This window comes from Erpetoichthys calabaricus, assembly GCF_900747795.2.
Source record: "Erpetoichthys calabaricus chromosome 1 unlocalized genomic scaffold, fErpCal1.3 SUPER_1_unloc_17, whole genome shotgun sequence".
NCBI classification, from domain to species: Eukaryota; Metazoa; Chordata; class Cladistia; order Polypteriformes; family Polypteridae; genus Erpetoichthys; species Erpetoichthys calabaricus.
This window is the reverse complement of record NW_026261582.1, coordinates 3,754-75,842: the sequence shown is the minus strand read 5'-3', so window position 1 is coordinate 75,842 and position 72,089 is coordinate 3,754. Positions and strand designations below refer to the sequence as shown.

At 41.6% G+C, this 72,089-nt stretch overlaps 2 protein-coding genes across 3 annotated transcripts; one reads left to right on the top strand and one right to left on the bottom strand.

Annotated features, from left to right (window-relative positions):
• Positions 1 to 30,752: 30,752 nt before the first annotated feature.
• On the top strand, positions 30,753 to 44,058 carry LOC127526351 (zinc finger protein 239-like). 2 transcript variants are annotated; one of them, XM_051921655.1, is made up of 2 exons: positions 30,753 to 31,279; positions 42,741 to 44,058. In XM_051921655.1, the coding sequence occupies exons 1-2, from the start codon at positions 31,189 to 31,191 to the stop codon at positions 43,829 to 43,831; spliced, it is 1,182 nt and encodes a 393-aa protein (XP_051777615.1). In that variant the 5' UTR covers positions 30,753 to 31,188; the 3' UTR covers positions 43,832 to 44,058. The 2 variants fall into 2 exon arrangements, with proteins under 2 accessions (XP_051777615.1, XP_051777614.1); XM_051921654.1 differs by having other exon boundaries at positions 30,753 to 31,501.
• Positions 44,059 to 65,512: 21,454 nt separating this feature from the next.
• On the bottom strand, positions 65,513 to 66,883 carry LOC114642298 (zinc finger protein OZF-like; the record flags this gene model as incomplete). The annotated part of the gene is made up of 1 exon (XM_051921656.1): positions 65,513 to 66,883. A coding segment is annotated over one exon (1,287 nt), but the record flags the coding sequence as incomplete, so codon positions are not given.
• Between the last annotated feature and the right edge of the window lie 5,206 nt (positions 66,884 to 72,089).

The following is a 72,089-nucleotide window of genomic DNA, read 5'->3' as shown; positions in this document are numbered from 1 at the left end:
AAGCGTATCTGTTTAACGCCGTAAACGCTTAAAGACAATCCGGCGGCATTTCATTTTTCACATCCATTTGACAATAAATAAGAACTCCGGCCAAGTATTAGATAGATAGATAGATAGATACTTTATTAATCCCAATGGGAAATTCACATAATTAATATTAATAATGTTGTGCTTACAAGAACTTTGATTTGGGGACTCGAAATTCATTTACAATGAAGCCAAAGCTTCGACTCCCCAGTTAAATAAACTGACAGACTCCTGATGTCCTTCACGCTGTTAACTTTACTTAAAATTAATTCCTAACGGCGGGGGAAACTGACTTCGGAAAACAGCCATCATTTACTCTCTTATAAAATGGCAACTTTGAACGATCTCAAACCCATATTCTTTTAGGCTTACAAATAAATCTTACCTTAAATTCAAACTGTTTAATGTCAATTCGGGTAAAAAGTCCGCTGTATTCTAGAAGTTTCATTAACACGTCCTCCTGCATCCTCAAGTTCCAGAAAGTGAGTGAGGCGCATGCGCAGGCGAGTGCTATGTTTTCGAGTAACTTTAACTTGACTTCTGTGTGATAAAGTTTTTTGTTAAATTATTCTACTATATTGTATGAACTATTTTAAATAACATGTAATATAATCTTATAAACTGCATTTTTTAATGTTAAAAAATGGGTAACAGTATGAATTTTACCCAAAATTGCATATTTCGCATTAAAAGTAAATTACTGAAAGTACCTTTTATTCATTTTATATCTACTATATTTAGCACCCAAAAGTCATTTTATTCAGTGTGTATTTTCGACTGGCTTGGAAACCGTTTGGGAATTTTCCAACAAGAGCTGACATCTGTGGTGTCTGAGAAGTCAGGGCTGAGCTACTTGTTCGTCCGCCGCCCTCACCCGGTTTGAGATGATGAGATGCCGTCGTTTCTGTCAGTTTTGGTTTACAACACTTAATGTCTGTGCCGATGAGGACATCCGCACAATACACAGAACAAACATGAGAGCAGACAAGAGCAACGTCAAGTCTGTGCTGCTGTACGGGACAAAATGCTGGCGTATCGTCAAGAGTGACACGAAGAAGACTGAGGTATTCAACAATAACTGACTCCACAGAATTTGCCATATTATCAGGGCAGAGAAGATCTCAGATGTTGAGTTATATAAGAAGACCAACTCGCATAGTGTGGTGACGGAGATCAGGAGCCATAGAATGAAATGGCTTTGTCATGTCCTCTGGATGGACCAGAAACGAATCCCGAAAGTAACGCTGAATCGGACACCTCCTGGGAAAAGGACCAAAAACAACCTGGAGAAGAACTGTGGAAACTGACCTGAAAGAATTACACCTTCAGTGGGGCGAAGCGCAACACGCTGCCAACGATAGAATAAGATGGAAGCGGACTGGCACGGCCTCGTGTTCAGAAGGGAACTTGGAGACATAAGCATAAGGAAGGAGGTCCCTCTGTGGAGATGATGGAGCGAACTGAACAAGGACCGTCATGAGCAGAACTTCTGAACGCTAGATGGCGGTGTTTAGCTTTACACTTCTGAGCTGCAACATTCCTTGGATATTTTCCATTTTTTTTAGGGAGTAAACTTTCTGTGAAACCGAAACTTATCTTCAGCAAAAGAAAACGCATCTGCCATTTGCCGTCGTCTCGTTGAATAAAGGATTGATGAAGTTTCCTTACTTCTGCTTTTATTTTTTCTATTTTGAGATTCACCGGTGTCTCCTGTAGTCTTTTAAATAATCGGCCATTCGAGGTAAAATACTTCATTTTCTTTGTCGACGTGGGTTATTAGTGCGGACCCGTTATGAAAGGCCTTAGAGCGGATTCAAACTGAAGGCCCGGAGAGCCCGTTATGTATGTACAGTATGTATGTATGTATGTATGTGTGTATGTATGTAATTTTCCTCCGATGTCTCGGTCCGTTTACTGTTCTACATTTACATCCCCTTATATGTCTGACATTTTTATCAGATAAGGTTAGATAAGCTTAGGTTACGGTATAATTGGTTACTATATATATATATGTGTGTGTGTGTGTGTGTATTGGGAAATACGAACTGAGAACGAATACTAAGATTTAGTGACAGAAGACTGCGGGGGGGGGGGGGGGGGGGGGGGCACGGTGGCGCAGTGGGTAGCGCTGCTGCCTCGCAGTTGGAAGACCTGGGGACGCGGGTTCGCTTCCCGGGTCCTCCCTGCGTGGAGTTTGCATGTTCTCCCCGTGTCTGCGTGGGTTTCCTCCGGGTGCTCCCGTTTCCTCCCACAGTCCAAAGACATGCTGGTTAGGTGGATTGGCGATTCTAAATTGGCCCTAGTGTGTGCTTGGTGTGTGGGTGTGTTTGTGTGTGTCCTGCGGTGGGTTGGCATCCTGCCCAGGATTGGTTCCTGCCTTGTGCCCTGTGTTGGCTGGGATTGGCTCCAGCAGACCCCCGTTCAGCGGGTTGGAAAATGGATGGATGGAAGACTGCAGGGCTGCCATGGCGTGACTTGCCCTTAGGAGTGTAAACTGAATGTTCTTAACTGGTAAATGCTGGTCCTCAGTATCTGGATTTACACACCCGGCCTCAAACTGTCAAACCCAATGCAGACAGCAGACAGTTACATGCATTGTGTGGAGGGTCACTTAGATGTTTGTCTTTTTTAATTCTTTTAACTTGTATCAAATATGACAAACTCCCATGTTTCAGTGCTAAAGCCAAACCAGTTATGTCTGTTAGTGAGTATTAGAGATTTGTGGTTTGTGTTACTGCCTCACAGTTCTGTCAGAATGAATTTGAATCTCAGCCTGTTTTTTAAGTCTCTATGCAGTTTCCATGTCTGCTCTTTTATTCTTATTTTCTCCACTTCTCTAAAGATGCTCAGGTTTAGTGGCCTGGCAAATCTAACTTGTCTTGGTGTGGTTGTGGACTTGAATGTGAGTGTACCCTATGATGGTCTATAGCTGGCTCCTGCCCTGTACAGATACTCTGGTTTTCTTACCATATCATGATGACTTCTATTTGTTTGTTTTGTACTGTTACATGGTGGTGAGGTGGAAGTTAAGTTCCATTTGGTGACGACTACATGTGACTTTATCATGCAGAGCCCAACCAGGCTGTGTGGGTCACCCCTTTGTGCCACTCTTAGTTGAACTGTCAGGACTGGCATCCGTCTTCTGGGCCAGACCCACTTTCATTAAATTAGAATATTCATGAGGGTCAATAATGGGCTGTTCTTTGTCTGGCCCCTCCCCTTTTGGTTATCCAATAGCAAACTGGTCTGTCAGGAGCACAAACCTCCAGACACTGGAGCTCTGATGAAGACTGAGGCACACAAGGCCTTCACTGTGCCAAGGTCACAATATGGGAGGTGCTGCTGTTTAATACGAGTTTATTTCTGTGTTAATTACTAAACTGTTTATCATGATGTGTGTTTGTTTGAAATGTGTACTTTCATAAGATGAAGCTGATAAACCTGAAACTTGTTGTTTCAAGATGTTGGAAAAAGGTAATAAAGTTCAGTTGTAGAGATTTGAATGTGAAGCTTGTTAATCTTCATTAAGACTTGTACCATTTAGCTGCTGCCCCCCGTCATCAAGCCCCCTTTGTTCAGACCGTTTAGTTTGTGAACCCTCTGCTGACGCCTAACGTCTCTGTCATATGTGACTCTCAGTGAGTCTTCAAACTGTGAGCTCACACTTGATGTTATGGCTGTGAACAGAATCAGTTCATGTTAGAAAAGAATTCAATTAGGAGGGTAGGAGATGAGTACAATCAGTAAAATTACACAACACTGCTGTCTAACTGAATATGTTATTACACGTTTATTAAGTGTGTATATTGTATTTCTCTTTACATTAGGGAGGGAAAATATTCAGAAATATGGAGTTGATTTTATTATTCCAAAGTCTTTCACTGCAGTCAGACTGTCTGGTAAATCAGGACCCCCACACCCTTAACATTTGTGTTGAGCAGCTCAGTTAAACGCAGGCTGCCGTCAGTTCACTAAATCACATATCTGATTACTCAGGGGGGACATCAGGCTCCATTACAGTGGCAGTAAACCCCCATGGAGTACTAGGTGAGCCGTATTGGCTTAAAGATGTGCAAGCCCTAAATTATTCAAAATGTCGTCTGCATACTTGGACTGTGAAACTCCTTGAATGCTAGCAGTTTAAGTTCATGAGGTGGACACCATTGTGTTTCCTTTATTTGCTGTGTTGACTCTGTGCCACTGAGCAGTTCAGTTCTTCTTCCTGGTTTGTAATTTCTGTAAAGCGCCTTTTAATGGTGTCTGCTGTAGGAAATGTGAATTGAGCACTCAGTGAATGATCAGTTTTGTCTTTGGTAATTCTGGTAATTAATTAAAATAATTAACAACACGGCCACAGAGGGACACCAAACTAATGTGAGTTTAGTGAGGCCTCTCTGTTTCACTTTCTAGCTGGGAAACCTGAAATATGAAGAGATCTGTACAAGTTATGAATGACGACCATAAATCGGTGAAATTCAACATTAAACTCCCTCACTGTCTCTGTTGTTGTTTGCTGCAGTAATAGATGATTTACACAAATAACACAAACACACTTGCTGCAATACACAAAATAATACAATTTATTTATAGCATAATGATAATAGGAGATGGATATATGCAAATATAGATAATGATATTAGATAACAGATAATCACAGACACAAAACATTAAACTACATTAGCTTAGCTGAACTTTTCCTCTCCTGTAGATGAAGGCACATAACTTATGAATTCCTGCAGTTTGTGTCTGCTACAGTGAGATGCGGCTCTGCACTTTCCGTCTGAGTTTAGGGAGACGCTTTTAACAGAAAGAAATGATCCTTCACAAGGTGATTACCTTCAGTTTTAGTGACACCAGTACCATAATACATTAGCTGCTGTGTCCTATCTACTAAATCACACTTTATAGTTCTCAAAATCAAAGCAAGTGTACTTATAGTTTGACGTGAGTGGGGCTTTTTGCTTTATTGGTTGGCTTCCTCCAAACATGTGGCCTCTGCTGTCCAACTGTTTCACTCTCACTGTATTTTATTTCGCTTTTCATCATCTTCATTCATATGCTACACGTTCATTCAATGTACTTGTTATCTGATGTCCTATCATATCATTGAGTTTACTTGTGTGCTGCACACAAACACACACACCAGTGATGTCCTTTATGTGTTCTTTAATGCTGTGATGACCAGTATGATTGTCTATGCTGTGGTGTGCTGGGCTGGTAACGTCACTACAAGAGCGGCCCATCTGACCTACCAGCTGATTAAGATGTCAGGCTCAGCTATCTGTCTCCCCCCGGACCTGCTGGAGTTTGTAGCAAAGGAGAGAATTAAAACCAAACTGAGTGTCATTATGAACAATGCTACACATCCTCTCCTGATGCACTAAAACTGAAGACTATGAGCCAATGAATTATTCAGCAGACGTGTGTTAAAGAAACACCACTGGGGCTCCTTACACCAAAGACAATACGCCTTTATAAAGCCACGCTGTGACTGCTCTTTAATCTTTAATTCAGAAGGCTTTTCTCCATTTTGTAAGTTTTGCCTTTGCTTTAGGGAGGTAGTTGTAAGTTGTAATATTCTTGAGCCTCCTTTATAAAGCTGAATTTCCCCTTTGCACTAATAAAGATCCATCCATCTGTTCATCCATCCATAGGAGTCTCAATGTTAATGACTTGTGTTTTAAATGCTGTGCTTTATGCAGAAATCCTTGGTGGACGTGACTTATGGAATTGGATATGCGGTGAACACATTCTTTTTCTTGTTCTTGAAAACAGCAGGATGTCGACTTCCTCTATCAGAAAATTCTTTGTCAGATGTTTTCAGGCCCCTGAGTGGAGTTTGCGTGTGCTCCCTGTGTCTGTGTGTTTCTTCCTCTTCAGAGACATGCAGATTAGCTGGACTGGCAATGCTAAATTGGTCCTGCGGTATACGTGTTCATGTGTGTCCACCCTGGGACTGACCAGCGCCCTCTCCAGGTGTTGTTCCTGCCTTGCACCCAATGATTGCTGGGATAGGTGCCAGCTGCTCTACAACCCTGCCCTGGATACGCAGTTGGAGGAAATGGATGGATGGATGTTTCATGGAGCAGCTAAGATTGAGATAGCCAAGGAAAGCTGTTCTTTGTTCCCACAAAGTTGCCATTTAAATTCATTTCATGTGTTATTGGTTAAACTAATACAGTAACCAAAATTCATGGCCTTCTTTACCCCTCTTAAACTTTTACACACTATTAATGTCCATCCCTGTAATGGTGGTGCAATAAAGGATGTCATTATGGCTCAAGTTGGGTCAATTAGATGTTCACTTTGGCAGAAGGAAAATTCACATTTCAACAGAATCAAACGCTTTAAAATGAGAACAAGAGGTTCTGTAAAATGTGTTACTGCAATGAAACACTCTGATTGGCTCAACAGGTAAAAGGGTGACTGCAGCAATGTTCTGATTGGTTTTAGTCAGTTAGAAGGCAGTGGTCTTTGTCTGTCCTACCATCAAACATCAAAGGTAACCATCGTCAGTGACACTTCAGTCTAAAGCCAGTGTCACATTACGTGACTTTATGTCCTTTGGCACATCAGATTTGCCACCTGCAGTCACTGATCTCATCACCTGACCATATTAGTTTAAACAAATGAAGATCACTGCCTTTGTCACATTTAGTGATCACATGACGACCACTCAGCAGAGTTGTGCTCACCCCTGTTTCTAATAGCATGCTGCCTGATGAAGATCACGGTGTACAAAGGGTTAACAGCTGTGGCTGTCCAGCAGTCTCGGCCATTTATTTTATTTTATTATTTCCCTTTTGTTATTGCACCTGAAACACAAGACATCAGAAAAAGGAGCATCTGTTGTGTACACAAGTATTCACAGCCTTTGCTCAATACTTTGTTGATGCACCTTTGGCAGCAATTCCAGCCTCAAGTCTTGTTGAATATGATGGTACAAGCTTGGCACACCTATCTTTGGCCAGTTTCGCCCATTCCTCTTTGCAGCACCTCTCAAGCTCCATCAGGATCGTTCAATTTAGATGGCCGGCCAGCTCTAGGAAGAGTCCTGGTGGTTTCAAATTTCTTCCACTTACGGATGATGGAGGCCACTGTGCTCATTGGGACCTTCAAAGCAGCAGAAATTTTTCTGTAACCTTCCCCAGAGACAATCCTGTCTTGGATTTCTACAGACAATTCCTTTGACTTCATGCTTGGTTTGTGCTCTGACATGAACTGTCAACTGTGGGACCTTCTATAGACAGGTGTGTGCCTTTCCAAATCATATCCAGTCAACTGAATTTACCACAGGTGGACTCCAATGAAGCTGCAGAAACATCTCAAGGATGATCAGGGGAAGCAGGATGCACCTGAGCTCAATTTTGAGCTTCATGGCAAAGGCTGTGAATACTTATGTACATGTGCTTTCTCAGTTTTGTTATTTTTAATAAATTTGCAAAAACCTCAAGTAAACTTTTTTCACGTTGTCATTATGGGGTGTTGTGTGTAGAATTCTGAGGAAAAAAATGAATTTAATCTATTTTGGAATAAGGCTGTAACATAACAAAATGTGGAAACAGTGATGCGCTGTAAATACTTTCCGGATGCACTGTATCTGGTTTTCCAGAATGTTAAATGAACGACATGTAAACACAATACAGATATTTTTTTCATGCTCTTTGGAATTCTGGTAGAATTGATGGCAAAAAAAAATGCATGAATTGTATTTTTGATACCATCTGAACGCACATCTGACCAAATGCAAGTGGTGAAAGTCCGTGTAGATGGTCTGATTTGCTGCAATGAGCAGAAAAACATTTTGGTTTTCAATCTGCGCTCACCAGACACTACAGACGGTAGAAAAATGCTCAGTTCAGACATCCGCGTGGACAGGGTCTAAGATTATATAAAAGAAGGAAGGGTATGACTTAAAATTGCTGGATAAGTCATCCAATGTGACATCACCCTAAGATTGCAAACCCCAAACCCATTATCTAAGCTGCTCTTCCTTCATTTGCCCCATTTCTTAACATAATCCTGAGGCCTAACTTGTATAAACCTTCCTTAACATTAACTGATAACAGAATTCTAGGACCCCAATAGCACTGAATGTTTAATCAGAGTAGTGAATACTGTTGACACACAACTGTACAAGATGGCCTCCTTCTTCTTCTAGCCTACTAGACCCTCCATTTATTCCCGAACTCATTTTACCCCTCATTTGATATGAAAAGTGATGAGTTACTGTCAATTTGCTATGAACTGTCTGACTTGACATCAGCTTTAACTGACAGGATGTTATAAGCGTCACATGTCTTTAGATCAGTTTTAATTGAATTGATTCCTGTTTTTATCCACAGACAGAAGGTAAACTCTGCCAATTACTGTAACGTTTAAATGGATGTGAAAGAGGAGACATGTGAGGTTGACCTGAATATCATGGAGGAGAGGACCATAAATGTTAAGGAGGAGGCCTGTGAGTGGGAGAGTGTCCATCCCAAACAGGAGAGTCTGGACATCAAGGAAGAGGACTGTGAACTGGGGTCAGTGTGTTTTAAAGAGGAAGATGAAGAGGAGTGTGTCAGCACTGAGATACACAACTGTAGGAGTATGGAGAGTGTCAAGGAAGATGACCTTCATTATGGAGATCAAGATGGAGCAGTGACCGGGTTAGTCTCTTCTCATAGCAGACACTCTTCATCTCCGGAGGCTTCTATCAATGTAAAATATGAATCATTACAGTCTGACACAAAGATGACTGAAGACATTTCATCTCCTAGAACTGAGGAAGGTCATCCACCACCTAAGACGGACATTAAGGAAGAAGACCGTGAACTGGCGTCAGTGTGTTTTAAAGAGGAAGATGAAGAGGAGTGTGTCAGCCCTGAGGTGGCCAGCTATAGGAGTATGGAGAGTGTCAAGGAAGATGACCTTCATTATGAACATCAAGATGGAGCAGTGACCGGGTTAGTCTCTTCTCAGAGCAGACACTCTTCATCTCCAGAGTCTTCTATCAATGTACAATATGAATCATTACAGTCTGACACAAAGATGACTGAAGACATTTCATCTCCTAGAACTGAGGAAGGTCATCCACCACCTAAGACGGACATTAAGGAAGAAGACCGTGAACTGGCGTCAGTGTGTTTTAAAGAGGAAGATGAAGAGGAGTGTGTCAGCCCTGAGGTGGCCAGCTATAGGAGTATGGAGAGTGTCAAGGAAGATGACCTTCATTATGAACATCAAGATGGAGCAGTGACCGGGTTAGTCTCTTCTCAGAGCAGACACTCTTCATTTCCAGAGTCTTCTATCAATGTACAATATGAATCATTACAGTCTGACACAAAGATGACTGAAGACATTTCATCTCCTAGAACTGAGGAAGGTCATCCACCACCTAAGACGGACATTAAGGAAGAAGACCGTGAACTGGCGTCAGTGTGTTTTAAAGAGGAAGATGAAGAGGAGTGTGTCATCCCTGAGGTGGCCAGCTATAGGAGTATGGAGAGTGTCAAGGAAGATGACCTTCATTATGAACATCAAGATGGAGCAGTGACCGCGTTAGTCTCTTCTCAGAGCAGACACTCTTCATCTCTGGAGTCTTCTATCAATGTACAATATGAATCATTACAGTCTGACGCAAAGGGGACTGAAGGAGTTTCCTCTCCTAGAACTGAGGAAGGTCAACCACCACCTAAGACGTCATCTGAAACAAGTAAGTGAAAATAAAAATGAGTGTACGTCTTAGGGTCAGGGTTATGGGCCTGAAAGTGCTGTCTTGTGCTTTTTTAAGTGAAACTTAGATGAGATTTCAAACAAAATTAAACAAACAGTAAAACACAGCTTCACTATATTTTTACAAGTTTAGGTGTTTTCTGTTCTTCCATTATAGTTTGTAACATTAAGCAAACTTTCTAAACCTGTCTTTAGTTAAAGTGTTAAACAGACGTGCAGTTGCAAGAAAAAGTTTGTGAACCCTTTGGATTTTCTGCTGTAATTTCTCCTAACAGTGTGGTGTGATCTTCAATTAAGTCCCTAAAAATCGACAAACACGATGATGTTAAATAATAAGAGTTAGACTTCTCGTCATTCCTGAATACCTTGTTTAAACCTGAACAGTCCAGTTTGTGACCTCCTGTCTTTACTAACTTGCTGATCCTCATTTATCTCCAATGACCTCCACCACACATTTCCTGCAGCTGTTGCTCAGTTTTCAATTTTACTTCCTTCCTCCTTTCCAGAATTTTCAGTTCCTTAATGTCTCTGGTGGTATCGTTGCTGCCTCGCAGTTAGGAGACCCGGGTTTACTTCCCAGGTCCTCCTTGCGTGGACTCTGCATGTTCTCCCCGTGTCTGTGTGGGTTTCCTCCCACAGTCCAAAGACATGCAGGTTAGGTGCATTGGTGATCCTAAATTGTCCCTAGTGTGTGTGCTTGGTGTGTCTGTGCCCAGCGGTAGGCTGGCACCCTGCCCTGGATTTGTTCCTGCTTTGTGCCCAGTGTTGTCTGGGATTGGCTCCAGCAGACCCATGTGACACTGTGTTAGGATATAGCGGGTTGGACAATAACTGACTGACTGATGTCTGTGGGATTCCTTGAATGATCAGCTGACTTGAGGTAAAGCTCTGTGTTCTGATTGGCCAGTGCAGAACACCAGTTTTGCTCAGTTTAAGCCTTTCTCTTGTAGATTTCTTCTTTTCTTCCTGACTCAACGGGTTGTCTTTAGATTCAGTGGTGGGTACAGAGTGTTTGGTAAAGCACATTCGTTTAGTATCCCAAACAGCGGCTTGTCCCTATTTTTTATTACATCGATATCTAGTTCAGTATTGCTTTGGTGGAGATGTCTAATAGTTTTGTGTTCAGGTGCAATTTTTTGTTTTTCTTGCATATACACTTTTTTCATTTTAAGTTATTTTTTTGTGAATTCTTTGGTTTTCATTGTGTGTAGTTTTTTTCTGCTTGATTTTGTTTTTTCTTTCACTTCTCTTAAGGAAGGCCACGGTTTTGAGTATATACATTTTTGTCTTACGTTTAATTTTAGGATTGTAAAATTCACTGTATATTTTGCTCACTATTTTTTGATTGGGACATTTTTGTTTTTGTGCACCTGTAAATAAAACCCACTTTTGTTTTGGAAATGCCACCTTTTTGTGTCTGTGTTTCCATATCTGACTTTTCTCAAATCTGATCCCGGTCAGTCCCGAACTACAAGATGCCCACTATGTAGTTTGGTGCCAACCTTGCCATTACATGGGGTGTCACAATCTGGCTTTGTTCTTCTTCTGAGAGTGAAGGATCATACTTGGCATTGTAGTGCCTCTCCTCTGTGCCCTGTGCTTCAGGAATGGTGTAAAGCAACATTGTCTGATGTTGTAGTCACTGTCACCTGGCACAAGTAATGACTTGATTGATGTTACAATGAATAGTTCAGGTCATATTAGACACTGAGGGGTCAGCAGGTTACTTCACCAATGCAAAGTTCACCACATACAACACCATCACATCTTCCAATGCTACTCTGCCTCAAAAAAAATGAATCACGGGTTGAGCGAGGCCACGGACACGTGACGTTTGTCAGCCACATATTGGATGACTTGTGTATTAATGGAATGTCACTGCTTACGGTTAACAAAAGCAGCTTCAATCTTGCTCAGTGTCCCTATTGCAATATGGGTGCAGTATAGTGCTTCGATTGAGTTAGGAGAGCTGGGCACGGCTACTGATTACTGTTTTATGTTGTCAGAAACATGTCATGTGTTATGTGTGTACACTCACACCGTACAAACACCAGATGTAGTGCATCAGCAGTCAGTTAATGACTTCCAGCACAGCAGACATAATGGAGTGAAGCTTGGCTGAGACTGTTGAGGTGTCAGCCAGATTACTGAGAAGTGACAACACCTAGCCGAGATAAAGTGATGACACAACAGAATTTCTTTAGTGCAAATACGTATCATTGGAGCTCTTAAAGGGAACTAAAATACAGTCTGTACATCATAGTCATCATTTCTGAGGTGTCATGTTTGTCACTTCAACACACTTTATACGAACAGCTCAGTGAAATTAATTTTTATTCTTGCGAGTTGTCATTTAGCTGGTTTGGCTGCATTTTACTACTTGATCAAAGGTGTCGTCATTTCCCAGTTTCTCTGTAATATTATGTATGTATGCAATGGTCAGAGTTGCACTAAATATAAGTTAGTTCCCCTGTCAAGTTTTCTTTTGTAAATCTCAATATTTGAATGGGCATATACTCATGTTCAGTCTCATTTTGTGTCTACTCAAGCTTTATGAATGAGGTCTCAGGACCTTCACTAGTCTACCTATAGAGAGATCTCACCCCAGGTAGCCTGACTCCAAACTCAACTGGAGGCTTCAGCACTCACAGGCCCAAAATATATTGCTGGCTTAGATAATTATAATAAAGCTTTATTCAAATGTAAAGAACCACCAATATAAGAGCTGGGGGTGGTCCTTCAGAAGTGACATTTATGTGGCCCGTCTCTTAGGGTCTCACCCACAAAACACAAAGATATTTTGATAATAGATGGGACAATATAAACAAAACATGAAATTACATAACTAAAATGAAAGGGCAAGAAATATTTGAAAAACAACAAAAGCACCAAATAAGCAAAGATGTTCTTTGGAATGCTTTTATTAGCATTTCCACCTTTATTCTTATCCCCCTTTCTTATCTCCTCTTGACAATCTTTAAGAGTAATCTTGATGTGATGTTGAGACACCTTAGCTGTTAGCTAAACCAACAGACTTGATGGACTGATGAATGGTCTCCTCTTGTCTGTTACATTTCTTATGTTCTTATTCTGTATGTTCATGAGGAGATCTTTATGGAGAAGAGACGGCTTTGCCAGAACCCACATTTCTTCCCTTGTATTTGTCTGAGTGCCTCCAAGCCACACCTCCAGTCTCCTCTCATTGGTTGAACACCTGACTTGACCGGACTGTAAAGGTTTAATTGACGTGTCCAGCATTGACAGTCCAGTTGTTTTTGTGTTGTGAGTTCAGGTTGATTGTGTTTGTCTGTGATTTTAGTGCAGTTGAAGATCAGACCACATTCTCAGGAGAAATTTGGGCCAAAATTCAGGAGATTATGAAGAGTTCACAAACTCTTTCTTGCATCTGTAGAAAGATTTAAATTAAATTGAAGATTTTAAACAACACATTCTCAAAGCTGATTAATCCAAATGAGTGTCCATCTCTGTGCATCTTTAGCTAACAGTCTGGTGTCTGGCCTGTTTGTATTGTAATGTGTACAAGAACATGGTGACACAGTTGGCAACCAGTTATGGGTAAATTTGGGACAAACATTAGGAAGTGGGGGTCGGTGGGGGAGTACTTCGAAGACTTCCTCAATCCCACTAACATGCCTTCCAATGAGGAAGCAGAGCCTGGGGACTTGGAAGTGGGCTCCCCCATCTCTGAGACAGAAGTCACAGAGGTAGTCAAAAAACTCCTTGGTGGCAGGGCCCCAGGGGTAGATGAGATATGCTCGGAGTTCCTCAAGGCTCTGGATGTTGTAGGACTGTCTTGGTTGACACGTCTCTGCAACATTGCATGGACATCAGGGACAGTGCCTTTGGATTGGCAGACCGGGGTGGTGATCCCCCTCTCTAAGAAGGGGGACCGGAGGGTGTGTTCCAACTACAGAGGGATCACACTCCTCAACCTCCTTGAAAAAGTCTATTCGGGGGTTCTGGAGAGGAGGGTCCGTCGGATAGTCGAACCTCGGATTCAGGAGGAACAGTGTGGTTTTCATCCAGGTCGTGGAACAGTGGACCAGCGCTACACCCTTAGCAGAGTACTGGAGAGTGCATGGGAGTTCGCCCAACCAGTCTACATGTGTTTTGTGGACTTGGAAAAGGCATTTGACCCTGTCCCTCGGGGAATCCTGTGGGGGGTGCTCCGGGAGTATGGAGTACCGGACCCCCTGATAAGGGCTGTTCAGTCCCTGTACAACCGGCGTCAGAGTTTGGTCCGCATTGCCGGCAGTAAGTCGAACCCGTTTCCAGTGAGAGTTGGACTCCGCCAGGGCTGCCCTTTGTCACCGATTCTGTTCATAACTTTTATGGACAGAATTTCTAGGCGCAGTCAGGGTGTTGAGGGGGTCCGGTTTGGTGGACTCAGGATTGGGTCACTGCTTTTTGCAGATGATGTTGTCCTGTTTGGTTCATCAGGCCGTGATCTTCAGCTCTCTCTGGATCAGTTCACAGCTGAGTGTGAAGTGGCTGGGATGGGAATCAGCACCTCCAAATCTGAGACCATGGTCCTCAGCCGGAAAAGGGTGGAGTGCCCTCTCAGGGTTGGTAGCGAGATCCTTCCCCAAGTGGAGGAGTTCAAGTATCTCGGGGTCTTGTTCACCAGTGAGGGAAGAATGGAGCGTGAGATCGACAGGCAGATAAGTGCGGCGTCCGCAGTGATGCGGGCTCTGTATCGGTCTGTCGTGGTGAAAAAGGAGCTGAGCCGTAAGGCAAAGCTCTCAATTTACCAGTCGATCTATGGTACTACCCTCACCTATGGTCGTGAGCTATGGGTAGTGACCGAAAGGACGAGATCGCAAATACAAGTGGCTGAAATGAGTTTCCTCCACAGGGTGTCTGGGCTCTCTGTTAAAGATAGGGTGAGAAGCTCAGTCATCCGGGAGGGGCTCAGAGTAGAGCCGCTGCTCTTCCGCATCAAGAGGAGTCAGATGAGGTGGCTCGGGCATCTGATCAGGATGCCTCCTGGATGCCTCCCTGGTGAGGTGTTCCGGGCACGTCCAACTGGGAGGAGGTCCCGGGGAAGACCCAGGACACGCTGGAGGGACTATGTCTGTCGGCTGGCCTGGGAATGCCTTGGGATTCTCACAGAGGAGCTAGAAGAAGTGGCCGGAGAGAGGGAAGTCTGGGCATCTCTGCTCAAGCTGCTGCCCCTGCAACCTGACCTCGGAATAAGCAGAAGAGGATGGATGGATGGATGGATGGACATTAGGAAATTGTTCTTTACACAGAGGGCCACAGACACATGGAGTAAGTCCACGGTTTTCAAACTTTTTTGAACAAGTACCATTCTGCGAGGACCAGTAAACTGAAGTACCACTGTCAATGAATCGTTAATTTACGCCCATGTTGTTTTGAAGAAAACATCACTATAATCACTATAATGACTATAATTATGACATTAAAGTGATATTAAACTAATTAAAGAATCATTTTTAACAAGTGCGAGGTGTATAAACAGGTTAAACAAAAGGTAGCAACATCGATTCGTGGAAAATAAAGGACCACACGAGTACCACTTGGCATGACTTGAAGTACCACCATTGGTACGCATACCACAGTTTGAAAATGGTGGGAGTAAGTGACCAAGTAGTGTGTTAAATCATAGGAGTTGAGGGGCTTTCAAAACTCAACTTGATGTTATTTTAGAAGAATTAAATGGATAGGACTGGTGAGCTTTGTTGGGCCGAATGGCCAGATATCGTCCAGATTGCTCAAATAGATCTGCAGTCGCCTGAGAAAAAATTACAGTCTTGTTGCTATCTCGGCTCTTCACTTTGTTTTTTGATTTCTCTCCCTTTCTCATATAGCAGGCCATTTTGTGCTTTACTTTATTGTTGACTAGCAAAATACCCACGCTTCGCAGCGGCGAAGTACTGCTTTAAAATTTTAAATAATAAACTGAGGGAAAATGTACCAATAATTATTTGTTAAGGATCTCTTTGTATACCACGTTGTCAGTTCGCCCCTCCAGTTGTAATATGACCAAGCTGTGCGCTGAGCTTACTCTTGAGCATGCAACGTATAGTTGGCCATGTGAAGAGCAATCTTGCCTCAAATCAATAACAACCTTTTGTAGGGTCTGTCCCTGAGACTTATTAATTGTCATTGTGAAGCAGAGCCTTACTGGAAATTGGAGGCGTTTGAATTGAAATGGGAGATCAGAGGGTATAATGGGGATGTGAGGAATAAAAACTCTCTCCCCATAGCCACCGCCAGTAAAAATAGTTGCCTCAATTAGGTTCTTTTGCAGGCATGTGACCTGAAGTCTCGTGCCATTACAAAGTTTCGGTGGCTATAAGATGCTCAGTAACATTATTGGTGCCCCAACCTTCAAAATTAGATTATGCTCAGGAGTGCCTGGAGGATTCAGAGTGTGGACCGAGCTGCAGGCTATGGACGTATATATGTACGTAAGTAGGATTCAGTTAGCGTTGGGAACCCACGTACCAAATTTCTTGAAGATGGGCCCATTAAGTAACAAAGACCGTTGGATAGTTCAATATGGCGGCCGACAGTGGTGTCATACCACCGAAATAAGTACATACATCGGTTTCGGTTAGCGCAGGGAAGCCGCTTACCAAATTTCGTGAAGATGGGGCCATAAATAAGAAAGTTTAACATGGCGGACATTGTCGACCATTATGACCGTTACGTGTAGAATTTCGAAATGAAACCTGCTGTAAGGAATGTGTCTGCCAAATTTCATCCTTCTACCTACACGGGAAGTTGGAGAGTTAGTGATGAGTGAGTCAGTGAGGGGTTTGCCTTTTATTAGTATAGATGTATATGTGTATATATGTGTGTGTGTATGTGTGTGTGTATATATATATATATATATATATATATATATATATATATATATATATATATATATATATATATATATATATATATATATATATAGCTGTAGCTGTACCCGGCCACGCGTTGCTGTGGCTCAGTCTAGTTAAATGGAAAAGAAAGAAAAGAGAAAGCGCACGTTTCTAATATGTTTAATTTCACAATGCTTGTGGGTATACAATATTTTTTGTTGTTCCATTGTCTGTGCAGAATGTTAGACTGAATGATATTGTTAAGTTCGTAGACGTCTTTGTTTTTGGCCGCAAGAATAGCTCGCTCACTCAGCCAATCGTGATTTTTATAATTGGTTTGAATATTAGGAAATACTTTTTCAACCAATTCTTCTTTTGATGTCACTAAATTGCAAAAGTTATGAGGCAATGAAATTCGTCCTGAGGTCAGATCAACGGGCACCTTTCCATTCCCAATTTCCAGATTTCTCCAACCCCGTTATTGACAGTTTGCATTATTTGATCGTAAATGTCTTTTTGCTGAAGCGTTAGCTTAGGAATATTTGATTGCACATACGACAAAAGATCACCCGTGTTGTAATTTTGTTCACGACGCAATTCTACATCGAACGAAGCAGCAGCAGATCGATTCGGTGATGGCATTCCCATTTGATTGAGAACTTTGTTTGCGATTTCTAAGCACAAATCTTCATTCATTATCACCGCTTAGTTGTAGATTTCTGCTGTGAAATCCATGTTTATATTTGAATTTTACTTGCGTATTCGATGAAAAATATCTTCAGCCATGTGCGATTTATATTTCTCCCATAACTGTGTTGGAGATGAAGGAGAGCAGGCGGTCAAAATGATTGCAAACAATGCACGAATTTGATTTGGATGTGACGTGTTGCACGCGTCATTAATGTATACATCCCAGTGTCGGTCGTTCTCCAATAAATTCAGAGCTTGACATGTACTTTGGAAAGTGGCATGTGTAACGCTGTTGGCAATCTCAATTGCTGGAAAGACGTTGGACCGGGCACATTTACCAACAGCATGTGAACAAAGAATCATTCATCTTGATTGGGATGCACGGTGTACAGTCTGCCTATCGTAGTTTCTTTGAATATGCCAGGTTGTCCGTTGACTCGCTCTCCTCGTTTGCGTTGTTCAAATGATTTTCTACTCGCATTCCATGTGTAATACGTAGGCACTTCCGAATACAGCAGTGTTTTCGCAAACACGTCATTTTGACATAACATAAAGAAAGCAGTTAACGTTGTAGCCGGTGGATTCAGAGCTATTTGGTGCACATTAGCACTTATGAAATAAACGCGTTGTCCATTTTCTAGATGTACTGCTAAGTGAACAACATCTGGACTTCGTTCATGTATGGGAAATGAAAGAATTCACCATACAGCTTCATTGCTGCTTATGTATCTTCCAGCCTAATACTGTGCGATTTCATTGATATGTATGACCGCATTCCTATCACTTCTTTCTGGTTGCACACCAAAAACTGCCATGTCGCTGCCTTTATTCACGTACTTATAAATGTATTTGATCGAAACATTGGAATAGAATCGTAAAAATATTTAGTATAGCGTGTGTTGCTTTTACGTCCAACAGATGGCGCTGTGTTTTCAAAAAAAGCATGTTTTTACCTGTCACAGGTGTGACATCTATATAATATGTATATAAAAACGCGCGCGTATTCGAATGCAACGTTGTGTCAAAATTTCAAAGCAATCGGTGAAGAACTTTCGGAGAATTAAGGTTTTGAACAAACGAACATTTACATGTTTATTTATATAGATATATATATTGTAAAAGAAAAGACAAACTCTCATAAAGGTTTGGGGTTTCAGGCCCCGTATACTGTAGAAATATAATTTTTTTGTACAACAGTTGAAACACAGGCATTCATAATACAGCCCGCCATCTTGGTAGATGGGGGAACATTTATCTGCGGGGACCGGAAATGGGTGAATGGACTGTTAGGAAGGAACCATGGTGGATGTTGGGATTGCTGACGTCATCGGGGTGAGACAGAGGGAAGAAGGAAGTGGCGTTTTGTTTTGGTGAGTTCAGTTGCTTTCATGGCGGCGGTACGTCTTTCTTTTTGTAGAAACAAAGAGAGAGAGGTTAGTACCCCGCCATTCCCGTCTGACATATGATTTCGCGTCATATTTTGGGTCGTTCCGCGGTTCCCTAATCGCGCGTGCGTGACAATATATATATGGTTTTGGCAGCCAAGCACTTTTTTTCCAACCTAGAAGACGTCTCTTGAGATCCGTTTAATCGCCTCGTTGATTGCATGTCTTCCAAGGTAGTTTCAATCCCCATTTCTTGCACCGAGTCATCTCCCCTTTTATGAGTGACTGTGTTACTGGCCGTACTTCGTACAGGTCTTTGAACGCACTGAATACTTGGAACTGGTGTCACCCATCGGCTACTTTCAACAGGGAATGGAAGCAATTGTCGAGTAACAAAAATTATTTGTAAGTGATTTCGCATTGAAGAAATAGTAAAAATTTGATCACTTGGGTCAATACCTAAAGAAATACACACAGCAAATGCAATTGAGAATACACCAGAATCTGTACGATTTAATTGTTGCTGTGCGTCTTCATAAACTATGGGAGGTTTGTAAGGAAACAAAGCATGAAGGAAACAAAGTTGCTCTTCGGTGAGGTTGAATTTTTTATCAGCGTTTAAACTGTCATAGACATGAATTACAGCACCATCATAATAGGTACACACCCAGTGAGTCACTCGTTCAGTAGCTGCAGAAGGTCATATTTGAATATGTTTTGTATTTTGTGGAATGGGCATTATAGGTATGTCAGGAGTCCACATTAGCAAAACCTCTTGAGGTTGTAAAATTGTATGCGCAGCTAAAATTTCATTGAATTTGCTCATGTGGTCTGTTGATAAATAATCATTATTTACCAACTCATTCATTGCAAAATCTGACAGTGGTAAGATCACTCCTTCCATAACACTAAACACAAACACTAAGTAGACACTAACACTAAAAAACGGCAACACGGCCGGGAAGAACACTAAATGAGATAAAGTAAAAGTCTACTAAACTTCTTTATTATAACTGCTTTATTATAGCAGGTGAGGGGACGCTGGCGCACGCTTGTTGTTGCCGCTCCTCCCTGTTAACAACACTTTTCGCAAAATTCGCCTTAATTCTGCACTTTCTTACACTTGTTTTATTTCGTTTATTGTACGTAAAGTTCGTGGATACAGCTGACGAATTGCATGGATTTGGCTTAATATTTACAGATTTTATGGACTCCACTTTACTGGGAACAGCTGAGTCTGTGGATCACAGGACGAAACCTACGAACATTTCTTTGTACCTGGTGATCTAGCACCTCGAGATGATCTGTCTCCGTGATTATATTCGCTATGCTGATCTGCTCCCGTTTCATCTTACAGTACTCTACGACCAGGAACTGATCTGATGTTCATACTAACCTGGTGTATGGCTTATGGCTCCGGGGCGATCACGCCTGAAATTACCAAGCGTTACTGTTTATGGCTGTGTATTGGAACATCCAAATCCTGCTTCCTCCTCCTGCTGCTTGCTATCGCCGCTCACCTACGCTACCACACCCGCCTGTCCTACCGGCTCCGTTGTGCTGTGCTGCTTCTACACTGCTATCAGCTAAGTATCACTCACTATTTTATTATTTATTATTAAACACTAAAGTACAAAAACGAAGTAGAAAGTAACACTAAACCGCAACACCGCCGGGAACACCGGCACACCGCGTCTACTAAACACTAAGAAATACTAAAGGAAAAAATACTATTCAGTAAGTACCGCGTCTACTAAACAGTAAATCAGTAAAGGAGAAAGGACTAACCACGTCAGCTGCGGAGCTCAGCTCGGAGCGAAATGAAGTGAATGAAATGAGGTGAATGGGAGGGGAGATGATCACGTGACTCCAACACCCGCCTTAACTCTCCATCCCTCCACAAACACACAAACACAGCCACACGGATCCCAACTCTTCTTTATATATATATATATATAGATTAAGTTTGGATTTCTCTGGCTTTGACTTGTCTGTTGTTTAATGGTACACGTTGAGGCCGCTCGGTTAGCTCTGTATTTCAGCTGATGGAAAGAGAAAGACATTGAAAGGTGGAGTTTGGATTGTCATTAGACTTGTTTGCTTATCCCACTTGAGAAGTCTTGGTGTGTTTGAATGTAACTTTGTTATGTATTGATTGTCATGAGTATCAAGTTGTTTTAGTAAACATTTACTCCAAAAACTGCACAGGCATTTCCAGTGTGACCGTTCCATTGAACCACTTTCAGGTGCTCCCTTATCAAAAGATAAAATATATCCATCCACCTATTATCCAACCCACTATATCCTAACACAGGGTCACAAGGGTCTTCTGGAGCCAATCCCAGCCAACACAGGGCGCAAGGCAGGAAGCAAACCCCGGGCAGGGTACCAGCCCACCGCAGGGCACACACACACACACACACACACACACACACACACACACACTCCAAGCACACTAAGGGATAATGTAGAATCGCCAATCCACCTAACCTGAATGTCTTTGGACTGTGGGAGGAAACCCACGCAGACACGGGGAGAACATGCAAACTCCATGCAGGGAGACCCTGGAAGTGAACCCAGGTCTCCTAACTGTGAGGCAAGGTAAAATACATGCAATGACTAAAAAAGAAACAAAAAAAAAGGTATGGAAAATGATATCCAAGATATAAGATCCAGTCTTTGGATGGTAGCAGACAGTGTGGTGGAGTCTTAAGGCTTTGGACTGCAAACCCTGATGTTGTTGGTTCAGATCCCACTACTGACTCTGCATGTCCATTAACAAGTCACTGGACCTACCAGTGCTACAGTTGGAAAACCAAATAAAATACAACCAATTCTATCAAAAATGTTTGTAGCTGCATGTGCACCTCAGTTTCCCAAAGTTCAGCAGCTCTAAGTTAAATAATGGAAATGATTCCACAGACAAAATATCTTCATTTTTAAAAGTTTAGTTAAGTTTCAAAGTCAAACAGTTCACACAAAAAAGACAATTAAAATAGCAAAAAAGGAAAAATTTATAATAAGAAAAGTTCAGTTCTAAGCTTAATCCTGTTACATCTTAAATCATTACTATTCACTTATTATTTCTGAACCATTTCAAAGCGGTCAGAAAACTGTACGCTTATCCCATTTCTAAGTTGAAAATGGGTCTTTCAAGTCCCTGTTTACTGGGACCAGTTCTAAACACCACTAAATCTAATATCACACTGTTTCTCAGTTATAGCAAGAAGGTTCTATCTCTTACTAACTTTTAGGGGAAAAAGACTTTAGAAGAAAAGACTATAGAAGAAATTATATTCTATTCAAATTAAGCAAACATTAATATAAGTTTAACTCAAAACTTTAACTTTCTAAGATTGGCTCTTACATTTCCGGCCCCTAATTGGCTATGCAGGAGCGCAGACAATTACTATACTTCAATATGAGCCAGTTAACTTTATATTAACTATTGTTTTCAATTCACTAGCAATAACACTGCAAACAAAGCATTTTAAAAAATTCATATTTTAAGCATTGGCTGTTTCTTGAAGCAGGCACAGTTTATTCACGGGTCTGTCCAGTGTGCGAGGTGTTTAGCTTCTTCTGCCATTGCAGTTTTGTTGAGTGTTTCACCAACTCTCAGTATTCCATCTTGTATGATCGGGTCAAGTTTATAGATTTGACTATTGTTTTTTACACAAGTCTTTTTCTTTAAAGCCTTTAATTCTTCTGGAAATTCTTGCTGTTGACTGAGGCGGATAAGCTCTGTTTCAGCTTTAACTAAGTCGTCTAGAGAAATTGGACTTGTTTTTAAAGTCAGTTTATACCTTTTCATGTGCTTTGTGATGAGTGATTTTTGTTTTTCTGGATTACTTTCAGTCTGACTGACTTCTAGTTGGAATGTTTTTCTTTCATTTCTTAAGTTCAGCATTAAGTCTTGAAACTTGAGGAGCCAAGCTACTGCTTTCTTCAAGTTATGCCAATCTGAAAAGTAGGCGATTAGTTTGTTGATGGGCTCAGTTGCTCCCTCTATTCTTATTGTGTTTTCTGGACACGTTTTAACTTCTGGATCATCTTCAATGAGTGAATCATTCAGTTGATCTGGTCTTTTTGGCCACTGCCGTTCGGGCTTCAATAAGAAACTTGGACCTTGTGACCATGTGGTGCTTTTGAGAAAGTTTTCTATGCTTAGCCCTCTGGATGCTTGATCAGTCGGGTTAAGGGCAGATGTGACATACCTCCACTATGAAGGCTGTGAATGATCTGTGATCACGGAGATTCTGTTGGCAACAAAGGTCTTGAACCAAGTGCTTTCATTTGAAATGTATTTTAGCACCGTGGTGCTGTCAGTCCAAAATGTAGATTCTTCTAAGGGCATTTGAAGTTCACCTTTAAGCATTTTGTCCATTTTAACTGCCACAAGGCTGCTGTCAGCTCTATTCTTGGAATCGTGACCTGTTTCAATGGTGCAACTCTTGACTTGCCCATCAGGAATGAACAATGCTTTTTGCCCTCTTCATTGGTTAAGACAAGGTAAGTGACAGTGCCATATCCATCAATGGTGCATTTGTGCTGTCTTTATGGTTCCAAACCCGGTAGGTTTGAAGCATCTGTTCACTTTATAGTCTGTAAGTAACTGCAAATCCTCCATCCATTTTTTCCATTTCTGAATGTGTTTGACTTCTACTTCTTCGTCCCACCCAAATTTCTCTTTACATAAGTCTTTTAGAATAAGTTTTGCTGGCAGTATGGCAGGTGCTAAAAAACCAAGTGGATCATAAACTGAGCTAACAACAGACAGAATACCACGCCTTGTAGCGGGCTTGTTTTGTAACTTAATCTGAAATTTGAAACTGTCCGTTTCTGTGCACCACTGGACACCCAGGGCACGCTCTGTGGGAAGGAGACTGTGGCTCAAGTCTAAGTCCTTTTGTTCATGAGTTCTGTCTTCTTCAGGTATAGACAATAAAACTTCTCTGTTGCTACTCACCCACTTAGTCAAATGAAATCCCCCTTTGAGGCATAGAGTTTGGAGGTCTTTTGCCAGCTTTATAGCTTGTTCCTCTGTTGTCACTGACCTTAAACAGTCATCCACGTAGAAGTTATTGAGAACGGTGTTAACCGCTTCCTCAGGAAATGTATCTCTGGAGTCTTCGGCTGTTCTACGCAAAGCATAAGAAGCACAACTGGGTGAAGAAGTAGCACCAAAAAGATGTTCTGTCATTTTGAATTCTTCAAGGTCTTTACTTAGATTACCTTCAGGCCACCATAAAAAATGTCAAAGATCAGAGTCTTTATCTGGTACTTTAACTTGGTAGAACATTGACTTAATGTCTGCCATTAGTGCTACTGGCTCCTTTCTGAATCTTGTAAGAACGCCAGTGAGTGTGTTAGTTAGGTCGGGGCCTTTTAATAATTGCCCATTAAGTGAAATCCCCTGGTAGGTGGCAGTGCAGCGAATTTTATTTTTCTTTGGATGATACACACCGTGATGTGGGATGTACCACACTCTGCCTTCATTGCAATTTAGACTTTCTTTGGGTACCTTGACAGCGTAACCCTTGTCTATAATGTCTTTCATGAAGGCTTTATAGTCTCCGTTGAAACCTGAATTTTTGCTCAGTTTTCTTTTGAGTCCAATAGCACGCTGTTCAGCAATACAGCGGTTGTTTGGCATTTTCAGTGTTTCATCCGTCAAAGGCAAATTTAAACAATAGCGGCCACCTACCAGACTTGCAGATTCTGAGGCTATGCGCATGAACTTGATGTCCTCCTGTGACATCTCCTCCTTTTCTTCACAGCTGCGCTCTGGAAAATCTGTGTTATACTGTTGTATCATCATATCCTCAATCTCTGTTATTGACACACGATTGATTGAATGTTTGGGCATCTTACCACTTTGTTTTGCAAGGTCATCAATCTCTTTGTATGGTCCACCGACCACCCATCCAAGTGCAGTCTTCATAGCATAGGGTCCACCTCCTTGGCTAGGTATGATTTGTGAATGCTCAAAGATTTCTGGGTAGTTGATTCCTATTAAAAGATCAACTTCAGAGTCAATATGAGATAGATGCACTTCTTTAAGATATGCCCACTTATTGATATCTTATTGTAATGGAATATTTTCTCTGTTCACTGAAATGGAGACCTGTGTGAAGACCTTTGGCAAATCAATATATTTATCATCATTGAGACCACAGACTTGTAAATCTGATAAGATAGAACTTTGTGTTAGCACTTTTGAATCATCATCATAGTTATTCATAGTTTTGAGGAATACTTGTGTTCTTCTCCCTTGAAGGTTTAATTGTCTCTGGAGCCTTTCTGTGCAAATTGTTACTGTACTGCCAAGGTCTATAAAGGCATATGTTTCTACATACCTCTCGCTCTTCTTGGATTTTACCTTAACAGGAACTACTAGTAATGCACATTCTTCTCCGGCCCCAGTAAAGTTACAAGTTCCAGTCTCTGTTTCCTTTTCAGTAGATGTCGCCACACTAGCTGTAGATTTAGATGTTGCTCTACTGTCTTTTTTGATGTGCAGTATGTTTGGGTGCTGAAAAGAACATGTCTGACATTTCAGTCTTTCTTTACAGTTCTTACCAAGGTGCCCCTGTTTGAGACAGCGAAAACATAAACCTTTAGATTTTAAAAAGTCAATTCTTTCTTTATGTGGCAGTTCTTTGATTTTACTACATTCAGCAAGAGTATGCTGGCCATTGCAGAATACACAAGGCCTTTTAAATGCACATGTATCATTAACAGTCTTTTTAACCGAGGTTTCTCTTGTCTCCTTTTCATCAGCACTGGAAATATTTGTGGTAAAAATACCTCCTGATCTCTGTCCGTACTTCTGAGGAGACACAAGCTTGTCAGTGTTTTCCTTTTTCTCTTTCCTGCCATAAATAGGATGCATAAATATCTTAGCCTGTTTATGTACAAAGATAGTTAAATCGCTAATGTCATTCTATCTATCTTCTTCTATTTCAGTTTCATAAGCTACGTTACTCCACATATTTTGTAGCATACGTAGGAGCTTTGAGTGTATAGTACGGAAAATTTCATTGCTATTAAATGCAGCTCAATGTCTTGCTTTAGTCATAGAGTCCATACAGTTATCAAGAAAAGTTGCATAGTCTCTCAAGGCATCTCCATCATCTTGTTTTATTTGAGGCCATTTCAATGCCTTACTTATGTAGGCATCTATTACAAACACTTGGTTGCCATAGTAACTTTCAAGCTGTTTTCTACCTTTTTTATAACCTTCATCTGGTGGCAATCGTGCACAACCATTAATCACTTCTCAAGCCGGACCTCCTGTATATTGAATCAAGTAATCTAATTTATCTTGTGGGTCTGCTAATACCACACCTATAGCGTGATCAAAGGCTCTGGTGAAGTTTGCATAAGCCAGTGGGTCACCTGAAAATAAAGGGACCTGTCTGTGTGGTACTTCACCATGAGGCGCAGGAGGTGTTGGAGCAGGTGTTATCTTTTGATCATTTAGCGATTTAGCCAATTCAGTGATTACTTTCTGACATTTTTGATATTCAGCTTGATTCTGAAATAACATATCAATAAGATTGTGTCCGTAGAACAATGGCTGTCTTGAGGCAGTTACTGGCCGTACCTGCTTGTCGGACTCAAGTTCATCTAACCTTTGTAGGATTCTATCAAGTGTTGATTGTTCAACCAACACTGCTGTAGAAGATGTTAATGCTGCAGCGGTTTGCTGTTCTGATAAGTCACATTTCTTTTTGAGAGCATGTTTTAACTGAGGCGAAGTTTGTCGTACCTTTGACTTTGTACGATTCCGTTTTTACAATTGAATCTCTTCGAATTGATTAACTAGCTGTTCATCAGATGAATGGGTTAACAGGTGTAGCAGATAAGGCTTTTGTCCACCTCTTGAACCCTCAGGTACCACTCCAGACACCAGGTATAAGCACAATTCTCCTTTATTGTACTACTATACTGTGCACAAAGCACTCTCCACTCCACACTACTCATATAAACTCTCACCAATACAATTCTCTCTCCTCCTCGCCCAGACACTTAGCCACCCTACCTCCCAGCTCAGCTCAATGTCTGGGCTTTCCCATAGTCCTTTTATACACCCTGACCCGGAGGTGTTCCTGCCCAACAGTCCACAGTTCCTTATTCCTTCCGGGTCAGGGTAGACAGTCCTTTTCTTCAACCCGGGAGCACGTCGTTTCTTTCTGTCACGTGAGCAGGACGTACTCCTGGGTTATAGGGCATATAAGAGCCCACGAGCCCCCCTACAGCGACTCCAGGTGGCCCCCAAGGTATCCAGCAGGGCTGTGTGTAGAAACTTCAAAGTCCATGAGGCCCTGCTGGAACTCGGGGCATGTTCATGCTGTCCGGAGAGCTCCTCCTGGTGGCCTGGGGGTGAGGGCCAGAGTAAGAAGCCGGCAATCCACCACACAGGCTATTTGTATCTTTCAGCCATGCTGCTGTAATGTCAATAAATTCGTTCCATTTCTTAGAGTTTTCTACAAATGATATTTTCTGTTTCTTAGTTGTGCTTTCTTTACTTAGTGCGGATAGTAATCTTTTATTCAAATCCTCAATCTGACTGTGCGTATCACGAAACATTCTAAGCCTTTTTGCTACTTCTACAAGATTTTCTTTAGAATCTTTAAGGCTGTCGATTTCAGTCATAAGCATAGAAAGCTGATCTTTTCTTCTACTTATATGATCTTTAAGATCTCCAATTACATTTGTGACGATGCATGTTCTCTTCAGGCTCCCAACGTCCTTATGGGAGCCCTGAACCCAACACCATCAGTAATGTCACCAAGTTGAGCTGACAAATGGGGACAAATCTCACATGAAGCCAGGGGATATATTCAAAGGTGAAGATGTGCTTTTATTATAACAATCAAAAAGTGCAGTGTCCCATGTTCCATAAATAAATCCATAAAATAAAGGTCCAGTGAGGATAAAAACCAACAATAAATAAATCCATAAAACACAAGGTTAATATATGCAATAATTAAAATGCAGTCTCTCCTTACTCTTCAGCCCTCCTCCCATTGCGCCTTCTACTCCACGTAGAACCAACAACCACGAGCTCCTTCAGTTAACCTTCATCTTAGCCCCCTATCAGGATGTCACTGCCAGACCGCCAAGGTCAACTCTCCTCCCTCGATCCTTAGCGCACCCGCAGTTGCTCCTCAAATCCTTCGGGAAGGCACCTCTCCTGCTCACCTCACTCACTCATACATTCAGTGGGGCGAACCATCCCCCAGAGTGCATCCGCATAACGCTCCTTAGCGGGGCCCCAGCTCATGGCGTTTCCACCTTCCAGGTGGCCGGATCGTCACCACCTGACTGCTGTTTTCCGACCTTTTACTGCATCCGCTTTTCTCTCTCCATCAACCTTTCTCCTTTCTTTTCTTCCACGATTTTTCTGTCCTATTTATCTTCCCCCTCCTCTCGTATACATCCGTCTATATATACACACCCACGGGTGCCTCTGTGGGCGCAGTGCCTTAATTACACACCGCAGGAAGCCAATGAGGCAAACAAGAACGACCGCACCCACACGTGAAGTTGCGACTCGCTCCGATCACCTCATTAACTCCCTGTGGTCGTGCAATCACGCCCACGGAGAACAGCACGGCTATACCGATTTAAAAAAAACAACCTTTTTTTTCGGAAGCCGCGGACCTGCTATACCACAACATTCTCTGGCTTTGAATCCATAATCAAATCACTACTAACTTCACTTGAGCTCTGCTTAGACATTGCCATGACAACAGCTCCAATGACTGACAACTGGTTTTCTTGACAGCAACAAACGTCACAATCGGAACGTTCCAACGAAGCAGATATTTCCTTATAGCGAGGCTTCAATGACTCAGGCAAAAAGCAAAAGCGATCATCCGCAATGTCTTTTATAATATCACAGTCTCTTAAAATCTTCTTAAGTTCAGGTACGGCGACCTTGCTTTCATTTACGATAATGCATAGGTAGAAAATAAGAGCACAGTACCTCGGAATGACTCAGTTCTTTTTCTTTCGTTGATGAGTTTTGGAGCAGAAGCGTCCTCTGTCCTCAGATGGTAGATTCCAGTTCAAGTTCAAGGACTTCAGATGGCAAGTTTTCTGACGAAAATGTAGCTGCATTTTCCCAGGGTTACCAAAGTTCAGCAGCTCTAACTTAAAAAATGGGATTCAACAAAAGCCTGATGCGCAGAAATGATTCCACAGACAAAATATGTTCGTTTTTAAAAGTTTAGTTAAGTTTCAAAGTAAAACAGTTCATACAAAAAAGAAAATTAAAATAGCAAAAAATGGAAAAAATTATAAGAAAAGTTCAGTTCTAAGCTTAATCTTGTTACATCTTAAATCGTTACAATTCACTTATCATTTCTGAACCATTTCATGACGTTTCTGAACCATTTCAAAATGGTCAGAAAACTGTACGCTTATCCCATTTCTAACTTGAAAATGGGTCTTTCAAGTCCCTGTTTACTGGGACCAGTTCTAAACACAACTAGATCTATTATCACACAGTTTCTAAGTTATAGCAAGAAGAGTCTATCTCTTACTAACTTATAGGGGGAAAACACCATACCATTGTCTATGACTATAGAAGAAATTATATTCTATTCAAATTAGCTCTTTTAGGGCGGATGTCGACTTTTGTCGACAGGAGGGGTTGAAGGCGAATGTCGACAAAAGTCGACATCCAGGGATAAAGGGCGACAATCAGCTGTTAATGGCGACAAATCTCACTGTCACGTCACAGGCATTCCCTCTGTGCTTGGAGGAATGCTAGACTCGTTGACTCGGCAAATAAACATTGCGTGTGCGTGAGTTGCGAAATGTAAACAATGGCAAGATGGCACCGACATGTGAAAAGGCAGCGAAGCAAGTGCAGAAAAGAAAACACTTGGCAGACGTTGTTTTGCGCATTACCGCGGAGTCGGACTCTTGATTTTTCAGAATCGGACTTTATTGGCAGTGATCAGGAGATCGAGCAAGAGAGTTAGAAGCAGGCATCAGCTGATCAGACACCAGCTGATGCCGCGCGAGCGGATCTGCTGCCAGTTGAGTGCCTTCGCGCAGCCGATGCATGTACAGCAAGGTTCGCATGGGATAAATACACATACATTGATCCGTTGAGAGCCGATATGGCTACCGGAGTTTACAAGACGGCATGGCTTGTTTTTGGACACGACAGATCACCAGCTACTGTACTTCAGGCTGCTCTCTCCTGATGCTGCTTTTCAGCTACTGTCAGACGAGACAAACAGGTAGGCAGAGATTTTTTTTTGAATCGCGGGCTGCCTTTGCATCGCATTCTCGTTATTCAAAGTGGAAACCCACAACGAAAGACGAGATGAAGCGCGCTGTGGCATTACAAATAGAGATGGGACAGAACTGGTGAGATAACTTCAGGGAGCATTGGTCCAAACGTGTTTTGTCCCCGGGTGGCTTAGGTACGTGCTGCTGCAAAGTTTTATTCACTTCTGTAATAAACAGAAGCAAATCCCATGGGGTGAGCCAGGCTATAATGCCATACATAAAGTTCATAAAGTTTCAGAAGATGAAAAGAGGTGACAATACGGTTTTCATGCAGGCAGAAAACTTGGTGGCAGTGGCATGGCACGATGGCAAATGGGTGACTTGAAACAAAAAAAAAATTAGCCCTAAAAGAGTTAAGCAAACATTAATATGAGTTTAACTCAAAACTGTAACTTTCTAAGATTGGCTCTTACACTTGCAATAGCAAGTGTTGCAAGTCAAACAGAATGGGTTTGTGATTAACTAGACTTTAAAACTATGTTGTTACAAAAACATCTTAAAGAGTTTTTATTTAAATGAAAGTATCCTGAATAATCTCTGAATTCAGTAATTCAACAGTATAATAATGTTTTGAATTTTAATTTTTACTATGGATTTTAAGCAGTGTTTTTCAACTACTGTGTGAGAATGATTAGAAATGTGCACATGCTAAGATAAATCAGACACTTCATGACATATCATTCTTTATAAACTCTGTGCTGAAACTCCCACCAAGATTGTAAACCCTACCTTGTGCTATTGCACTGGGGGTCTCCATCCCTGCCCCACATTACATTTCAAGGCTTGCATTATATTTTGAGATTTATGAATACCAGTACTTCTTTAATGGGAGGGGATGAATTGGATTTCTGTGTTTGCTGTGGTATCAAAGGGTATCCAACATTGTAAAATTGTGTTATATTAATATAACATACAAAAGTTCTAATATCATAACATCCCTAATATCAACAGATGGTGCCGAGTCATAATGGTGTGTCGTAAAGGCATGACACACTCCCTGAGACTGTTTCATATCTGGTCACCTGGTATGAAGATTGATTACTTACTCTGCCCATGTGGTCTCGGTGAATTACTTGACTTAGCTTCTTTCTTAACTGATGAGGACATAGAAAAATGGGACTTAAATGTGTTACATTTGTATTGCACTTCTGAATTAATTAAACCCTGTGTTCTTTACAGAGAAAAAGAAGAAGATGCCAAAAATGTATCCTGCTGGCCAAAAGAGTTTACAGAAAGAATCTCAACGTGAAGAGGATGTCTCTGAAAAGAGGAACAAAAGAAAGGGTAGGACTAACATTCAGAGACCCCGCAAAATTATAAACTGTATCAAAGTGAAAGACTGTAATCCTCAATATATGGGCCCAGATGAAGACTTAAACAGATTGGGCTCCAGTTTGGGCAGACGCTGCTACTTGAAGGACAGTAATGCTCACAAGCCGTCAGAATCCTCAAAGACTAACACAGTGAGGCCTGAGAAGAAATTGTGTCCAAATCAAACTGGAGAAGGTATGTGCTAAAATAAAATAAGGCAGTTATGATTTACCTGAAGGGTGCTTTCTTGCATTTTCACTCTGCTTAGAAACAAAGGCTTTTTTAAAAAATACGGGTTTCATTTTTAAAGTATAAGGAACAGAAACAATTAATCGTTTGGATTGGAATGAGGAGGCCTGGCTGAGTTGTTCTTGCAGTTGTTTCACCTAACACTATCAGTTCACAATTTCCTTGGTTTGGGTTGTATCTCTTTTTAATAATAATCACTAGCTTAATGTCTTTATTATGAAGAAAACCTTTTAATAGATTTTAGACAAATTAAAGAGAAGTCAAAGAGAAGTCAAATCTGTTTGTTTCTAGATTTCTTTAACGAAACCCTTTCAAACTATAATGTATTACCCTTTTTACTTTCTCCACATGTAGTATTGTGGAGTAGACATGTCACCCATTTGACTGTTCAATAAATTTGCACAATTTAGACCCCTCAGAATGAAAGTGTTTCACGTCTGCCTGTGTGCGAGAATCTCTGTGCATCAGTGGAGTGCACACCTGTGAATGGATAAACCAGTCCTGTTCACATTTATCATTATATATTCTGAAATTGCAAAGACTTTGTGAATGTGAAGAAAACTGGTCCACTGAACTTTACTGAGTGACACAAACAAAATTGTTAATTAAAGCAGAATTTCATCTAAAACGTGTGAAACATTCAATGAAATTAGTTTTAAAGGATTTTGATGCTTTTAGCCATTTCATGTTTACTGTCAATTCTGTTGCCCCGTATGAAAAGGGGCTGATCTTTGTGATGTGGTGACTTTTTTATTTTTGAAGTTTTTGAAAATACAAGTTGGTACAGTACTTGAAATCTTTTTGAAATTCTCAGCCATTTTAGAGCATTAGAAAAAAAATGATTCAGTTCAGGTAATTGTATTTTGTAGTCCTGTTCACTGAGTGGTGGCTCTAATAAATTCACAGATATGATCTAATGAAACATTTTACAAATCATTAATCACATAATGAGTTAAAACAGACAGGAAAACAAAGCCATTTCAAACTGACTAACATAAATGAAACAGAACAGAATCTGTCAATGAAAATCAAATATGAAGAACACGGCCAATTATGACAAAGCTAGAAGAGTGAGGATACCATGCCACCATCTTAAATAAGGAGGCGATATAACATCACGTGATGGAGCTAAGCCACGTCAGCAGCCACAAAATGTCCACAAATTATATGATTGACGGAAGGGTAAAACGACTTATCAAAATAACAAAAATACAGTGATTGGGGGGGAGTTGGGGGGTGTTATAGCACAAAACATGCCCTAAACTCGGAATAGGGTGTAGGTGATATCAGAACTCGACAGTTAGTGCAGCCTACATGACTGTATGCCACCCAGTAAAGGCATTTAGTGTTAGGAATTTAACTTTTTTTTTAGAATAGCTAAGGCAAACTGCGCTATTCAAAACAATTGATTTAGACGAACAGTCCATCCACCAAAAACCATGAATGAGTCCATCAAAAAACTACATGGAGTGAAGGAAACGTCAGAATTAAAAGCATGATCTTCTCAAAATAAATACTATTCTGGTGCCGTATCAGTTTAAAAAGGGTCACTATGTAGACTGATGTCTTGGGTCTCTAGCCGTACCTTTTGCCCAACTTTAACGATAGGAGTAGCCTTACATTTGTAATCAGAAAATCATTTGGCTAAGAGCTTTTCAAAAAGTTTTTGAGCCAAATTAAACATTTCACAAAATATGTAATTATTTAAAAATAGATGGAAAAGTAGAGACGAAGGTGACTCAAGGAATGTAGAATGTCAACCATACAGGCACTCAAATGGTGACATTGTAGGAGCAGAGTGAACTGGTACATTCCTAGCAGAGTCAGCAATGGGTAGAAAATCCACCCAGTCATCTTGATTAGGACCAATCAAACAGCACAAGTGTTTCTGTAGGCCTCTGTTAATTCTTTACATTTGCCCATTAGCTTCTGGCTGATAACCAAACATTTAAAGTTTTATAGAACAACCAAATCTCTGACAGAATAGTTTCTAGAAGCGAGAAATAAATGGAAGACCACTGTTTGATACGTCTTGATACAGAAAACCATAGATACTATCAGTCTTTTCTACAGGGTGGTCCAGATCTAATTATGCAGATCCAGATCATCTGGATGGCTTTGATTTATGTGGGGACGATTCCCGTTCAGCGCAAAGACGATTCTTCATGTTGTCAGTTCGCACACTTCTCGATGGTCCGGGATTTTTTGGGTGATTTTCTATGTAATAAACTGAATAAGTTATAGCGTAATGAAAATTGTATAATTAGATCTGGACCACCCTATAGAAAGACACCTGCCAGGTGTTTAGTAGAAGGGAATAAGATGCACACATTTCAAAACTCAATCTGCCTCCACAAAAATTGTCTTAAAACCCTTGGAGGAAGGCATATCAGTAATAAAGTCCATGGTTTACTGCTCCCATGAACGTAATGGTATCGGTGCAGTCCAACATGTAGCTTGTATAATCACAAACATCTTCATGCATACTTTTCCAACAAAAATTTGGCTGAAGTATCTTAAACTCTGTGGTCCTATGACACATTTCCAATATTTGCTTTTAAATGCTAGGAGGAACACACACCAGAGTTATTATAGTTTTGACTTTTTTTGCTAGTTTTTATTTTTATATTACTTCAGGTCTTAATTTTAGTTTTAATTTAGTTTTAGTTAGCCTTCATGCCATATTTTTAGTTTTAGTTTAGTTTTTATTTTACAAAGTCATTTTTATTTTATTTTTATATATATTAGTTTCAGTTTTAGTTTTAGTAATTATAGTATGGTTAAAGCAATTTTGTGGAGGTTAATTTTTGTGCCACAATGAGAGAACTGTAGACTTAATAATTTTGGAAATAACATTTATTTAATGTCAGTAGAAACCTATAGGTATGTCCTGTTAAAAAACAAACAAAAATAAACCCAGATACTGAATTTGAACTGACTGTGGAACACACTGCAGTTTTGCATGCAAAATAGTAATCCTAATTTAAATGGTATAATTGAAACAACAAATGCTTCTTTCTCCTTTGCACAATTTACTAAAGCCCCACCATAACAGTGATACAAAACAGCCTGACTGATTCAATTATACATCTTTCTGTTAATTTTCAAGAAAACTCTGTGCTCTAGAGAAGTGGTCATTCTGTTTCGCAATCCAGATGACAACTGTCCACAAACTGAAAAAATGCGTTCAACAAATGCTTGTGAGGCCGGGGCACACACAAGGTCCAAAGCCACAGGGCTAAGTTTAGGATACACAGCCACCCTGGCTTGCCAGAACTGAAGAGGATTTCCAGTAAAATCCCCCTGCCTAACCTCCTCCTGATATTTCTGCATTTCAAGTGGAGCACTTTCAGATGGCCAAGGCTGGTTTTCAGGGTTTAAGCTATTTATTTTATTAGCCAAGTACTTGTATTTCTGAAGGACTGTAATGTTTGCTGAAACGGCTACTGTTTGTGTAGACTCATCTTGTTGTGCTTCTATGGTGTGATTGTGTTTCGCTGCCTCGGTCAATACAAATAACTCTGCTGTTCTTTTCAAAGATATTCGTTCAGGAGACTGTAGGGTTAGAGAGACAGTTGGATCCATTAGACATGCGGCTGCAGGGACTGGATCAAATTGGTCACTAATGGGATCTAACAGACATGTAAAACGTTGGCGCAAACACTTGAGAAGAGCTTGTGCCAAATTTTTCTCTCCACTAGTTGACTGGAGATGTGCCTCCAGGGTTAGCAGGGAAGGTATCACCTCTGACAGAGACTGGCTATCTGTTTGAAGCTGATCTGTGTGCATGCCAAATGGCTGCAATACTTTAAGTTGGTTTTCCAACTTGGCCCAATCACTGGTCAACAGTGTATCTATCCCGAGTTCATCAAGAACCTCATTAAGTGTAGCTTTAGTTTCCAGAAGTCGCTTCAGCATGTCTAGTGTACTGTTCCACCGTGTGGGGCCGTCACGAATCAGTGTTCAGCCACACCTTTAGAAACAAACAGAGAATAATGTCATTGTAATGAAAAGGTAAGAAGTTTAAACAAAATAATCACTTATTCCTAGTGCATCATAGAATAAGTAAATGATAATTTTGGTCAAAGCCACTATAATAATAATAATAATAAGTCACTATTGGTGTGAATTTCCCCTTGGGATTAATAAAGTATCTATCTATTTATCTATCACCACTGTGGTTGCAGGATTTTGTTTTGTTCAGTTTCACAGTCAAAGAGTCATCTTACCTCTGTAACTGATCTCATTTAATAAGCTGGCCTCATTTTCTCTTCTGATATTCAGAAAAGCTTTAAAGTGTGATTTTTTTTTTTTTTAAATAAAATATTTAGAAATATTGGCTTTTTCTATAGTACAAATGGTCAATTCTTTGTGATTTTCCAATTAATTTGTTCTTTTTCTGTCTAGTTTAATCCCTTAATTGTACCATGATAATAAGCAGACACTGGGGCAAACAATGTTGAATGCTAAAAGCTGTCTGCCTGCCACAGCTTTTCCAACAATAGTAAATAATGGAATACATAACCAGAAAAACTGGAAATGAAAAATTATGACAATGATAAAATTCTTAAAAACCAAGATAAAAAGAAATTAAATTGTTATTGTGTACCATACTATGTACCAATGCCTGATGCAGTCTAATAACATTTTTCCAAATTCAGTTTTATAATTTGTATATGGACACCAAATCTGGACAATAACTGCTCAATTAGGCTAGAAGTTCAATTAAAAACAAAACATGGCTGTAATGAAAACCTGCAGTCACATGGCGTTCCCAGGATTGAGTTTGAGAGCAATTTGTCTATGGGATTACTTACTAAATATAAATATATATATATATATATATATATATATATATATATATATATATATATATATATATATATATATATATATATATATATTGTAACTCAGATTTTTAGATAGACAAGCCTGTTGTCAAGTCAGTTAGTATTATAAAACAGGCTAAAGTCACACCTTTTAATCATTTGCTCATTTGCTACCAAAGATTTCCTGACAGAATGAATAAGGCTCCTGGCTTTGTTAACAGCAGAACTGGCTCCTGATTGTTTCATGGCATCTTTCAATGCAAACTGAAGTGTGTGTGCCATACAAGGCATGCGTCGAAACCTGGATATGTCTCCGTCTTCAAAGAAGTCTGTTGATTCTGTTAAGTAATCAAATAAATTACAGTTCAGCTTAATGTGTTTTAGGAAATGTTTTTTCCTGGTTCAATTTTGTCTTTTCTCCAATGTAGATTTTATGTATATTATTTATTACATGTTATTTAATTTTATATATTTGTTTTTTTTCAGTCTTGTAAAAAACTTAAAGCTGCATTGAATCATTTGAAATAAATAATAGTTTTTATTATTTATTTTACACACAGCCTCCAGAATCATCTATTAAGTTTAATCTATAAATATAACACTACAAAAGAAATAATTTTTAAATATGATAATTTATAACTATTTTACCAAGACTAATTAAAATGTAATGTGATGTATAAATGTGCTAATGTGTTATATTATTACAAAATATAACAGACTAGAGAGACAATAGATACATATTGGATGGTTTGCTGATCATTTATCATACATGCCACAATCTTGCTGCCTGAAACAAAAAGTATCAAGCAGAATATACTGAGCTACTTAGCCAATATTTTTTAACTTACCTTGATCAGAGACGCTCATCTGTTCTTCCTCTATATCCGAGTCCGACTCAGATTCAGTTGAATCCAGCTCGATGAACTGCTGTGCAGAATATTCTCCTTGCCTCTGCGCTTTCCGTAGTATATCTATAGCTTTTACTATGTTTGCTCCATTGTCTGTCACTATAATCATAACCTTGTCTTCTGTTATGTCCCACTCATCCAGAGTACTTTCGATAGCGTTTGCCAAAGCTTGTCCCGTATGCGGATGACATATGCGTCGTAAACTTAACAAAGCATGCTGTGCTTCGTTTGTTGGTGAATGATAATAGCATGCAGAAATTCCCAAAAACGAAGCCGTCAGACCCTTTTTACTCCATCCGTCTATACAAAGGGTTAGTTTCCGAGCTTGTTGGACCATTTCTTTGATACGCTGTGTTGCTGTATTCATTTTATGTACGATGAGCGCATTTATTCGTGCAGCATGTGGCATGCTAAATTTGGGATCAAGAGAGGAAACAAATTTTCTGAATGAAGGCAAGTCACACAGCCTAGTAGACATGCCAGTTTCAATAAACAAGTTTACTTGGGCGTCTTCGCGTTTTTGGTGTTCAGCTGAGTTTGTTCCCCAATTTGCTGTCCTCTGCAAACACGATGTTAATGTCTGCTGTCTTGTATGATGTGTACTAGAGGTTGCATGTATACTCAAATTGCACTCGCTTTTCAGCCTTTCTTTTTCTTTACCCAGAAATATCTCGTAGGCTAATTTGTGATAGCTATTTAGGTGCGCTTTAAGGTTTGTTGGGTTTTTACCTTTAATCTGTATAGCACACAACGCACCCTGCTCCAACACTATGCACTTACTGTTATTGCTTTCAGCATTATATTCGAAAAACTCCCATACGGCGCTGTGTCGTTTTCTTCCGGACATGTTGATCGCTGATACCCTCTGGTCAGATAAAGTTTATATACTGAATTTCACCACCTACAGGGCAGGACCAGAAGTTTATGAAAATGCAAAAATAGATTCTGCCGCGTTCTTTCAGACATGATCACGAAAACTGATTTTTTTTTTTTAGAAAGTATTATTTTATTTCACTTAGTCGTTTAAGCTACTGTAATCGTTCCGTATCGTTTTAGTTTTTCATCTCAGTTTTGTTATTTATTTTATTTCAGTTTACGAAAATGTTTTTTCATTAATAGTTTCAGTCTTCGTTTTCGTTTTAGTTTACGATTATTACCTTGACACACACACACACACACACACACACACACACACACACAGCCTGAAAGAAGGTATTTTGGGCAGACTCAACCTCTGTCATTACATTATCAATTAATGGCAAGAATATACAGGTAAAATTTCGTTACAAAGAACTCCTAGGGACCTAAAACATACTTCGATGTAACAAAAATATTGTTATAATGAGATTCTGTATTTGTTACTATACTGCTTTCTTAACTTGCGTCCAGGCATTTGCAATCATTTCCATAGCTTCTTTTGCGTTAATTTTAATCAAATCCTACCTACAAGTTATGCTGGCGATAATTTTTCTCAGCATTTCCTTGCGATAAAACACTTTCAGGGTGCAAATGATGGCCAAATCCAATGGCTGAAGCACTGCTGTGTAGTTGGGTGGGAGGGATTCAACACAAACATTATCTAAATGTGGAAGCATGTTGTGGGCAACACTGTTATCAATCAGGAGCCAAATCATCCTTTTCTTCATATTGTGAAGTTTCTGAACTCTTGAGACCCTCCCCACCCAACAGGAACAACACATTGAGGTGCTTCCCGAAGTGCGATTGCAGCGTCTGTGGAAGATTGTTTGTCCGTTGCCGGGGCAGGGTAACAACAGGCTCATAGCGCTGCAGTGAAGCGACACAGAAGCAAATCCTAAAAGATCAGGGTCGCACTGTAAGTCCCTGTCTTGCACCCCAAAACACGAGGCTGAGTCTCAGTACTTTAGCAAAACCAGCTTTATTCAGCTTGAAACAGGAACGGCACACTTATTTATTGTAGCGTGATCTGCCACTCTCCTATACTCAGACACAGCAGTCAGAGACAGGGCCAGATCAGTGATTAAGTAATCCTGTTACCTGCATTTACAATGTTCCTCGCATATCACCCATCGATATCTTTTCTGTTTGCTTTCCTGAGAGACGCAGCAAAGCTTTGAGCCGACTGTTGCCCCGGCAACAGATAAACAGTCTTCCATAGACACGGAGTTTGGACTTCGGGACGCTCTTCGGCGTGCTGTCTAGTTGAAGGAGAGCCCAAGAGAGTTTACAAACCTCACATTTTCTTGAATGAGTGTCGCATTAATAGGAATGTTTCTTGAACAAGCATCACTGTACCACATAAAAACGGCTTTTTTGGCGTCTTCAAATGCAGCAGTTCACATACATTGGCAACCCAAGATTTTTCTTTTTTTGCTCTGTCTTTTAGGAAAGTGGACAGAGTTGATGGCGAAATTCCAAATTCACTGGAAACGTAGTTCACTGGCCTAATCTGCAAAAGCCAATAATGAAGTTAGCTAATGTCGATGTGCTGGAAAAACAGCGATACAGTGAAATCTCCTTCTTCACAGTGTAAAACTGCACCCAGTTGGGTGTGTCTTGTTCTGAAGACCTCCAACCTTTCTTGAGCCCATAAAATTGCACTGTATATGCCTGCCTCCAATCATCAATCAGTACAAATGAGTCATTAAATGTGAGAGGTCTTCCAATATCGTAATGCATAAGAAAATATTCTGAATAGTTCTTCAAATGCTTCTTTTTTGCTAAACATCAAAGGGACAACCCTACCTCATTTTTGTTATAGGAAAGGGGCAAGTATATAGCGTTTTAAAGAAGTAAACATACCCCACTTCAAACTCTGTTCTATTGATAACCTGCAGCAAAATGGCCTTTTTTTTGTTTAGCAAGATGAAATACCAAATTTATGACAAAGGACTGTGTTAAGATAGCAGAAATGTGATTTTAAAAAAGGTTAGGTTATGGATGAAAAACAAGAAGGCAGAAATTTACCATCAATAATTTTATGTTAGAGAGGCTTGAATCTCTGACATTAACTGGGGAACCTGTCTAGTTTGTATAGCAACATAAAGAACAACTTGTTGACTCTTGAATTTAAATGTGCAAGAGGTGCCATCCTTCTTTGTAATGACAAGTGGATGGGATAGTTGATTTCAAATGGAAGAAATTCTCTGCCTTCCTACAACTACATACTCCATAGCTTGGTGTGTCTGTGACGTGGGAAATTATTTAGTGTAGCAGAGTTAAAATATGGAACATTTAGTAACTGTGCTAGATTGTGGTATTCAGAGTAGGACTGGACGTGAAGCAAATATTTTGAAGTCCTAGCATTTGATGTCTGATATATAATGGCAGGTCCTTCTGCAATAAATCTGAAAATCAAAAAAAACATTGGGCAGAGTTCTTGTATTAGCAGTGCTCATTACATGAGGCTTAATCAGTCTCTCTTTTCAAGAAAAACTCTAGAATTTTGACTGGGCAAAGTAAAAGGAGTAAAGGGTACTTTAATATTTCTGGCCTCCCAGTGTGTGTATAAATCTATTTCTACTTCTTGTTCCTGACCTCGAGCTGGATAAATATCAGACTTATTTCTACGCGATTTATAGAAAAGAAAAATACATGCCTGAGCCTTTCTTTATTAATCAAATAACTGTAAAACTCAGTTATAACTTCACTAAAGATCTAATGTCTCTGATGAACCATGGGATTTTGTGCTCCGCTGCTGCTTCTTCTTTCAGCTGCTCCCATTAGGGGTTGCCACAGCGGATCATCTTCTTCCATATCTTTCTGTCCTCTGTATCTTGTTCTGTTACACCCATCACCTTCATGTCCTCTCTCACCACATCCATAAACCTTCTCTTAGGCCTTCCTCTTTTTCTCTTGCCTGGCAGCTCTATCCTTACCATCCTTCTCCCAATATACCCAGCATCTCACCTCTGCACAGGTCCAAACCAACGCAATCTTTCCTCTCTGACTTTGTCTCCCAACCATCCAACTTGAGCTGACCCTCTAATGCCCTCATTTCTAATCCTGTCCATCCTCGTCACCCCCAATGCAAACCTTAGCATCTTTATCTCTGCTACCTCCAGCTGTGTCTCCTGCTTTCTGAGGTCTGTGGTAGGAGTGACGGATGCATTCAACATGGAGGTGGGATTACATCAGTGATCAGCTCTGAGCCCTTTCTTATTTGCAGTGGTGATGGACAGGTTGACAGATGAGATTAGACAGGAGTTCCTGTGGACTATGACGTTTGCTGATGACATTGTGATCTGTAGAGATAGTAGGGAGCAGGTTGAGGAGACCCTGGAGAGGTGGAGATATGCTCTAGAGAGGAAAGGAATGAAGGTCAGTAGGAACAAGACAGAATACATGTGTGTGAATGAGAGGGATGGCAGTGGAATTGTCAGGATAAGGGGAGCAGAGTTGATGAAGGTGAATGAGTTTAATTACTTTGGATCAACACTACAGAGTAACAGGGATTGTGGAAGAGAGGTGAAGAAGAGAGTGCTGGCAGGGTGGAATGGGTGGAGAAGAGTGTCAGGAGTAATTTGTGACAGATGGGTATCGGCAAGAGTGAAAGGGAAGGTCTACAGGACGGTAGTGAGACCAGCTATGTTATATGGGTTGGAGATGATGGCACTGACCAGAAAGCAGGAGACAGAGCTGGTGGTGGCAGAGTTAAAGATGCTAAGATTTACATTGGGTGTGACGAGGATGGACAGGATTAAAAATGAGGACATTAGAGGGTCATCTCAAGTTGGACGGTTGGAGAAAAAGTCAGAGAGGCGAGATTGCGTTGTGCAGAGGAGAGATGCTGGGTATATTGAGAGAAGGATGCTAAGGATAGAGCTGATAGGCAAGAGGGAAAGAGGAAAGCCTAAGCAAAGGTTTATGGATGTGGTGAGAGCGGACATGCAGGTGATGGGTGTAACAGAACAAGATGCACAGGACAGAAAGATATGGATGAAGATGATCCTCTGTGGCAATCCCTAATGGGAGCAGCCGAAAGAAGAAGTATGTAAATATACTATATGGCTTACTGTCTAATTATTTTGATCGCCCAGGGCGGGAGTTCACACTTATTCCAATAAATTAGCTCCTCAAATAGCACAGTTATCACTGTGCATGTAGATGTACTGGCTTTATCATCCTTGACATTTCTATATGGGGTCTTCTCTAAAAGATCTGCAGGTCATGTTGGCCACCCTTGCTGCCCCAGTTGCTCTTTCTTTTTCAAGCCATCACCAAGCCATTAATGATAGTTGCTCATGGCTTGTTCCTGGTCCATGGTAACTGCATCCTAATATGGCTTCATGTGTTTGTTAATTCAGTCTGCAAATGTTGGGATTGTTGAAGTGTTAACTCCATTAGCATGCTTTTCTAAAGTGGGTTGCAAAAGGCATATACTGTTAAACACTGAATAATCTATTGTAGTGCTATTTTATTTTAAATATTAGTCATTTAAAACTTTAACTCTTATTTTTATTTTTGTAGATTTTCAAGAGAATGACAACTTGTCCTCTCTTCAGGGTCGTCCACAAATTAAACAACCTGATAAGAACAGGAAGAAACTGGCATCTGCAACAAAGGACTTGGTAACGGCCTCTCAGCACCCTAGATTTCAGCCCATTGTGAAGCTAACAAGGATTGATGCCATCAAATCTCAAGGAGTGTACAATCTAAATCCAATCCGCCAACAGTGTGTGAGAACATTTAAATACAAATTGAATTCTAAGGATAATGGAGGGATTCATGGGAGTAAGAAGCCATATCACTGTCCTGAAGGTGGGAAACAATTCTCAGATAGTCACATGCCTAAGAAACGCAGAGAAGATAATACAGGGAAGGAGCCATACCACCGTTCTGAATGTGTTAAGAACTTTTCAAAATGCAGCCATACCACAACTCCCATTGTAGAGAAACCATATTTGTCTAAACGTGGCAAACGATTCTCACAAGTGAACCACCTTGAGACACACATGATTGGTCATGGAGGACAGGGTTTATTTCGTTGTTTACCACATGCTGGACATTCCTTTGACAAGAGCAGTCTTTTCAAACACAAAAGAATTAACACTGGAGAGAAACCATATCGTTGTTCTGAATGTGGCAAACGGTTCTCAAAAACAGGCCATCTTCAGACACACATGAGAGTGCACACAGGAGAACAGCCATTTTCCTGTTCAGAATGTGGCAAACGGTTCTCACAAACAGGCCATCTTCAGACACACATGAGAGTGCATACAGGAGAACAGCCATTTTCCTGTTCTGAATGTGGCAAATGGTTCTCACAAATAGGCCATCTTCAGACACACATGAGATTGCACACAGGAGAACAGCCATTTTCCTGTTCTGAATGTGGCAAACAATTTTCAGATAGCAGTAATTATCACAGGCATTTAAGAGTTCACACTGGTGAGAAGCCCTATTGCTGTCCTGAATGTGGCAAAAGATTTTCCGACACAGGCAGTCTAATGCGTCATGCAGAAGTCCACAGTAAAGACCGTCCTTATGCCTGTTCTGAATGTGGCAAGAAATTCTCACGAAGATGCAGTCTTCGTAGACATATAAGAACACACATTTGATAGAGGCCATACTCGTTTCCTGATTGTGACAAGCTATTCACCGATAACAGCAGCCTTCATAGACACAAAAGAATTCATTCTGGATTACGGCCATATTGTTGCTCTGAAGGTGGCAGGCGATTCATAAAACCCTGCAGCCTTCAGCGACACGTAAGAACTCACAGAGGAGAAAAGCCATACCGTGGCTCTAAGTGTGGAAAAACATTCATACAGAAAACTCATCTTCAGGGACACATGAAATTTCATGCTAAAAAGGGCAAAGTCCAAAAAGACTGTAAATAACAAAAAGAAAAATCTGAAATAATTCAGTCAGGTGTGGAAAGAAAATTGGAATTGCTCTGCTAGTTGGTTACACAGAATGCATTTGACAAAATGTGGCAGACTCATTTAGGCAACCCTGCTTATTAATTTACTGTAAGTGGCTTTTGCACTGACTATTGCACATTGTACACAGGTCTACTTTACAAGTTCTAATGTTACTTATCTTGTTATACTCCTATACTTTTTTATATTTTATTGTATTGCGAGGTTGAGAGAGAAACAGTATTCCGATTCTCCTGTATGTTCTGCACATATAGTGAATTGACAATAAAAGGCTATTTGATTTGATTTCAGTATTTCTATTATTTTTTCTCCAGAGTCCGTATTGGTGTTCACACGACTCTCTGGTGTGGCTGCTGCTCTTTCTATCTGAAGAGTTAGTCCAGCTGGGGTTCGATCAGCTCAGTAGTCTCACAACGGGAGTGTATGAATATACCGAGGCATGTTTAGCATACAGCTGATGACGTGTTCATCTAATATAAATAAGGCCATATATGGACATCCTGTATTACGTTACACAGAGAGATACCTGATACTTCAAGTCCGGAGTGACCTTGAGGGGCTGCATACTTGAATGAACTCATCCTGCTTACATCAATCCATCCATCCTCTTCCACTTATCCGAGATCGGGTCGCGGGGGCAACAGCTGCTGAGATGCCCAGACTTCCCTCTGCCTGGCAACTTCTTCTAGCTCTTCCTGGAGAATTCTGAGGCTTTCCCAGGCCAGCCGGGAGACATAGTCCCTCCAGCGTGTCCTGGGTCTTCCCCGGGGCCTCCTCCCGGTTGGACGTGCCCGGAACACCTCACCAGGGAGGCATCCTGATCAGATGCCCGAGCCACCTCATCTGACTCCTCTCAATGCGGAGGAGTAGCGGCTCTACTCTGAGCCCCTCCTGGATGACTGAGCTTCTCACCCTATCTTTAACTCTTTTAGGGCTAATTTTTTTTTTGTTTCTTTTCTCCCAGGGCTGAATATTTTTCCAAAAACTAACATTTTTTAAAAAAGAACACAAAGCAATTGTTTAACATATCAAATCAACAAAAAATATTGACTTTTGACAAATGTTACTGTCTTGCATGTTGTATGAGCCTGCATACTCTATGATTTCACATACATATCACATACATTTTACACAGCAAAGTCTGATCTCGCTCAAAGCAGCCAATTTCAGTCATTGCCACATTGCACTCCTTACAATACGTGTTGCTTTGGTGCCTATTTTTCAATTGTCTGTTGCTGCACTTTCTCACATATATTGTTAGTGTGTACTGTAGAGAGACAAGTCACCCGTTTGCCATCGTGCCATGCCACTGCCACCAAGTTTTCTGCCTGCATGAAAACCGTATTGTCACCTCTTTTCATCTTCTGAAACTTTATGAACTTTATGTATGGCATTATAGCCTGGCTCACCCCATGGGATTTGCTTCTGTTTATTACAGAAGTGAATAAAACTTTGCAGCAGCATGTACCTAAGCCACCAGGGGACAAAACACGTTTGGACCAATGCTCCCTGAAGTTATATCACCAGTTCTGTCTCATCTCTATTTGTAATGCCACAGCGCGCTTCATCTCGTCTTTCGTTGTGGGTTTCCACTTTGAAAAACAAGAATGCGATGCAAACGCAGCCCGCGATTCAAAAAAAATCTCTGCCTACCTGTTTGTCTCGTCTGACAGTAGCTGAAAAGCAGCATCAGGAGAGAGCAGCCTGAAGTACAGCAGCTGGTGATCTGTCGTGTCCAACAGCAAGCCATGCCGTCTTGTAAACTCCGGTAGCCAGATCGGCTCTCAACGGATCAATGTCTGTGTATTTATCCCATGTGAACCTTGCCGTAGATGCATCGGATGCGCAAAGGCACTCAACTGGCAGCAGATCCGCTGGCGCGGCATCGGCTGGTGTGTGATCAGCTGATGCCGGCTTCTCACTCTCTTGCTCGATCTCCTGATCACTGCCAATAAAATCCGATTCTGAAAAATCAAGAGTCCGACTCCGCGATAATGCGCAAAACATCGTCTGCCGAGAGTTTTCTTTTCTGCACTTGCTTCGCTGCCTTTTCACATGTCAGTGCCATCTTGCCTTTGTTTACATTTCGCAACTCACGCACACGCAAGGTTTATTTGCCGAGTCAACGAGTCTAGCATTCCTCCAAGCACAGAGGGAATGCCTGTGACGTGACAGTGAGATTTGTCGCCATTAACAGCTGATTGTCACCCTTTATCCCTGGATGTCGACTTTTGTCGACATTCGCCTTCAACCCCTCCTGTCGACAAAAGTCGACATCCGCCCTAAAAGAGTTAAGGGAAAGCCCAGACACCCTGCGGAGGAAACTCATTTCAGCCGCTTGTATTCGCGATCTCGTTCTTTCGGTCACTACCCATAGCTCATGACCATAGGTGAGGGTAGGAACATAGATCAACTGGTAAATTGAGAGCTTTGCCTTACGGCTCAGCTCCTTTTTCACCACGACAGATCGATGCAGAGCCCGCATTACTGCAGACGCCGCACCGATCTGCCTGTCGATCTCACGCTCCATTCTTCCCTCACTTGTGAACAAGACCCTGAGATATTTGAACTCCTCCACTTGGGGCAGGATCTCGCTACCAACCCCGAGAGGGCACTCCACCCTTTTCCGGCTGAGGACCATGGTTTCGGATTTGGAGGTGCCGATTCCCATCCCAGCCGCTTCACACTCAGCTGCGAACCGATCCAGAGAGAGCTGAAGATCACGGCCTGATGAAGCAAAATGGACAACATCATCTGCAAAAAGCAGTGACCCAATCCTGAGTCCACCAAACCGGACCCCCTCAACATCCATAAAAGTTATGAACAGAATCGGTGACAAAGGGTAGCCCTGGCAGAGTCCAACTCTCACTGGAAACGGGTTCGACTTACTGCCGGCAATGCGGACCAAGCTCTGACACCGGTTGTACAGGGACCGAACCACCCTTATCAGGGGTCTGGTACCCCATACTCCCGGAGCACCCCCTACAGGATTGCCCGAGGGACACAGTCAAATGCCTTTTCCAAGTCCACAAAACACATGTAGACTGGTTGGGCAAATTCCCATGCACCCTCCAGGACCCTGCTAAGGGTGTAGAGCTGGTCCACTGTTCCACAACCAGGACAAAAACCACACTGTTCCTCCTGAATCCCTGATGTCCATGTGATGTTGCAGAGGCGTGTCAACCAAGACAGCCCTACAACATCCAGAGCCTTGAGGAACTCCGGGAGTATCTCATCCACCCCCGGGGCCCTGCCACCAAGGAGTTTTTTGAGCACCTCAGTGATCTCAGCCCCAGAGATGGGGGAGCCCACCTCCGAGTCCCCAGGCTCTGCTTCCTTATTGGAAGGCATGTTAGTGGGATTGAAGAGGTCTTCAAAGTACTCCCCACAACATCCCGAGTCGAGGTCAGCAGCACGCCATCCCCACCATACACAGTGTTGACACTGCACTGCTTCCCCCTCCTGAGACGCCGGACAGTGGACCAGAATCTCCTCGAAGCCGTCCAAAAGTTGTTCTCCATGGCCTCCCCAAACTCCTCCCACACCCGAGTTTTTGCCTTAGCAACCACCAAAGCTGCATTCCGCTTGGCCTGCCGGTACCTATCAGCTGCCTCCAGGGTCCCACAGGACAAAAGGGACAGGTAGGACTCCTTCTTCAGCTTGACGGCATCCTTCACCGCCGGTGTCCACCAATGGGTTCGGGGATTGCCGCCACGACAGGCACCGACCACCTTACGGCCACAGCTCCGGTCAGCTGCCTCAACAATAGAGGCACGAAACATGGCCCATTCGGACTCAATGTCCCCCACCTCCCTTGGGATGTGGTCGAAGCTCTGCCGGAGGTGGGAGTTGAAGCTACTTCTGACAGGGGGCTCTGCCAGACGTTCCCAGCAGACCCTCACAACACGTTTGGGCCTACCAGGCCTGACCGGCATCCTCCCCCACCATCGAAGCCAACTCACCACCAGGTGGTGATCAGGTGACAGCTCCGCCCCTCTCTTCACCCGAGTGTCCAAGACATGTGGCACAAGTCCGACGGCACGACCACAAAGTCGATCATCGAACTGAGGCCTAGGGTGTCCTGGTGCCAAGTGCACATATGAACACCCCTATGCTTGAACATGGTGTTCGTTATGGACAATCTGTGACGAGCACAGAAGTCCAATAACAAAACACCACTCCGGTTCAGATCGGGGGGGCCATTCCTCCCAATCACACCCTTCCAGGTCTCACTGTCATTGCCCACGTGAGCATTGAAGTCTCCCAGCAGAACGAGGGAGTCCCCAGAAGGTATGCCCTCTAGCACCCCCTCCAGGGACTCCAAAAAGGGTGGGTACTCTGAACTGCTGTTCGGTGCATACACACAAACAACAGTTAGGACCCGTCCCCCCACCCGAAGGCGAAGGGAGGCTACCCTCTCGTCCACCGTGGTAAACCCCAATGATCAGGCTCCAAGTCAGGGGGCAATAAGTATACCCACACCCGCTCGGCGCCTCTCACCGGGGGCAACTCCAGAGTGGTAGAGAGTCCAGCCCCTCTCAAGGAGATTGGTTCCAGAGTCCAAGCTGTGCGTCGAGGTGAGTCCGACTATATCTAGCCTGAACCTCTCAACTTCGCGCACTAGCTTAGGCTCCTTCCCCTTCAGAGAGGTGACATTCCACGTCCCAAGAGCCAGCTTCTGTAGCCGAGGATCGGACCGCCAAGGTCCCCGCCTTCGGCCACCACCCAACTCACACTGCACCCGACCTCCTTGGCCCCTCCCATAGGTGGTGAGCCCATGGGAAGACCCTACTTACAGCAGTCAGACAAAAAAATATAACTGAAAAAGTTAATAGACAAAAAAAGAAAAGGTTCTCCACTACGGCCTTCACTACCCGCTGTGACAACTTCATTTCTATTCTTTCAAATGCTTCCCCTCTTTAAAGGCGACTCGGCTTGCACCCTATTAGATTTTAGTGGCCCAACATCATTTTTGTTGAAATGCTTTAACTTTTCTTTTTTTTTGTAAAAATATATTAAAGTTCAAAAAAGGGTCACAGTCAGGAATTGACCTTTGTACCCCTAAAGTATCAGGTCCATCTCCCATAGCAGTGAGCCACCAAAGCCAAACTGACCAATCAGATTGCTCAGAGGGACCACACACTCGTAGACAGACAGACAGTATCTTTTTATTATCTTAGCTATTAGCTAAAGAAGCGACCTTGATGGATTTAATTATCTGTTCTCGTTTGGTAAATGTCTTCTGTTCCTGTGACTCAATCTGATGTTCCTCAGGTACCACACTCTGTGGTTTGCTGCCCTCCTCTTCATGTAGGGGTATCTCTGGGCACAAGACACTCTCGTTCACGTCAGGCCCTGGTACCAAAGCCTGTTTGTGGTCTTCTGCTTCATGCAGGGGGTGTCTGGACATCACACACTGTTATGTGTTTCACATGTGGTTCTGGTCTTATTGGAGACCATGAAGATGTTGATGATGTGCCAACTTCTGGATTACGGAGGAGCACAGCAGCCCACTCACCTTTCTGCAGTAAGACTCTGTCCTTCATGCCGTAGGGGCAGCCATTCCAAGTGATCATCCTTGTGAAGTTCACCGCCCCTCTTTATAAAGTGGTGACATCAGAGGACTGAGGTTCCCGCTGTCACACAGGAGCTCAGCGTGTCTCCCAGCTTCTTACCTTAGTGATGTGATGTCGTCCTCTGCTCTGTGTGACCTGTGAAGTGTCATTTCTTGCTTTCCTTTCTTTGCCTACTGGACCCCAGTTACCTCTGACTGCTCCATTGTAATGGAGTTACCGTTCTGTAACATAATGTCAGTCCTTTCCATCTCTTCACTGGTGTGTCTGAGGCAGGCAGGTCATTCTTTCTAACCTGAGCTCAGCCTCATCGTCACTGCAGTGTCTTCATCAGCTCTTCTTCCTCAGTCCACAACTGAGCTGAGATCACACAAAGCTGTCGTACAGCCTGTCCATTAAGTGCCAGGACCAGATGGAGTGCCGACTCTCCCAGGACCATTGCTTTAGTTGTGTCACCACCTCAAATGTCACCTGATGAGCCTCCCATGCTGAACTACCGTCGTGCTGTGGAAGCTCAGTCTGCACCTCAACACTAATAGAGAGGACATCAAAACCTTCATTAGAAATTGGACAATTTATCTGTAATGGTGACAGAATGACATAAACGAAAATGTGAAGGGTCACAGTGACAGATACTTCAGGAAGATTAAAAATGAAATTCAAACATAACAGGAATGAGGGTGACAACTGGGAGACATTTTTATGTTTACAAATAAAACTTAAAGAACCAAAAGTTACCCTGAGAGCCACAATTGTTCTTTACAGCTCCTCACTTGAGTACGTGTGGCACAGTAAATGTGACAAGTTGATGTCCACCTCATTTATCAGCCAAGTGCCCTGCGATTCTAAACTGAGCAGCTGCAGGTTCAATTCAGGCAGTTCATGGTGGGCACGGGCAGCAGGCGGGCACATCATTAGCTTAACGTTTAGATTGGCACTGCCACATTTGTCCAGATGACGAGGTGACAGGGGATGTGAGGGGGCTCAGTGTAAGAGCAGACGGTGATGGACTCGGACACACACACACACACACACACTGATGTTCTTGTCTAAGCTAACACTGCGGCCACTGGGTTTTAATGAATTAACTTGGTGACTCCACACTGTGTGGTGAACATCAGAACGACAACATGATCTTCATCCTCCATATGGTTTAGTTCTACTCTTTGGACCTTTTTTCACTTTTATTTATTTCTGGTGAGCAATTTTTTAGTTTTCATTTTGGTTTGCAAAACTACTTTGGTGGAACACTAAGATGGTAGAAGGTTCAAGAACATAAGTCAAGCTGAGTTAGAACTGTTTAAAGGGAATAAGGCCTGAACAATATGGGGGAGTTTGGCCTCACAGCACTACGTCCCATTAAATTCAGAGCTAGACACCCACATAATATTAAAAGGGGCCACAAGTAGCAACAAAAGAGGAGGTTTTGCTTACAAATAAAAGCTAAATATGAGAAAGGGGAGACAGAGACCCCAAGGAGGTAGAATCCCAAACAGTTAACTCTTCTCCACAGCAGTAGCTCTAGTTAGCCATGGGGCTGCTGGCCCACTTACCCACACACAGCCCCCTCTCCTTCTCCACCAGCTGAGCTCCCATCCAGTCTAATCCTTGATTTCCAGCTCATCCTGAGTCTTCTCGGATGGACCTTTAATGCTCCAGAGCAGGTGTAGAAGGTCTGGTGGTACCCGTAAATAGTCACATCTCACACACCTACCAGCCCAGAGCTCAGAACTCCTCAATATAGCACACTCTTCCTCAGTTTGTGAGAAATGTAGCCCACCTCAACTCCAAAGTGATCATGGCATTCAGGTTTCTAAATGGAGAGTATCCACAATGGGCAGCATGGTGGCACAGCGGTAGTGCTGCTGCCTCACAGTAAGGAGATCTTGGTTTGCTTCCCGTGTCCTCCCTGCGTGCAGTTTGCGTGTTCTCCCTGTGTCTGCGTGGGTTTCCTCCCACAGTCCACAGACATGCAGGTTAGGTGCATTTGTGATCCTAAATTGTCCCTAGTGTGTGTGTGTGTGTGTGTGTGCCCTGCGGTGGGCTGGCACCCTGCCCGGGGTTTGTTTCCTGCCTTGCGCCCTGTGCTGGCTGGGATTGGCTCCAGCAGAACCCTGTGACCCTGTGTTAGGATATAGCGGGCTGGATGATGGATGGAGTATCCATAATGCCCCGGAGCCAAGAACAATGAAGTCCAGCAGCCGCTTTGCTTTGTGATGTCCCCAGCTTCGACCTTACTGGAGTAAAATCTTCACTTATGTATCCACCGTGTGCTCACAGTGATCTGTTATATAGCGCCTTTCATGTCTGTGTTGGACCTTCTTAACACACATATCACATCATACTATTACATGTGTGTCATACACAAAGACAAGTGTGGTGAACATCAGCCTGACAACACCAGTCTCATTCTCCTTATTCTCTACTTCTACTCTTCACAGTTTATTTAACTTTTATTTCAGTTCCGGTCCACTAAATTATAATTTGAACAATGTGACTCCGCCCCCTGCTTGCTTCACTTACCCACCCCCGGGTTTGGTTTCCCAGATATATAATTTAAAGAGATTGTTATTTTCATGGGAATTGTTACATATGCATTATTTTCACTTTCACTTTAAAACTTTTATAAAAACAATACTTGTCCTTTATTTCCAGCCCTGTTATATAAATCTTGTTATAATATTGAGATTATTGTCACTATCTCTGTATTAAACTGTATAAATGTATTTTTCATTTTATTTTCTGTAAGCATGCAGAGCTGAGCCAGACTTAGCACAGAGTGTCAGCATTCAGATTTGCTGGGCCAGGCATTAGGATAAGACAGACAGGACAGCTGGAGGCCTGTGCTTCAGCCTAAAGAGTACTGGGTGTTGTTTAAACCTGCTGTCTGATGTCAGCTAAAATCTTGTATCCTTGTTTGGAAATGGGCTCTGTGCCACCTGGGGGCTTGCGTATGGAAAACCCTATAAAGCATTCTGGAGAATTGCCAGCCATTGGGAGACTCGACGGCCGGACTACAGGAGACTACGTCTAATTGGTCTGAGAAATCCTTCCTGCGCTGTGACGATGACCGCAAACTCCACAGGCAAGGCCCCCACACGACTGAGTACTGCGGTGTGTTTCCCCCGTTATTTATGCAGCGTAAGCCGATATTAAACAAAAGCTAAGTTCATCTTCTCTGTCATGTAATCTTATAAACCATCATTGCATGCTGGGGGGATAACACCTTTTAAATTTATAATTATTTAAAAACAGGTTAATTAAAACGCTGCAATTTTAAAGAACTTATTTCCATGGAGCTCAAACCTCACATCGGAAAACAAATTGGCGTAGTCTGCAGGATTGAGGCTATATTATTAAAACTATATATATATATATATATATATATATATATAAATAAAAAATGTATAATATATTTAATAAATATGCTTCAAATAATGTCGGCGGGGAAGGTCTCAGCAACGTATCGTTACGTATACCAGGTTGGTCGCGCACACTGTCATGGACGCCCGTAGCCGAGTTATTTAATACATATACGGCCCCAAGTGTGTGGCCCGAGCTAGAAGGAGAAGTTAATCCTTCAAATGTCCAAAAGGCGGTTTTGGCACTCGGGCTAGGACGCAGGGGTAAGAAGGAACGAATAGCCGCCGGTGAATTAGGATGGCTTTTATTAACCGCAATACACGAGTTAGACCATAAAGTTCAAAGTATGGTCATAGAGTGTGGGGAACTTAGACAAGAAATAGAACATCTACAAGAAAAGCAAAGTATCTCTCGAGAATGCATGGAAAATGGCGCGTCCCGTGCGGACGAGTGGGAGAATAAATGCACAGCTTTAGCCGTACGTTTGGTGCATGATAGAAGGCAGAAACAAGGGAAAAAACATCCCGTTTCCTCTTTTAAAATACGAGCCATAATGCATGGTGATTGGAACCCAGAAACATGGGACGGCACAGTATATACAGTGCATCCAGAAAGTATTCCCAGCGCTTCATCACTTTGTCCACATCTTGTTATGTTACAGCCTTATTCCAAAATGGATTAAATTCATTTTTTTCCTCAGAATTCTACACACAACACCCCATAATGACAACATGAAAAACGTTTACTTGAGATTTTTGCAAATTTGTTAAAAATAAAAAATTGAGAAAGCACATGTACATAAGTATTCACAGCCTTTGCCGTGAAGCTCGAAATTGAGCTCAGGTGCATCCTGTTTCCCCTGATCATCCTTGAGATGTTTCTGCAGCTTAATTGGAGTCCACCTGTGGTAAATTCAGTTGACTGGACATGATTTGGAAAGGCACACACCTGTCTATAGAAGGTCCCACAGTTGACAGTTCATGTCAGAGCACAAACCAAGCATGAAGTCAAAGGAATTGTCTGTAGACCTCCGAGACAGGATTGTCTTGAGGCACAAATCTGGGGAAGGTTACAGAAAAATTTCTGCTGCTTTGAAGGTCCCAATGAGCACAGTGGCCTCCATCATCCGTAAGTGGAAGAAGTTTGAAACCACCAGGACTCTTTCTAGAGCTGGCCGGCCATCTAAACTGAGCGATTGGGGGAGAAGAGCCTTAGTCAGGGAAGTGACCAAGAACCCGATGGTCACTCTGTCAGAGCTCCTCTGTGGAGAGAGGAGAACCTTCCAGAAGGACAACCATCTCTGCAGCAATCCACCAATCAGGCCTGTATGGTAGAGTGGCCAGATGGAAGCCACTCCTTAGTAAAAGGCACATGGCAGCCCGCCTGGAGTTTGCCAAAAGGCACCTGAAGGACTCTCAGACCATGAGAAAGAAAATGATCTGATGAGACAAAGATTGAACTCTTTGGTGTGAATGCCAGGCGTCACGTTTGGAGGAAACCAGGCACCACACAACACCAGGACAATACCATCCCTACAGTGAAACATGGTGGTGGCAGCATCATGCTCTGGGGATGTTTTTCAGTGGCAGGAACTGGGAGACTAGTCAGGATAAAGGGAAAGATGACTGCAGCAATGTACAGAGACATCCTGGATGAAAACCTGCTCCAGAGCGCTCTTGACCTCAGACTGGGGCGACGGTTCATCTTTCAGCAGGACAACGACCCTAAGCACACAGCCAAGATATCAAAGGAGTGGCTTCAGGACAACTCTGTGAATGTCCTTGAGTGGCCCAGACTTGAATCCGATTGAACATCTCTGGAGAGATCTTAAAATGGCTGTGCACCGACGCTTCCCATCCAACCTGATGGAGCTTGAGAGGTGCTGCAAAGAGGAATGGGCGAAACTGGCCAAGGATAGGTGTGCCAAGCTTGTGGCATCATATTCAAAAAGACTTGAGGCTGGAATTGCTGCCAAAGGCGCATCGACAAAGTATTGAGCAAAGGCTGTGGATACTTATGGACATGGGATTTCTCAGTTTTTTTATTTTTAATAAATTTGCAAAAACCTCAAGTAAACTTTTTTCACGTTGTCATTATGGGGTGTTGTGTGTAGAATTCTGAGGAAAAAATGAATTTAATCCATTTTGGAATAAGGCTGTAACATAACAAAATGTGGAAAAAGTGATGTGCTGTGAATACTTTCTGGATGCACTGTATATAACTCAGACAGTGACGATGATGTTTTGGGGGAATACGGCATGGAATCAGATGAGATAAATGATAATAATAATAATTTTGACATGATAGATGCAAGACCGGTTGTTCAAAATAAAACCAAAGCGCACCTAGGCGGACCGCACAGGGTAACGTGAACCGTACGAGATTTTAAACAAACAGAGTTTCTGGAAATTGGTAAACAGTATAGGCAGAGACCAGGCGAGACTTTGATGCAATGGATATTACGTATATGGGATGAGGGTGGTGATAGTTGTCATTTGACAAATGCAGAAATAAAAATTTAGGCTCTATCACTACGAATCCTAAAGTAAGGAATGTGTTACGAGGGACACAAAATCAAGCGATAGTCTCGATCGTAGAATGGGTAGTAAATGCTGTACAACACGCATATCTAGATGCTAGAGACTCAGAAGAGATTGATAGATCCTGGCTGACAGCTCCTGAAGCAATTCAGCAGCTGCGAGAAATGGGCGTGCAATCAGCTATTTATAAAGTCGCACCAGGAGTCGCGTTTGCTGGCCCTGATGCTGAGGCATTCACTGCTGGGATGCGAAGCCGTCTAATAAAAAACGCACCGAGTCATTTAAAAGGGGCTCTATTATCTATGCTCGCCGGAGCTAATCAACAGACAGTATGGGATGTGACTGCGTTATTGAGTTAGTTAGATGAATTAGGCGCTACGGTGTCGGCATCTACTAGGCCGAGACCAGTCAGAGCCATAGAAGAACATAATATACTAACTGTACGTCGTGGAAAGATAGTTCATGATCTGCTACGAGCAGGGGTAAATAGAAGGGACATAGATGGCAAACAAACTGCAGAACTTTTTCAGAAATGGCAAACTCTGAGAAAGCCTAAAAATGAAGAGGGCATAACTACTCCAACCGCACCGCCTAGTGAGCCAGAAAAGAGACACTGAACAAAAACCGAGACGATATTTTAACTTTCCAAAAGCGTGGCGCACACCCCGACCAACGTATTGAGGGGATGGCAGGTCTCCTGTAGGCGGGGAGGTACGGCTCATTCATACAGGAGACCGACGCCCGTACGTCCCACTAACAATTTACTGGGGTAACGGAAGAAAACCACATCAGGTTATGGCACTTATGGACACTGGGGCAGAAGTAACTTTAATTCACGGGAATCCACAGAACTTTTCAGGGCCAATTGTAAATGTGAACGGATACGGGGGCTCAGATATACAGGTGGAACTAATCACAGTACACTTAGCACTAGGAAAGTCACCCTCTTTTAAAGCTAATGTGCTAGTTTCAGAATTGCCTGAATATATTCTGGGGATAGATATTCTTACAGGAAGGTCATTACAAACAAAATGGGGAACATTTTCTTTTGGGATTCGTAATTTAATGTGTAGAGCAGTTAAAGTAATAGTAAGAGGAAAGGCGACATGGACCCCTTTAGAAATCCCAGTACCTGACACACCTGTAAATTTTAAACAGTATCGTTTGCACAGAGGTTTACAAGAAATAGGAGAAACAGTGGAAGAGTTACTGCGGGTAGGAATTACTCGACCTGCGGTTAGCCCTTTCAATTCTCCTGTGTGGCCAGTCAGAAAACCGGATGGTTCCTGGAGGATGACGATAGATTACAGAGGTCTAAATGCTAAAGCACCGCAATTGACTGCTGCAGTTCCTGATATCGTTACCATCGTAGAGGACATCATGGCTAATGCAGGAGAGTGGCCTGCTGTCATCGACCTGGCTAATGCTTCTTTCTCTATTCCAATTGCAATCCAAAGTCAAGATCAGTTTGCGTTTACCTGGAAGGACAGACAGTACACTTTCCAAGTACTGTCACAGGGATACCTACACAGCCCTACACTGTGCCATGGACTTGTAGCAAGAGACCTGGCTACCTGCTCAGAGTTGGAAAAGGTACGACGCTTCCATTATGTGGATGATATAATGCTAACTGGAGATGAATCATCAGTAACAAATGCATTGCCTGCTTTAATAACGCACATGGAGAGCAGAGGATGGGCCGTAAATAAGGACAAAATCCAAGGACCCACCACAGAAGTTCAATTTCTGGGCATGATGTGGTTTGGACCAGAAAAACGAGTGCCCCAAAAAGTAATTGACTCTTTGTGTAAGTTACAGGCACCCACTAATAAAAAAGAAGCTCAATCCTTTGTGGGACTAATGAGTTTTTGGAGAGCTTTTGTGCCACATTTGGGACTCATTTTAAGTCCAACACCAAGGACTGGGACCTTTAGAAGCTGATTTGCCTTTTGAGCGTGAAGCTACAGAACAGAACGACATTGCTACGTGGCACTTGTGGTAAAAGCATGGCAGTAAACGTGGAGCCGACAGCTGACAGGATCACAGACTAAATATACACCGCTCGAAAAGCAGCTCCACAGCATACTGGGCCCTTCTGCACACTGAGAGACAGACTGGTCCTGCTCCGGTAAAGCTACGCACTAACTTGCCTATTGCTGGGTGGGTTAGAGACAATGGCCTGGGAGCGAGAGCAGGCGCTGCCCAAAATCAAACTTTATGCAAGTGGAAATGGTGTTTGCAAGCAAGAGCACACTTTGAAGGAAAAGACAGGAGTGCATTACAAGGCGCCATGACAGGGGCTGAGATATATGAAGATCCAGATGACTTACCACCTGCTGTGTAGTGGAGTCGCCCTTTAAAGAAGCCCCAGCATACGATCATCTGACACCAGCGCAACAGGACAACAGCTGGTTCACAGATGGGTCAGCAACTGTGGAAGGAGGAAAACGACTTTGGAGAGCAGTAGCTTATCAGCCTCACACTGAGACCATCCTCCATCAACAGGAGAAGGTAAATCAAGCCAATGGGCTGAACTTCTTGCTGTAGCCATGGCATTAACAGAAAATCAAAGCTTTGCTATTGTTGTTTATACGGATAGCTGGGCAGTGTATCAAGGACTAACAGTGTGGATAACCATGTGGAAAAGGGCTGCTTGGACTATTCATGGGAGAGAACTATGGGGTGGCACAGAATTGTGGGAGCAGCTTTGGACAATGGGCATGAGAGGGGAGACCCTCATTGGTCATGTAGATGCCCATGCCCCACTGATATCCCTTGTAAGGATTTATAACCAACAAGCTGATATGATAGCTGCTGTTCGAGAAATCAAAGAGGACGAAGGCTATACAGACGATGACGAGCTGTGCCACTATGCTGAGGTACACGTAATCAAGCCTTCATTAATATCATTAGCAAGGTGGGCTCATGAAACTTCAGGACATATGGGAGTGGAAAAAACATATCAATGGTGTCATCAGCGATGTATACCAGTCACTAATGATATTGTTAAACAAATAGTGAACAACTGCTCTACCGGTACAGAAGTAAAACAATGGCCCCTACAGAAGAAGGCAACTGGTAAACTGAAGAGAGGAATTGGACCAGGACAAATCTGGCAAGTGGACTACATTGGGCCACTGCCACGAGAAAATAAACAACTGTATGCCTTGACTGCAGTAGACACTTATTCTGGACTTTTACAAGCTCATCCATCAATAAGAGCTGACCAAGAAGCTACACTTAATGGACTAAGCCATTTAATCCAAGCATATGGAGTGTCTGAAGAAATCCAAAGTGATCAAGGAAGCCACTTTGCTGGGAAAGACGTACAAGAGTGGGCTCTAGGAGCTGGAATCCAGTGGACTTTACATATCCCTTATCACCCACAGGCAGCAGGACTTATTGAGAGAATGAATGGCCTTTTGAAAGAACAAGTTAAAAAACTAACTGGGCAGATTCATCTTAAAGGCTGGACTAAAGTTTTAAAGCAAACCTTATTTAACCTCAATAATCGTCCGTTGGCTGGGTCCACACCATTTATGAGACATCAAAATGTCGGAGGAGAGCCACCTGTGTGTGCCCTCCGCCTGACAACAATTAGCCCACTGGCAAACAATGAATGAACTCCCACAGGGTTATTGGTTTAGGGCACCTAAGTCACTCATAATCATGTTAAACTCATCAGAAAGACTAAGCTTGGGAATAACAGGTCAGTGGCCACAGGAATGGGAGGTCAGAATAAATGTTGAAATGCTTGTACCAGACGCATGCCTAACAGAGACATTAGATATCTGTTTAAATGAATGGTGTTTAGTGTTAGCAAATCAAGGCAGTCAAGACATACACAGAGCTGAAGGACAGGCCATATGGAAACTGCACATAGAAAAGTCACACCTGTCCTATTCAGTATTGAACAGTTTAAAGGAGAAATTGGAGGGAAGGTATGGGTATCAACTCCAGGGCAAAGCCTAGGGCAGGAGAAATAATAGCAGCAGGACCAGGAGACACCAGAATGGTTCTTTAACGGGCTCTCAGTCGCCCCTCTGCTTTCCCTTACACAGATTATCCTCACGTGTGGAGTAATCAGTACAGACGGTTTATGGAGCCGATGCACCCCCTACAATAAAGTTATTTGGGCTGCTGACACGCCAGGAACAGAAAAGTATGTGACACTGAACTTCACTCTTACCAAGAACTGTACCTGGCAGTTACGAGACAAGACACCTACGGCTCCGTTTTCCATGAAACTGGAATATCCTGAACTGTTACCTTTACCTGTTATGACTTATGAAGACACTGAAATAACTGTGACTGTGCATAATAATGTATCTGTCTGGTTAGCTATGATGAATTGTAAACCTGATTCTAATGGAGGATCACGTTGGACAATTGAAGGGGGGCAACAACTGACTGCAATATCAACACCCGAGAATGATGTAATATTATATGTGTTTAAAAAGGAACCAGCAACAAATGTAAAGATACCAGTAATGTTATGGGAAATTCATAAGACTAGAAGAGGAAATGGTTATCCATTTGACGCAACACTACTCAGGCAAATGAAAGGTTGTAAAAAAGCTAGGATAGCACATCAAATAATTACTGTAGCACTTGACATTAATGTTAGTGGGTTTGATATAAAATGTTATGATTTTCCAAAAGGAGAAAATATAGTGCCACGCAGTACAGATGCAACATATCATTGTAGACACACACAATCTTTATGGCCTCCTCATAAGGTAGAAATAAAACGAAGGCCACAGCGAGACATTTGGGGGGCTATAGGAACTGGTTTAGGAGTAGGAGGTTTAGGTCTAGGGTCCCTTAATACTGCTGATATAGCTGCACTATATAACAAAATATCATCTATTGGTGTAAAACAAGCTAACAGTTTGCAAACTTTGGCTCATTGGGGGCTAGAGTTGGCAGACAGACATTTACAGGAGTTGCTTTTATGGAAGACCCACCATGGATGGTTAAATGAGTCCTTATGGACTGGTTTGCAAAGCCAATGGGCCATAGATGTAGAATCAGCATGTTATTTAAAACAGATTATTGCTATACAGCAGTATCTAAATTTTAAGACAGATTGGGGATTCAAAGACCCCCAACACTGGAGAAAGGAATTAAAATTACCATTAGACTGGTGGTTGTAGCCAAAGTCCTTCATGTGTGAAGAATCAATATACCAAGCTGTATTTCAGGTAGCAACCACCGCTGAAGATGACAATGTTTGATGTCTGTTTCATGTTCTGCCTGTTTTACTAGGAGGAACATGGTGGGCACCCATAGTAGACAGAAAATGTATAGACATGAATAATAATACTGTTGAACCTGCCTTTTGTTATAACTGGCAAGAAGGGTTCGTATGTCAAAGGGTGGGTTCATTGCCACAGCCCTGTTTGCATCCTTTAGCTGGAGACTGTTGTTTGCGCCAAATAGCAGTAAATTCCACTGAAGTATTTGAAACTGATACCACTTCTGTACGTGCAGTGACAATAAATAACATAACTTGGAGTGATGGTACCCATTACAAGGGCCCAGGGGTATCCTGTCGCACCAATGTTAGTACTATACGAGATGACTATTACGGAAGGACTTACGTTTTAACTACATGGGAGGATATACATTAGGAAGCAGAAGCTAACCCATTCCTCCACTTACAATTTGCCTATGAGATAGAAATACCTAAATATAAAGCGATTTTAGAGCATGCTAAACAATATGAACATCTTTTTAATGTAACGTTACAAAAAGCAAGGGACCTACTAGTAAGATTAAAAACTGATGAAAAGAAAGTAATTACCTCTGCAGAAGAAATTGAAGAAATATCCACACATCACTGGTGGGATTTTTTCACTAAGTGGTCACCATCTAGTAACACTATTTTAAATGTACTTGTTCATCCAATTGTACTATTAATTATTATTATTATAATTTTCACCATTACAAATATTTACCTACACTTGCGTATTAGACGAGTGAAGCAGGAGCGAGATCGGCACTACACCCCACGTCTTTACAAACATTCTTGAGGAGCGGTTTACATTGTAGAGGGGGACCGAGTACCTTTTACTTTGTGGATAAGATCCTCAGGGATTGTTTTGTCACAGATTCAGTGACAAAGGGTGGTTTGTTATATTATTAAGATTAATGTCACTGTCTCTGTTCAGACCCTTTTAAATGTATTTTTCATTCCTTTTCTGTGTGCATGCAGAGCTGAGCCAGATTTAGCACAGAGTGTCAGCATTCAGAATTGCTGGGCCAAGCACAGGATAAGACAGACCGGGACAGCTGGAGGACTGTGTCGTCAGCCTGAAAGAGAACTGTGTGTTATTTGAACCTACTGTCTGATGTCAGCACAAAATCTTCTGTCCTTGTTTGGAAATGGGCTATGTGCCATCTGGGGGCTTGCACATGGAGGAAGCAGTATAAAACATTCTGGAGGATTGCCAGCCATTGGGAAACTCGATGGCCAGACTGGAGACTACGTCAAACTGGTCCAGAAAAACCCTCCTGCGTTGTGACGATGACTGCTAACTCCATACGCAAGGCCCCCACCCTTGGACTGAGTACTGCGGTGTGTTTCCTCCGTCTACTATGCAGCGTAAGCCGATATTAAACAAAGCTAAGTTCATCCTTACTTCTCATGTAATCTTGTGACCGCCATATTGCATGCTGGGGGGGGGATAACACCTTTTTAATTTATAATTATTTAAAGTCAGGTTAATTAAAACGCCGCAATTGAAAAGAAAATATTTCCCAGGAGCTAAAACCTCATATCGGACAACATATGTCTATCGCACTATTATACTGTATTGAGGATTACTTGTGTTCTGTTCTGTGTATTGTGTTGTATTGACCCCCTTCTCTTTGACACCCACTGCACGCCCTACCTGCCTTTCCTAAGGTTTCTTCCATTTTTATCCCTACAAAGGTTTTTTTTTTTTTTGGGGAGTTTTTCCTTGTCTTCTTAGAGAGTAAAGGCTGGGGGGGCTATCAAAAGGCAGGGTCTGTTAAAGCCCATTGCAGCACTTCTTGTGTAATTTTGGGCTATACAAAAATAAATTGTGAAGAGTGGTATTGTCTGCGGTGGGCTGGCGCCCTGCCCGGTGTTTGTTCCTGCCTTGTGCCCTATGCTGGCTGGGATTGGCTCCAACAGACCCCCGTGACCCTATGATAGGATACAGCGGTTTGGAAAATGACTGACTGAGTGCTATTGTGACAGAATTGTTTTCCACATTCAGGGCAGCAAAATGGCTTCTCCTGTGTGAATTCTTTTGTGATCCTGTGTATTACTTGTGTTTCTGAATGGACGAGTAGTAACTTCCTCTGACTAATAAGGAGAAAAGAAAAATCTTAGTTATTGGCAAACATGGACATTGTGAGGGCGTTAGAAATAAACTTGATGGCTTAGGCTTAAAAGTGAAGTTGGAGGTAAAGAATTTACAAGTAATCACTGACTGACCTCAATTTGAAATCACATATTAATCAGATTACCAGGACTGCTTTTTCCACTTCAGGAATACAGCTAACGTTAGACCTCTTATAACTTTATAAGACATTAAAAAATTAGTTCTAACTTTTGTTTTCAGTCAAACAGATTACCATAATGTATTCTTTACAGGACTACCTAAGAAAGCCATCAATCAGTTACAGTTAGTGCAGAATGCAGCAGCAAGAATCTTAACCAGAAAAAGAAAATCTGAGCACATCTCATCAGTTTTAGTGTCGTTACATTGGATACTCGTGTCATTTAGAATTGACTTTAAAATACTACAACAAATAGTCTCCTACTTATGAACTAGTGAGATGTGAACTTTCATATATATGAACACAGTGGTCCTCAAGTCCAAAATTAGCACTTAAGGATAATTCACATGTCTGCCAAATGGTGGCATTAGGGTTGGGAAGATCTTTATGATAACAAAAATAACTATTTCATGTACAATACTTGTAATTTGCTCAAAGCACATTAAAAACTACCAAAAGACATTGTTTATATGTCCAAATCAAGAGACGTCTGAAACTAAAACATTTATCAACAGATGCCAATATGTGCTGGATTTATGAACAAAATGGACTTACAGACAGACTGCTGGAACGGAACCTGTTTGTTAGTAGGAGACCGACTGTAATGGTTTACACAGCCTTAAATAATCTCACCCAGTCCTACATTTTGTAATGTCTGTCCCCTTACACTCCCAGTCATAACCTCAGATCTTCAAATGAAGGTCTACTTAGAATTTCAAGATCCAATCCGAAAAGAATTGGTGAGGTGGCCTATTGCTGCTACACACCTAAAATTTAAAATACTTTACCAACAGAAATTCACCAGGCTAATACTGTAGAACATTAAACATAATGATAAAAACCCATTAGTTTAAAATGGCTTTTCATAGCTACATTTTAGTTGTATCCCTATCAGTCTATATGGACACTGCATTATCATTTTTTTGTGGGATGTGCAGTTCCATACTAATCTGTACTATTCTCTGCTGTCTTCTCCATTTATTCAGTGGTGATGATGTGCTCCACCACCTCCTGATCAACATACCACACTGCCTCGTGCTTATGGACTGAATGGCGGGTGTCCCAGATGTCCACATGGCCATCATCATCAACATCTTCATGTGAAGCATGTAAACCATGAGGACTGATTTAGGTACAATGTTATCTAGAATGCCTAGTAGCAGCCGGGCAGTGTTTTGGCCTTGGATCCCCTGCAGATTTTTTTCTCTTCGGCCTAACTGGAGATTTTTTTTTGTGCTTTTTTTCTGTTCACTTGGCCATTCAACATTACCCTTTTCTTTGTAACATGCTGTATAATATTTTTGCCTCATCTTGTTTATGTTTTATATTAAACTTCCTTCTTATTTCATCTTGTAAAGCAGTTTGAGCTACATTGTTTACATGAAAATGTGCTATATAAATAAATGTTGCTGTTGTATCCAAAAGGTTGTTTCTCCATGAAAACTGTTTGCCACATTCAGAACACCCATATGGCTTCTCTCCTTCATGAATTTTAATGTGCATCAGAAGAGTATTTCTGTGCCACATTTGTTTACCACATTCAGAACAGCAATTCAGCTTCTCTCAGGTTTCATTCTTCCAAATTTTCTTGGTGTGCTTACTATCAAAACAGGAGTGAACGTCAATCTTTAGTCAGGACAGTCTCATTGGACTGTTTAACTTCTCACTCTCGTAAGTTTCCCACAAGGACTCAGTGAACAACCTGAATTGTTTCTAATAAGGCTTCTTTTAGTAGGTCATAAGGGGGTATTGTAATTTGTTAAGATGGGCCTGAACGTTTTTCATTATCAGTCCTGTTCATCCTAGAACAGGCACTTCTTCTGTTTTTGTTTTGTGGTCCACATTTCATTTGTCATATCTCAGACTGCATTTCTTGGTATTTTATTTCTTTCTTGCCTCTCCATTCTTCAGACTGAGTAATCACTAGGAACTAATACTTCTGTTATCCAGGATTTTTTACATCTGGTTTTCTGGCCTATTTTTCAGTCAGTCAGTATTGCTGTGCTACAAGTGACCTGAACCTCCTCATTTTCCATTGTGCGGTCTGAGTTGTGGTCCCAGTGTCTTTCTGGTGAGGGTAAGTTGTACTTCTTACCAAGTTTTCAGCAAATGAGCCTGGCAACTTTGTGGTGTTGTGCAGTGTAAAATCCTTCAGTAATCAGAACCTTGCACCCAGCAACAAGATATGTGACTGTTTCTAGCTCTTTGTGGTAGAAGTGACAATTATGGGTTATTTATTTTTTGTATTTTTGATCTGAACCACTCTGTGTCCAAGCCACTGTTTTTTGCACCTATGATGAGGCGTACATCTTTTGGTCTTAGTTCACCCCTCATAAGCCATGAAGTTCTGTTTCCACATGAGGCTGTTGGAGGGGGGCTGTGTATTTACCACTTTACTTGTACTTTCCCCAATTACATCTTTTTTGTTTTCATCAAACTTTTTGAATTCTTTCTTCTGCTGCTTGGCATTGTACTGTGTTCATCTGTGGACAAGGTGGGGGAGTTTCTGTCATTTTTTTCTCTCTTGTGTGAATTCTTTGATGTTTCTGAAGAATGCTTCTCTGTGAAAACTTTTTACCACATTCACAACAGAAATATGGCTTCTCTCCAGTGTGAATTCTTTGGTGGTTCTGAAGACTGCTTCTCTGTGAAAACTTTTTACCACATTCAGAACAGCAATATGGCTTCTCTCCTGTGTGAATTCTTTGGTGGATATGAAGACTGTGTCTCCATGAAAATTTTTTACCACATTCAGAACAGTCATATGGCTTCTCTTCTGAGTGAATTCTTTGGTGGCTCTTAAGATGGCTGCTCTGTGAAAACTTTTTGCCACAATCAGAGCAGCAATGCGGCTTCTCTCCCGAGTGAGTTTTAATGTGTATCTGAAAATTATGTCTGTAAGAGAACTGTTTTCCACATTCAGAGCAGCAATATGGCTTCTCCCCTGTGTGAATTATTGTGTGGTGCTGAAAACTGCTTCTTTCTGAAAACTGTTTACCACATTCAGAACAGGCATACGGCTTCTCCCCTGTGTGGATTATTTGGTGGATATGAAGATTCCTTCTCCGTGAAAATTTTTTACCACATTCAGAACAGTCATACAGCTTCTCTCCTGTGTGAATTCTTTGGTGGCTCTGAAGACTGCTTCTATGTGAAAACTGTTTACCACATTCAGAACAGTCATATGGCTTCTCCCCTGTGTGAATTATTTGGTGGATCTGAAGATGGCTTTTCCGTGAAAACTTTTTGCCACATTCAGAGCAGCAATATGGCTTCTCTCCTGTGTGAATTATTTGGTGGCTCTGAAGAATGCTTCTTTCTGAAAACTGTTTGCCACATTCAGAACAGTCATATGGCTTCTCTCCTGTGTGGATTCTTTGGTGGCTCTTAAGATGGCTGTTCCGTGAAAACTTTCTCCCACATTCAGAGCAGCAATACGGCTTCTCCCCTGTGTGGATTCTTTGGTGGATATGAAGATTCCTTCTCTGTGTAAACTTTTTACCACATTCAGAGCAGAAATACGGCTTCTCTCCTGTGTGAATTCTTTGGTGACTCTGAAGACTGCTTCTATGTGAAAACTGTTTACCACATTCAGAACAGTCATATGGCTTCTCTCCTGTGTGGATTCTTTGGTGGGTCTGAAGATGGCTTCTCTTTGAAAACCGTTTACCACATTCAGAACAGCAGTGAAGTTTGATTCCTGTATAAAGTTTAAAAGAAAAAAAATTTTAGTTTTTAACCCACCACTTTCATACTGACATTATCTTACAACACTAAACAAATATTGGTATAACTTATGAACAAACTTTGATAAGCATAAGCAATCATAAGACTTAAGTTGCAAGTGAATAGAGACTCAACTACTCATCACATGAGCACAATTATAGGAGCCAAGAAGTTAAAATAGTAAAATAAACAGGTCACATGTGACAGGCACAATCAACAAGACTATTGCTGACTTTTTAAACTACATTACAGAATGGCATTATCATTTTGTCATCATATTCTTGAAATATTATAACATTATATATTGTTAATTATTGCAGGTAGAAAGTAATAATCATGACCCATCATTACATTGGAGAGTGTCATGTCAAATATGTGAAATGAACTTTTATTAAACAGAATGTGTCTTAATATTTGTAAACAGTCCAAAGCCACCCGACTCCATATTATTTTTTAAATTTGATTTTAAAAAGAGGCAGAGGATAGTAAAGCAAAAACATTTTAAATATACAATGAGAACAGACTACAATTTAAATGAATAAAACACACAGGTCACTGAAAAAGCCCAGAGACCCACGTGACACCTGACCTGAAACAGCAAACTAGACACTTGTGGCCGAAGTGCAAAATATACTTCTGCTTTCATACCACCTGCGTCAGGGGCTTTTTTGTTGCAGTTTGATTTTAAAATGTATTTAACTCTTTTAGGGCTAATTTTTTTTTTTGTTTCTTTTCTCCCAGGGCTGAATATTTTTCCAAAAACTAACATTTTTTAAAAAAGAACACAAAGCAATTGTTTAACATATCAAATCAACAAAAAATATTTACTTTTGACAAATGTTACTGTTGTTGCATGTTGTATGAGCCTGCATACTCTATGATTTCACATACATATCACATACATTTTACACAGCAAAGTCTGATCTCGCTCAAAGCAGACAATTTCAGTCATTGCCACATTGCACTCCTTACAATATGTGTTGCTTTGGTGCCTATTTTTCAATTGTCTGTTGCTGCACTTTCTCACATATATTGTTAGTGTGTACTGTAGAGAGACAAGTCACCCATTTGCCATCGTGCCATGCCACTGCCACCAAGTTTTCTGCCTGCATAAAAACTGTATTGTCACCTCTTTTCATCTTCTGAAACTTTATGAACTTTATGTATGGCATTATAGCCTGATTCACCCCATGGGATTTGCTTCTGTTTATTACAGAAGTGAATAAAACTTTGCAGCAGCATGTACCTAAGCCACCAGGGGACAAAACACGTTTGGACCAATGCTCCCTGAAGTTATATCACCAGTTCTGTCTCATCTCTATTTGTAATGCCACAGCGCGTTTCATCTCGTCTTTCGTTGTGGGTTTCCACTTTGAAAAACGAGAATGCGATGCAAACGCAGCCCGCGATTCAAAAAAAATCTCTGCCTACCTGTTTGTCTCGTCTGACAGTAGCTGAAAAGCAGCATCAGGAGAGAGCAGCCTGAAGTACAGCAGCTGGTGATCTGTCGTGTCCAACAGCAAGCCATGCCGTCTTGTAAACTCTGGTAGCCAGATCGGCTCTCAACAGATCAATGTCTGTGTATTTATCCCATGCGAACCTTGCCGTGGATGCATCGGCTGCGCGAAAGCACTCAACTGGCAGCAGATCCGCTCGCGCGGCATCGGCTGGTGTCTGATCAGCTGATGCCTGCTTCTAACTCTCTTGCTCGATCTCCTGATCACTGCCAATTAAGTCCGATTCTGAGAAATCAAGAGTCCGACTCCGCGATAATGCGCAAAACATAATTTGCCAAGTGTTTTCTTTTCTGCACTTGCTTCGCTGCCTTTTCACATGTCGGTGCCATCTTGCCTTTGTTTACATTTCGCAACTCACGCACACGCAATGTTTATTTGCCGAGTCAATGAGTCTAGCATTCCTCCAAGCACAGAGGGAATGCCTGTGACGTGACAGTGAGATTTGTCGCCATTAACAGCTGATTGTCGCCCCCTATCCCTGGATGTCGACTTTTGTCGACATTTGCCTTCAACCCCTCCTGTCGACAAAAGTCGACATCCGCCCTAAAAGAGTTAATGGATTTAATTTCTTCAGCTAAAACAGGGTCCTCCAGAAAAGCAACATAATTTTGTGAGAGTTTTGCTAAATTAATAAAATTAAAAAAACATATCAATCACCCCAAAGATGGGAGTTCAGCAGAGGGGAAAGTTTAAGAGAAAGAAAAAAAAAAAAAAAATCAGACAAGTAACCGGACCTCGGCCATTTAATGCTTTACATGTTAAAAGGAGGATTTTAAAATCTGCCCTAAACTTAACTGGGAGCCAGTGTAAGGATTTAAGAACTGGAGTTATGTGTTCGTATTTTCTTATTCTTGTAATAATTCTTGCAGCAGCATTTTGGATTAACTGGAGGCTGTATAAAGAACAATTTGAATATCCAGTGAACATAGCATTGCAGTAGTCAGTCCTACTAGAAAGAAATGCATGAATACATTTCTCAGAATCCTGTTTATTTAGAAAGCGCCTTAATTTCCCAACATTATTAAGATGGAACAAACATGATTTGGACAACTTTGTAATATGTGCTTTAAATGACATGCTAGAGTCAAAGATAACTCATAGATTGTGGGCTTATTCTGTAAAATTAATGGCGATTCCAACGGAGTTAAATGATGACAAAATATTGTTGTGATCAGCGTCATTCCCTCCAATAATTAACATCTCTGTTGTATCTGTGTTTAAAGACAAGTAGTTCTCATTCATCCACTCCTTTAATTCACTTACACAACTAATTAAAGACAACATTGGAGAAACTTCATTTGATCTAAATGAAAGGTATAACTGGGTGTCATCTGCATGTGAGTGAAAATTAACATTATGTTTCCTAATGACAGATCCTAGTGGAAGCACGTAAAGTGAAAACAGTAAAGGTCCCAATACTTCTGTGTATAACGGAGTACTGTCAGCATATTTCTGTACATATTGGAATCGATTTGATAAAGAAGAAAACCAAGCGAGCACAGTGCCTGTAAGCCCAACATCATTTTCTAGCCTGTGCAGTAGAATAGAATGGTCAATGGTGTCAAATGCTGCATTTAAGTCTAACAACATAATTAGAGTGGAGTTTTCTTCATCAGCGGATATGAGAATGTTGTTTACAAACCTCGTTAGTGCCATTTCTGTACTACGACCAGTGCGGAAACCAGACTGGAATTTCTCAAATAAATTGTAATGCATAGGGTGTGACTGAAGCTGATTGGCGACTACTTTTTGTAGTATTTTGGAGAAAGATTAAATTTGAAATAGGCCTATAATTATTTAGTATGCGGTGGGCTGGCGCCCTGCACAGGGTTTGTTTCCTGCCTTGCACCCTGTGTTGGCTGGGATTGGCTCCAGCAGATCCCCGTGACCCTGTAGTTAGGATATAACGGGTTGGATAATAGGTGGATGATTTGGTATGCATGCGTCTAGGTCTGACTTAAGTAATGGTTTAATGACGGACGCTTTTAGTGCTTCAGGTACTGTGCCATGCAATAAAGAACTATTGATAATGTTTAGAATAGCAAGAACATCCATTGCACTTTTTACTAGTTTTGTTGGCACTGGATCTAGGTAACAAGTAATGGGCTTCATTTTGGAAATTAAAGTTAAGTCTTCCTGCTCAGTTACAGGATTAAAATTGCTAAAGTGCTGAATGCAATGCGAGACAGGGTCTGCTAAGCTAGTATTTGGTTTATACTGTGATGCTGAGAGCTGGGATCTTATATTTTTAATTTTCTCATTGAAGAAGTTCATAAAGTCTGTACTGCTAATATCGGTTGGCATTTTGTACTGTACATCTGAATTCCCATTTGCTAATTTAGCCACTGTTCTAAACAGTACCCAAGGATTTTTATTATTGCTATCTATTATTGAGGAATAGTATTCTGAGCGAGCTTTAAAGACAGCTTTTTAAAAATTTTTTAACATTCTCTGTCCATACAATTTGAAAGACGTAGCTTTGTTGTTCTCCATCTGCACTCCAGGTTTCAACACTCTAATTTAAGAGCTCGAGTGTTTTTATTAAAGCAGGGAGAGTTTCTATGTGCTTTGATCACTGTTGTTTTAAGGGGAGGCACTGTGTGCAGAGCATCTCTCAAGGTCACATTATAATGTGATGTTAGGTGGTCTAAATTGTTTTCCACGTTTACATTTGATGTTAACTGATCTAAATGGTTTAACACAATTACACTCAACTTACACAAAGTATCTATAAATACTGAAGCAGAATTACAATCTAGATGTCGCACTGTCTTTGTTTTAATCTGTGAGTGCGTTGGCAAGGGCAGGACTAAATCAAATGTAATTAAGTAGTGATCGGAAATAATTTAATGGAGTAATATTTAAATTTTGAATTTCAACTTTGTAAGTTATAATTAAATCTAATGTGTGGTTATGATTATGACTTGGACCTTTGACAATCTGACAAAATCCAACTGAATTTAACAAATAAGTAAAACATTTGCTAAAAGTATCAGTTTCCACATCAACGTGTACATTAAAATCCCCCATCAGTACTACGTGATCATAATTTATAGCCAAATCAGATAAAGGGTTGCTGAATTCAGTCATGAACAATGAATATGGCCCTGGTGGTCTGTAGACTAGCACTATAATTGGGTTGGAATCTGTTTTATTACTTAAAATGAATGCCTCAAAGGATGTAAACTCGCCTAAATTTTTAGATGTGATTTGCACTTTGTTACAATTAATTATTCCAAGGCCTCCTCCTCGACCAGAATCTCTACACTTATGAAGGAATGACTATCCATTTGGTGACGCCTAAGCTAGGGGAACAGTGTCACATTTACATTATGAATGGGCAAACATGGAGAGAGCTCAGTAAACAATCCCATCCTAACCCCTACATTCACAATACAAGAGTCAATGAGGTGAAAATATGAAAAAACACATCTGAAAATAAATATGACATGAAAGCAAATATTAAACAATTGTGGGTTGAGAGTATGGAGCATGAAAGGTCCTGACCTCTCACAACCGGCAATGACTCTCTAATCACATGTGTATGTACACACACAAAATACACACACGAAAAAAAAGGAAGAAGCAGCCATTATGAATCAATATTCAGGAAAATTTCTAAGCAGTACTGGTATATCATACATAAAACAGTCAAAGCGGTCAAGCACCAGTGACATGAAGG

What these genes read in the sequence shown, in the direction of transcription:
- LOC127526351 (XM_051921654.1), top strand. Translation starts at nt 31,189, where the DNA reads ATGCCAAAAATGTATCCTGCTGGCCAAAAGAGTTTACAGAAAGAATCT. An exon ending in TCCAAATCAAACTGGAGAAG is followed by an intron (nt 31,502 to 42,740) that starts GTATGTGCTAAA and finishes TTATTTTTGTAG; the next exon opens with ATTTTCAAGAGAATGACAAC.